Below are 72,089 nucleotides of genomic sequence, written 5' to 3'. Positions count from 1 at the left end.
AAAGGGTGTAATATCTGGTACTTATATAGTCTCCCTTATTAGCACTTGATAAAACAAGTCAAGTTCTCTCAACTGTGTTTGCTTTACGCTAACTAAAAAACGAACTTTCAAATGAATTATTTACAGATGCTGTTTAGCTAAGATTTGCTAAGTTCTATTTACCCTGGTCTGGACCACAAAATGCACTCTAAAGACTAACGGTCTGACTTCAGGAAGCATAAAGGAAATGCTTTTAATTTCTGAAAACCGTGCACTCACGCAAGTTAAAAAAGCCAACATTATCCAGCGAGGGAAACCCCCAAATGAACTCCAGACGTTTTATTGCTTGCTGTGGAGGAACATTTGATGAATGAGCGGGTCAACTCGGGACAGTGGGCCACACTTTGATCATAAGCAGAACAACATTAACCCAGTTGGAGAATTAATTAGAAACCAAGGCTGATCTGGGCCTGAGGCCAATTAACCCGCTAACAAGAGACAGACTGAGAAACTAAACCACATGTGGGTACACTCACATCTGATGCTGCCATATCACTAGGACCCAACTGTTGTTTTAAACGTTTTTCCAGAGTTACTTACCCAGTACTGGAGGCTCTTAGCTATATCCTTCTTGATGGACACACTATGTTAAGTATTCATTCATTCTCAAGCCTGCTGTCTATCTAAATGCAGTCATTTAGACCTTAAAACTGATACGATTCAAATGAGACACGGAAACAATTATTATAATTAACTGGATAAAGCCAATGTAGTGAGGTTTCAATCACCATAGCAACCATCTCAAGTGTGTTTCTATTATCCCGGGAATAATAGAAACACAAATACATTATGACTCAATAGGGTTTGTTTTTATAAGCTCCCAAGAATAAGCCGTATATTTTCAGCGTAGAAATGTGACCAATTTGATTAGAGAAGAGTAAGCTAACCCTAACCCTAAAACATACACTGCTTAATTGTTATACTTTACTCTAAATGGGATCATAATAAAAAAAATAACTCCATGTTGTTTTGAAGAAGACTTTAAACTGTTGACTCTTTTCTGGGGTTATCAATGAAGTTAAACACAAGGTTGTTTTATCAAGTATTTCTCCACCATATTATTTTTTACGTGGGTGAAGTTGCCCCTGCTGGGCACTTTAAAAAAAAGCAGGATAAGCTTTATTTTGCATTAGCATCCTTTTTAAAACCTGAAAGGCTGCCATTTGTTGCCTTACTTATGGTATAAACCCCAAAAAGCCCAAATCAAAAGACCTATCCAATAAGCCACAGATCCGTTTGAAGGAAACCCTGCATGGCTTCTTGCCTGTAGGACACAGATTTTTCTCCGATGACTGTTTTCAGACGGCCTGTCCAATCACATCAAACCTTTGCTGAGGAATCCATGACACAGCTTCCCCTGCAAGCTCAAAGGAAAAAGTACACTGTGTAGTTTACGCCCTCTGGGATCATTTCCCCCACCTTGTTTTGACATTTTCCCTCCTGATTAAGTTGTTGCATTGAATCCAATGGGGGAGTCCTTGCCAAACCTCTCTACTGTACCCACCCCCCTCCCTCCCTCCCTCCCTCCCTTCATGGTGACAATACACGGAAGCAGCCAGCTGAGGCCTATTTGTGTAACAAGAGAACACTCTGGGGTATCGTTTTCCCATCCAGAGCTCCAAAACATGCCGTCATATCCTCTCTGCTACCAGGCGGCACACAATACTCTTGACATGGGACAATGTGAGCCAGAGGATGAGGGCGTGTGTGTGTGTGTGTGTGTGTGTGTGTGTGTGTGTGTGTGTGTGTGTGTGTGTGTGTGTGTGTGTGTGTGTGTGTGTGCGTGTGCGTGTGTGTGTGTGTGTTGTGTGTGTGTGTGTGTGTGTGTGTGTGTGCGCATGTGTGAGAGTATCATGGACAGATTTACACACATCCACTGAAGCCCCATTAGCAGAGCATGCTCTCCACTAACAGGCTGAGGAAATCCCTGCTCTCAACCCCATACGTGTCACACACACACACAACAACACACACACACACACACACACACACACACACACACACACACACACACACACACACACACACACACACACACACACACACACACACACACACACTCCCCTATCTGGACGGCACCACGTGGCCATAGGGGTGTCCTCAGACATGCAGGGATCATGACGTTCCCATTACCTAATCGGCTGCCTCTTTCCAGTCTATTTCTTCGTGGGTTTTCCCTCCATACGTCGACTGTCTAGCATGTGTTTTCATTTGGATTCAATTGTGTGTACGTGTAAGAGTGTGTGTGTGTGAGGTCTCCTGAATGCACATGTTTGTACGTTTGAGTATGTGTGTGTGAGTGTGTGTGTGGTGAGAGGCTTTGGAAGGAATTTCAGGGGATGATAGGGTTTCCCTGTCAGGCTTTTGGACAAATGCTCCTACATCCTACGGAATTCCCTCACATGTGGCAGGCGACATCGCTGCTCTTTACGGCCCTTGCGTTTTTCCTGTTGAGTTCCTGATGTACAAGTCCTATTAGTTCACCGAATTCTTTCCCTACATCCTTACTTATTTTCCCCTTCGAAATATCTGACTGATTACTCATGGACAAAAGGTTCTTTTGATGAACACTCAACACTTTACCTCTGTTTCAGAAGTTTTAACAGTTGGTTAAGCAGTTCTATTACAATCATGAATGATGGCAAAATACAAAAAACGTTTTTCGTGTTTTTCAAACTGATTTACTTGAGCAGGTTACACATATTTAATGTGGTGTCACTGTTATTTTGTGAATTTTCCCTTTATTTGATATCAGAAAAAAGGTTGCATCTCAGTCAAAGTTGAAAATTATATTTGCACACTTTTTGTGAATGCACGCCAGCAATTTGAAAAGCAGAGCAGATGGTGGCAGTAGCTGTCAAATTACTTACATAAGATAATTATGAAATTTTATTAATCCCTCGTGGGAAAATTGTTTTTCTGCATTTGACCCATCCTAGTGTTAGGAGCAGTGTGCTGCCATTTTGAACTGCGCCCAGGGAGCAGTGTAGGGAACGGTGCCTTGCTCAGGGACACCTCGGTAGCACTTGGTCTTGAACTGGTGACCTTCCAGTTGCCAAGCCAAGTCCCTATCGACTTCACCACCACCGCCCCATAATTGTGTCCAGTGTACCCCAATGGAACCACACCAAATAAACTCCAATCAATACAAATGATCACATTGGCTGTAGTGCCTTGTCATCTTTAAAAAGAGTTCTCCAGTTGTGAGATTAACTTTTTTAAATGGTTAGGTTAGGGTTAGGGTTAGCACACCTTCTAGCTGCTGATTCTCACTGATTGTTGGAGGGTTTTCTTGAATGTCTTTCCAATGTAACGTTAGAGCTTGACAGATTTAGACAAAAATGTGGTTCTTTTAACTTGCGATTCATCCAAAGCCTGTTTAGTCCCTTCATCATAGACACTATATCATTTAGTTTAATAGCAGTGAATTATATGGAGTGTGGACTGCTACTTGGAGAGGACCCAGTTCACCTCCTGGGCCCTGCCGTGGTGCCCTTGAGCAAGGCAACGGACAACCTAGTCTTGGCCGCCAGTTCACGTGCTGACCGGACCAAAAAAGAAAAGGGAGTATGGACTGGTAGCTGGAGAGGTGCCAGTTGCCTCCTGCCGAGGTGCCCTTGAGCAAAGGTGCATGTGTGCTGTGTGGTTAAAACTATGTGTGTAAAAACAGAGTGAAAAATGAATTTAATAAATAGATGAACCTTTATTTATCTTAATTCCATCGTTGAATCGTTCTAACATCACCATATTGTAGGTATTTTTTCAATCAGAATTTAACACCTTTTTGTTGAAGATGTTTTTTTTAAATCCACCCCAGAACCCCTGCAGTTTCATCTCTCTTTGGTTATCAACTTTCACACCATCTTTCCAACGTTTTCCTCATTTTGGAACCCTTTCTGTCATACCACTGTCATTTCTACAGTAGCTTCTCTTATGTCTTATTTCGGATCAGCACTCGTCCCGTCTGGTGTGATTGTTGTCTCACTTTGTATCTAAACCCACAAAGGGTGGGGAGAACACTCATCCGTGAGTTATGCAACCTCCTCACCACTGTTCCCATGGCAACCAGCTGCCAACAACTTACAACTTAGAGGGAAAAGGGGGGACACCGGTGTTGACCCAAACTGAGCTCGGCAGGATCCACGTCATCTGCAGAGCATTCTGGCTCACGGCATTGTGGTTTTACAGTCATTGTGTGTACGTGAGCTTGTGAATGTGTGTGTGTGTTTATGTGTGTTTTAAGCAAACTTTTTGGTGTGTGTTTGGCCATGGTTTTGTGTGTTTGCTCTTACAGACTTGCTCCACATTGCATGTCCTTGTCTCTGCACGTGTGTAAAGTTTTCAGATGCCAAATGTTCACCCAGGCCTTGTGGTTTCCTGGCATGGGGAGTGAGGAAGCCCAGTTGGCATCAGAGAGGTGAGAGACGAGGATCTAAAGATGGCAGCTGCTTGATGACTGGTTGATGAAGAATTCCAGTAATCAAGCGTCACCAAAGACCTCCCTGTTCGTGAAAAACCCAACCTCTTGTTGCCACTGAAGTTTCTTTGTAGCTTTACACTAAATGATAAATTCAGATCTGTAATCAGAGAGCATTGACAATAGTTTGGGGGTTCTTTGATAACATAGGAACAATCTAATCATCAATGACATACATTGCAGAACACTCGCTCAGTTTAATGTTAGCCTCACACACTGCTCTATTGTTTCTCTCTTTGTTGAAGGGATCTGGAGTCAGTGTGCAAACATTGAGAGATCACGTACTGTACGGGCAGATTATACAGAGAGGAAGAAGGGAACTCTGTTATTCAAAGGCAAGAATGAGTCACTATGCTGAGGAAATCCAGAGAGAAAAAACACCATTATTATTTCACAGGATCGTTGCAGGAGTATCAGGGGAACAGAGTGGTGACATGAGGTGACTAGTAAGATGGATACATCTGTTCAAATATATTTTTCATAAAATGTTATAATTTGCTAGAGCATGGGAAAACCATTTTAACAGTTGTTACACCATCTGCTTCACCATCTCTTCAACCTCCATTCACGCCAAATGCTTACAATGTCCATCATGCAGGTTCAAAAGTCAACAAAATATAGTTATACATGACGGTCACTGCCTGAAATGTTCTCATTTTTAACTAGGTTATTTATTCGCATACGGAATAATCTCCTATGGGTAATAAATAAAGATATTTATGATCTATGAGAGGACCGCAACATCTCCTGTTTCTTGATATTTTAACTTTCTTACCTTACCTTTTTTCAATGGTGCTACTGTGCAGAAGATGATAAGTGCCAATAATAATGTAACTTCATATATATATATATTATATAGTCAGAATTATGATTAATTTTTTGTTAGGTGACTTTTTCCTCATAGACTGAATAAAAGAAAAATCTCATATGTGGCCCTTATCCTCTTCCATCTTACTGCTGCCTCTCAAGAACCAGGTGCCAAATATTGCATTGGTTTCTGCCCTATTTACTTCCATCTCCAATTAGTTTGAATAAAGCCCTTACCGAACAGTTGTATTAAAGGGGCCCAATGTTGTAGAGCAAGAAACCATTGCTTTGACTGGTAGCTGAAGCCTGCTGTGTTACAGAGTTCATGTGTGATAAAGGGAAGAAAAGCAAGAATGAGACAAGAGCTAGCCCCCAGGAAGTGCACCGGACGCTGAGCAAAATATTCGTTGTGTCCAAACGGCGGTACTGCAACTTCCGTATCAGTCCGTGATGTCACCGGGCCCAGAAATACTTTTCCCCATTGACTAACATTGGGAAAGAGACGTCTGTAAATCGTTGGATAATTTTTTTTAAACAAATAAACTACCGAGTATGAACATTTGTATAGCCCTTATTAAAAACATTAGGTCCTCAAGTTGTAAAATGTGCTAATAACGTTATTCGGAGAGTTATTTTACTCAGCATTATGAACGTGCATCTGAGAGTGGGAGCTCGGGGGGCGGGGCTTAAGGAGCAACTCAACTGCGCATGCTCTATGAGCGCACATACAGGTACTTATGCTCTGACAGCTAGGCATGATGGGTAATCTGTGATGTTTCGCTCTCTCAAAAGTTGGGCCATTTGGTCCTCATGCACCAATGAGCAGCTCTCATAGGAAAGAACAAGACCCCGCCTCCCACGCTGTATCCAGTTCTTATTATACATCCAGGGACAAGACAGCCAGACAGAAAAGAGAGAAACAACCCCTTAATGTTGCCTATGTGTCCCGTATGTAGTTGGTTGTCTTGATTATCCCACACTATGTTTTGATAACAGAGACATCCAGACACTTTGACTAATTTCCAAAGGCATGCAGTGTGTGCATTCTCTCTCTTTCCCTCTCTGAATGAGCGTGTGTTTGTGTGTGTTTTATTATTGTATCCAAGGCAAAGCAGCCGTCTCTAAGTTTCCATCCGGCCTCCTCCTCCTTTTCCTCCTCCTTCTTTGGAGCGGCAATTTGCTGAACCGAAGCCAGGAAACTCTGCGTCGCTCGGTCGGGCTGAGAGGCAGAGAGGATTGTGGGAAGAAGAGGAGGTTGATGGGGGTTTGGGGATGGGTAAGGGGTTGAGGGAGGCTTTATATAGACACCTCTATGAAACTACACCGCAGTGTGCTGATGTTTGTGGCTAAGTGCTAACAGGGCATGTAAAGACAGATATAGAGATTTATATATGTTTCTTAAGTAAAGGAAAGAAAGTGGAAAAAAGGTGGGAACAAAAAAAGTGTGTGTGCAAGAGAGAGAGAGAGAAATGGTGTGAAAGGGAAACAGAGCAAAAGATAATGTGAAGAGAAGTCAATGAGTAAATAACAGAAGAACAAAACAACATTGCTGCAAGGGATTTTTCTTACTTTGATAATTTATCTGTTCAAAAGTGTTGTGGAAAAACATGTGTAAGATAAGACACCTTGCATTACACAATAAGGAGTAATGCATATGTATCTTTGAAGGTAAACATGTATGGAGTTTGAGGAGTATACATTATTTAAAGGGGACCTATCATGCAAAATGCACTTTTGTACGTCTTTTCTACATGAACATGTGTCCCCGGTGTTCCAGGGAACTCACCAAGTGTCAGAAAACACACCCCTCTCTATTTTCCTCCATACCCAAATCTCTTAAAAAGGGGCTGCAACGGATCTGATACAGGCTGATCCAGTTTTGAACACTTCTATGACGTCACAGAAGTGGCGTTACGGCTATTGGGCCAAATCCACCAATCAGGAGGAGACAGCCACGGACATTGCCGTTGGAAAGTGCTGGAGACGCTGTAGTACATATGCCAGGCCTGCAGATGGTGCTGTTCTCACAGAATCAGCCCATGCAAAGGCAGTGTTAAATTGAACGAAATGAGGAATGGCTAAAATACATGATCTGTTTGGTATTTTGAAAAATAAAAAGTATAAATATGCCTTATATAGGTATGGTCCTACACTATATTATTCAAATAAAGCATGATAGGTCCACTTTAAAGCTGCATGGAAACGTTTTTGGCCACTAGAGGGCAGAAGACTGTGAAAACAAGCTTTTAAAAAGACACACTACTTTGTCTAAAATCATGGATTTATGTTACAGTAACACATTCAGCAGGTTTGTAGTAATACAATTAGTATTCATTAAGATGAATGTTTCTGTTGATTTTCTTTTAGCTTTGGGTTGGTCTCCACCAAGTGTTGTGTTGGTACGAATTGTGTCTTTGTCAGCGTAAGAGTTTTTTATTTTTGCAGATTGATTATCATCAACCTGTACATATTACATCAATTTAAATATATTTTAGTTGACATGGTTCCACGATGGACATGCACAGTTGTCTCTGATGTCCTGTATTTGTTTGAGCAACTCATCTACTGTACACAGACCAACTTTGTGCTACGTGAAAAACAAAGGCTAACCATTAGAAATGCGAAAATACTAGATGTAACGATATGTTGAATATCGCGATATTGCGGTAAATAAATGTCTCGATACCGTCGTGAGACTGACTAAAAAAAAAATTAAAGTAAAAAAAAAAAAAAAAAATTCACATTGTTTTCCCTTTATTTTTTAATATCGCGATAAATATCGTACTGTGGACTTTTTATCGCGATATTATCGTACCGTGAGTTTTTGGTATCGTTACATCCCTAGAAAATACCTTTGACTCAAAGCGTCAAATTAAATAGAAACATCATTTATGGATGACCAAGCGGGCTAGGTAGCTAGCTAGCTGTGGAGATATATGAATTCCCCATTCTCCTGCATATAAACCACCTTTCTTGAACATTTTAATTGCTGAAAAATGTGAAATGAGTGCTGTGACTCATCAAATGACAACACAATACTTTTCGTTCCCCTACTTTACTGAAATGCTCTTCATCAAAACCTCTAGCGGCTCCACAGCTGTTGTTCCACAGCTTAACCTCTGGACTCAGTTTCCTACAGGGATCAATTAAAGATGTCGACCGGGGGCCTGAGGGGTCGAGATAACGACTCTAATTTCATGTTCAGCTACACATAGAAAACAAATCTCACACATCCTGGACGATATTAATTAGCCTTAGCTTGGCCACTTGTGCTGCTTATCCAAGATGTTATGGCTGACACAAACACATGCACATACAACTACACACAACTACACACTGCCCACCCTCTTCCCATTTTGCTCGTTATCTGCCTCACACCACTTCCTGAGTGGAATTTGGAGGAAGGCTTGTCTCGCTCGGGCACGATGCGGACATCCCTGGCACAGTGAGATGTGTGTGTGTGTGTGTGTGTGTGTGTGTGTGTGTGTGTGTGTGTGTGTGTGTGTGTGTGTGTGTGTGTGCGTGTGTGTGTGTGTGTTAGGTGAGATTCCTTATGAGTGAGGTCACCGAAGGCTCAGCTTGTTTAGAACTGTGCTACCTTACTGAAGTGTAGCAGATGAACTTTCACTGTTAGAGTGGTGAAGCTGGATTGCAGCTGTTACTGAACCATAAACAGCCATTGGTTTAACATCTGTCCAGATAGGAACAGCAATAAGATGCGCTACTGAATTGAACCTTAACCATAGCCTAAACTTATTATAAACAACGAGAAAGAAAACAAGAAGAAATGGACTTGTGAAAAGGTTAATTTAATAGATTAAAGACCTTCACTGCAAATGTTTAGATTCATATTTGTATTCAGTTTCTGTACTGGGACATGTCTCTACTTTAAAGAGTCCTCTCCTGCTGATGTTCAGGTGTATATCAGTATGTAGTGTCTCTACTTTAAAGAGTCCTCTCCTGCTGATGTTCAGGTGTATATCAGTATGTAGTGTCTCTACTTTAAAAAGTCCTCTCCTGTTGATGTTCAAGTGTATATCAGTATGTAGTGTCTCTACTTTAAAGAGTCCTCTCCTGCTGATGTTCAGGTGTATATCAGTATGTAGTGTCTCTACTTTAAAGAGTCCTCTCCTGCTGATGTTCAGGTGTATATCAGTATGTAGTGTCTCTACTTTAAAGAGTCCTCTCCTGCTGATGTTCAGGTGTATATCAGTATGTAGTGTCTCTACTTTAAAGAGTCCTCTCCTGCTGATGTTCAGGTGTATATCAGTATGTAGTGTCTCTACTTTAAAGAGTCCTCTCCTGCTGATGTTCAGGTGTATATCAGTATGTAGTGTCTCTACTGGGAAATGTCTCCATGCTTTAATGTTCAAAAAGCTCTTTATTGTTCTCATACTGTCTGTGCTGCAGTACCTCTTTTCATCCTCTGTCTGAAACCAGAGCCCAGTCTGCTCCGATGGGTTAGCTGGACGGCTCTGTTGATTGGTCAACAGTTTAGAGATGTACCGCCCCTTTGCCTATCACGCACAATGTGTCGGACCGCTAGCCAATAGAAGCGTGAGCGTTACATAGTGATGTAATTATTTTCCGGAAGTAAGCAAAGGAGTCCAATGGACTCGTTTCAGGCAGGGGGAGAGAAACTCCTTTTTGAGGGATTTTAGCCTTTGCATGCACACAAACTTACATTACACACTATACAGGAAAGAGAAAAAAGCATAATAAGGGCTTTTTATATCATCACTGTATTATGTATTATTTGAATGACTTACTCACAGGAGAAGTGTGATATGTCTTGTTTTGGGGCTACCACTCATGTAATCACAGATGAATGAAAGTCATCCTCATTCTTTGTCAAATGACGTCTCGTCCTCCTTGCTGTCTGCTTTATGATGCTCAAGGGGGCAGCAGGGTAGTCTTGTGTTGAAAGAGTCTGCCTGTAATGTGAAATCTACTTGGGACATCATGAGAAACATTACTTAACAGTGGTCTAAGTCTTTGGATGTGAACCAGCGTGTTTTCTCTCATCTGCCCAGAAAATGACAGATTCAGTTTGCACTCCCAGCTCCTTCTGCTCCCATGAGGACGTTCTCCTCTCTCTAGATACTGTATTTGTTGACCTATTGGGTTAAAAATTAAACTTAATTTGAGACAAGTAGACATGTGCTCTAAAAATAGCCGACACCCAAAATAAACTCACCCGATTTGAAGTAGGCCTAGTATGTAAGAGTCCAAGTGTCTTCTGGAATTGATTATCGTATGACGAAGGCATAAAGAATGTCTTCCATAAAAGGGGCTGAATGCTTTAAGTTGTTTGCTTGTAAAAATGCAATAATTCTTTTGAATAATGATTCCCCGACTGCTAAGTGAAGGGATATTTGTTTGTGATATGTGTTTACATTACATTACATGTTACTTGTTAGACGCTTTTATCCAAAGTGACTTACATACTCAATACTGTGGACAATCCCCACAGGAGCAATTTGGGGTGAAGTGTCTCAGGGACACAACGACATGCTGACTGCAGTGGGGTTTGACCCCCTTATCCGAATACACGCACAACCCACTGCGCCACACGCTGCAGTTTACGGAGATACATGATAGAGTTTTAGCTATAGCTTTCAGTGAAAGTGTTATACTGCCACTTCTGGACAAATGGAGTTTCGTTTAGGCATTTTTATTCCACTTTCATTTAAAAGTGTTCAATGTTTCAAAGAAAATCTTAGGATAGAAGTCTCAACAGAAGCTGACTGAGACGATTGGCTGCTGGCACACACACAGACACACACACACACACACACACACACACACACACACACACACACACACACACACACACACACACACACACACACACACACACACACACACACACACACACACATATGTAAACACACAAAAGGTCAACATGTACTAACACTTTCATTTACAAACTGCAGTAAGGTGCTACAAGTGTCCGTACTAATGGCTGCGTCTAATCTTGGCAGCACCGAGGTGTCCGAGATGTTGCACAGGGAGGCAGCTTGGCTCTGGTCCATTAAACACCAAAGATAAACAACATGGCCGACCTGGGAAAAACTGGATGAGCAGAGGTCAGCGGGTTTTTTTCCTCGGCCTCTTTCAAGACAGGTAAAGCTTTATTTATTGTATACAAGCAAATGCAAGGTGCTGTACATCAGAAGGTTTTGAAAACCCACAGTTAATAATCAAATAATTGCAGAGTTGCAGAGTCCTCGATTTCTGTCTAGCTTGTTGCACCTGTTGCAGTGTCTATAGAGGTTTTTGTTTTGACGCATTGTTTGGGTTTTGTGCTTTCATTGGTTCTATAAAAGCTTAATCAAATTTGACCCGATCCAGTCCAAACAAAAGCAATGAATATTTGGTTTGGATATAACGGTCCAAAAGAAGAATATGACCCGCCTTTTTCTTTAAGTATTAAAACTAACCCTAACTCTTACTCTAACCCCATGCTCAATATTCCTTACAGTACCTTAAACCAAACCTTATTCTACTAAAGATCTTAAACTCAATAACCTCACAAAGGCACATACACACATTGAAGCATAAACTCCACTCACATAGTAGTTACAGACCCCCTCTCAGAAATAAGCCTCAGCAATTCCCCCCTTTTCCAGCAGATGTATCCAGTAACTGGCCATCATATTGTATACTGTGCTGTTCATTAAATAGAGATTAACGTTTCTTCCCTGCAGCTGTGTGTGGTTCTCCATGTATATGCAGAGTATGACCACATAGTTTCCATGGTAGACCCTGATGATGTCGTTCAAAATCTATATTTAGAAAGTGCATACCATGCAAGGGGAGTGTGTGATTTGGTCAAATTATCCTTGTTTACGTACAGAGCCATGAGTGTGTGTACCAAAATCACTCTTGACAAGGCAAATACTGTATGTCATCATTCATATAAAGTCAATTAATGAGGCCTATTGGGGTTTTTCCTTTCCTGTATAGTGTGAGGTTTGTGTGCATGTACATGGTCTGCAAAGGTTAAAATCCCTGTGTACGAGTTTCTCTTTTTGATGGTTTGAACATAGCATGTTTTTTTGAATTTCCCAGAACTGCAATCTTCATGTTCGGCTCACAAGTGTGTACTAGTGTGCTCTTGTAAATGATCCCACCCTGTCTGCCACACCCAGATTCAGTCAAAGTTCTCTCCCTTCCTTTAGTTAGTCAGACCCGTTCTGCCAAATTACCCATATCCTCAGGCAAGGATTTTACACTTGAAGTAAAGTTCAACCGCTATATCATTTCTTCATTCAAAACCTATGAAACGTGCCAACACAACAAAGCATCAGCCAACACAACAAAGCATCAGCCCACACATCAAAGCATCAGCCCACACATCAAAGCATCAGCCCACGGGAAAAATACCCTTTATATAACTTCTCATACCTGGAGGTTTTGTAAGGCTGCCATTACCCTGACCAATAACTTTGTACCTGTTGTAATGTTGATGATCCATAAGCTGAAGTGTATTCCACTGTCAAACTCAGAAGTCTCTCTTCTGTCGTATGATGCCAGAAAAATGTAATGCAAAGATAATATTCCTCAGAGATATAGAAAAGTTGAGTTAGAGATTGATAATTTGCTGCAAATGAAAACAAGATTGAAAGCTATTTCAGTCGGACAACTCACTTCTTTAACATGTTTATTAGAAGCAGCATATAGTTGGAGTTTGGCGTCTAGGCTCGGGCCCCATCACTCCACAGATTTACAAAGAACATTGAGTGATGATTAGACAACTATCCCCCGAGCCTACAGGTGGAAGCTGGGGTGGAAGCTGGGGTGGAAGCTGGGGTGGAAGCTGGGGTGGAAGCTGGGGTGGAGCTGGGGTGGAAGCTGGGGTGGAAGCTGGGTGGAAGCTGGGGTGGAAGCTGGGGTGGAAGCTGGGGTCGAAGCTGGGGTGGAAGCTGGGGTGGAAGCTGGGGTGAAGCTGGGGTGGAAGCTGGGGTGGAAGCTGGTTGGAAGCTGGGGTGGAAGCTGGGTGGAAGCTGGGTGGAAGCTGGGGTGGAAGCTGGGGTGGAAGCTGGGGTGAAGCTGGGTTGGAAGCTGGGGTGGAAGCTGGGGTGAAGCTGGGGTGAAGCTGGGGTGAAGCTGGGTGAAGCTGGGGTGGAAGCTGGGGTGGAAGCTGAGGTGGAAGCTGAGGTGGAAGCTGGGGTGGAAGCTGGGGTGGAAGCTGGGTGGAAGCTGGGGTGGAAGCTGGGTGGAAGCTGGGTGGAAGCTGGGGTGGAAGCTGGGGTGGAAGCTGGGTGGAAGCTGGGTGGAAGCTGGGTGGAAGCTGGGGTGGAAGCTGGGGTGGAAGCTGGGGGTGGAAGCTGGGTGGAAGCTGGGTGGAAGCTGGGTGGAAGCTGGGGTGGAAGCTGGGGTGGAAGCTGGGGTGGAAGCTGGGGTGAAGCTGGGTGGAAGCTGGGGTGGAAGCTGGGGTGGAAGCTGGGTTGGTGGTGGGGCAGGCGAGCAGCAGCAACATGAAACACAGCAGCAGGAACATGAACGCAGCAAAGACCAGGAAGACCTAGCAGCTTAAATAGAGCGGCATGTTTAGGAGAATGTGTTTGGTTGGTTGTAAGAGGGACGAGGTGCGTCACTGTATCATTGGTGCTCGAGTTGACTTCCTGAACTAGCTCGCAGGCTTCGCCCCATATGTGATAAGTTATATGTATTAGTGAATACTCAATTTAAAGAAAATTAACTCTTAAAGTTCTGTCATCTGATCAATGCTAACCTTATACTTTAAAACAAGCGTTCTGTTTCACTTCAGTATGAAGCATCACTTCATTTGGGAAGGCCATTCTGCCAGAGAAAGATACACACGAAAATAAAGTAATTGAAGTATTAAAGGGTTAGGGTTAGACTTTCTATAAATCTGAGAGCGGCTTTCGTGTTTCTCTACATTTCAAAACACGTAAATGGACTGCCATACTTTTTAACAGTGGGTGATTTGTTTCTCAGATTGAGGATTTGTCCTTTTGGAGCAACTCCTAGTCTTGTCTTTTCCATTTGTCTCTTTTCTTATCTCCAGACACACCCTGAACGGCTGCTCCTACAGCTCCCTGTCCCCCTCCTCCTCCTCCGCGGCCTGTGACCTCTGACCTGAGCCCATCCTCCTCGCAGCGCTGCAGGTTGAATTCCTCAACAAAGGGAACGTGTGGTCATATATCTGCTGCTCTCCTTACACTCCTTTTTTCCAGGAATTCTCCTTGTCTACATACATGTACCGATGAGACCCAGAAGGCCACGCCCTCAAACACAAAGGTTGGAGGACAGCGAGGAGGAACACTGTCCGTGTGCAAACATAGTTTAACACAGCCACACATTATCGAACAGTCTTGTGACTTAAAAATGTCAATGTCAATGGCTATTATACCATTTAAGGAAAACTACAGAAATAAATTGAACTCTGACTAAGTGCATTGACTTGAGTGATGAACATAAATATTCTTATTGTATCCAAAAAAACTACTTCCGAAAAACAATCTGCATCAATCAACATCTTAAAAGCAGGACTTGTATTTGCAATGAAAACATTTTTACAGTGTGGTTTTGCTTATTTGACCCAAAGGAGCAGCTTTGGGCTGTTCAGTCTTCAGATGAGGTGCAATAGAAATATCTCTCTATCTTCCATGACAGATGATATGGATGCACAGCACCCTGACCTGGTCTTCATCTCTTCGGCAAAATAAAACGACCTCCTGTTAGCCGGTAATTACCGGTTTTTAGCTGGTAAAATGTAATAAAAACCGGTAAATTCAAAACCTGCCGGTCAAAACGTCCGACGCTCCGACCGATTGGCCACCGATCATTATCGGCCGATATTCACTCTTAATAGTTTGATCGGTGCTCTCTATAAAGGCCGATCAGGAGAGCTGGATCTGATCGATATGGACATAAACGCGAGTGAAGTGTAACCGGACGAGAGAGAGATCAGATCAGCTGCTGCATGATCACCCCGCCCACTGTTTAGCGCTGCATGAGAAACTAAGGGGCTGTCAGGAGAGAGAGGGGAAAAGAGAGGATCCGTTTCTCCCGTTTTATTATTCAAAGTTAATGTAAACTTTTGAAGAATGTACTTGATCTACTACAAGTAGTTATTTGAATGTAATAATTATGTTGTTGTTTGTGGGATCATTTATGGAAAAATGAATCTGAATTTTTCTATCTGTTACGATTATAAACTGAAGCAATATAAAAATGACTCCCATTAACTGATTTTTAAACATCAGCATATATGGTCATAGTCCGGTAATTACCTGCTAACGGAAACTCTGCTACACAATTGTTATTACTATAATTGAAATATGACCGGTAAGTTTCAAATTTGTCCGGTAAAATTAATTCTGTCCGGACATTTGACCGGCGAGAAAAAATCCTAGCGGAAACCCTGGTCTTAACCATGCATTTTAGATGAAGTCTTGATGAGTGAGTGAATTGAGTTTCCCTCGTGGAGAAGTGGAGTTGTTTGTGAAACAAGGTGGAAAGAAAACCTAAAGGGGCGGGGGTCTCCTAAAAATACCGTCCAGGAGCTGTTTTGTCCAAAGTGCTTGAAGGTGTGAGTTTAGGGAACAGAGTGGGCAGTGTCTGCGCTGGGATGCTTAAAGGGGAGAGAGGGAAGGTTAAAAAAGGGAACTGAGAAATCAGGGCGTAATTACAGACCAACGGCAAAGGCAGGAGGGTTTTAGAGAGGGAAACCCGTGGATGGGGAGGGAGGGGAGGAGGACTGTGACTCAGAGAAGAGATGTTTGTTTGACCGACCCTGTGGTTGCTTCCCAACATGGCAACCGCCTGTTCGCAGCGTAGCAACCACTCTTTCCCCTTGCGTGCCACAGGGAGATTCCTCTGCACAACGTATCATTGGGAATCAAATGAGAAGCAGATATTTGGGAACAGATATCATGAGAGTAACTATGGAAACTAGCCGGGCTTCAAAGGACATTCAAATGTAGGAAAGCGTAGTAGATGATTATAACCAAAGTATTCCCTGCATAGTCACATTTCTGCCGTACCAATTCAAACATCCATCAGAGTGTTTTAATCCAGATGCGAATTAATGCTGGTGCTAATGCTAAAGGCCAGTCATTTTACAACAAGTAGGATATGTTGGATGTGGTTCTGCCACCTTTCATTAGACATCGCATCACATTTCATTTGATTTATTTAGCTTTTATCCAAAATGACTTAGTCAAGAGAAAACACATTTACACCAGTAAGAAGTCGTTTCAAATAAGACAAACCTTTTCAAGAGAGACAAACATTATTATTTTTAGATTTGAGCTTAAGATGCAGATTGAACTGGTCATTTTTCATTCTTTGACTGAACATGTGCAGACTTTCCGCTGTCCTTATCCAACATTTTGGAGCAGTGTAACCTGCACAGAGACTCTCACTATGGAGATGTTCTTAGAAGTACCACATTATACTTCTGGTCTTCTTTGATGCAATTCAAAAGCTTGAATATCCCTGAAAATGTACTTGATACAGCAGCTTCAAAACTGAACTCAATCAACTCAAACTCCTGAGTGCGTTCTCGGGATGTGAGGTGTGCTATTTGGATGTCATAAAGTGAGGGGTGCCAAATACATCTGGGAGTTGAAGTAATGGACAGTAATTACACCGTTTCAAGGCCATCCATTCATTATTTTTATTTCCTCACATCCACAATCTGTCAATAGTTTTTAAGCTCTGTTGGTTACCATCTCATTGATGCATTGAAATCTCTGTGAGGTGTGTCTGGATAAATGCCTCCAAGACAAGTTCCTGCGCATGGATTGACTGGATGAGTATCAAACCAAACAAATCCACTATTAAGAAAGTGAAGTGCAGTGAGTGAGTGAGTGAGTGAGTGAGTGTGTGTTACAATCAATGAAGCGCCGATTTGTGAAAGTGGACTGGCTCTGTCTTGGAGGGAAACCCCGCCACATAGTAGCATCATAAAAACGGGAGATTTCCCCCGGCGTGTTAAAGGAAATCTTTGTGCCGTTTTGAGAGCCGTCCAGCCGTGGCTATTTTGCGTTTTGAAAGCATCATTCACGTCCAGGGTTTGGATTTCTGTGGAAAACTACCGGGGAGGTTGTGTGTGTGTGTGTGTGTGTGTGTGTGTGTGTGTGTGTGTGTGTGTGTGTGTGTGTGTGTGTGTGTGTGTGTGTATGTGTGTGTGTGTGTGTGTGTGTGTGTGTGTGTGTGTGTGTGTGTGTGTGTGTGTGTGTGTGTGTGTGTGTGTGTGCGCGTGTGTGTGTGTGTGTGTGTGTGTGTGTGTGTGTGTGTGTGTGTGTGTGTGTGTGTGTGTGTGTGTGTGTGTGTGTGTGTGTGTGTGTGTGTGTGCCTCCTCAGTTCACCACACCCTCCATGTGTGTGTCAGGTGTGGAAGGACCTCAGGAATGAGAATACCTCAGCACATGGAGAGCAGGGAAGCTTGCACTGAAGAATGTGTTTTTAAGAGTTTATCTCCAGCATTATGACCCGTGAAGACCCTCCATTTGACCATAATGTGATCAGCCCCACATCGACAATAGATAGAGGCAGCAACTCAATAAAACATACATTTGTTTGTTTACGTCCAGTTTGAGCTGCACAGGCGCAACGTTTGCTACCGTCAGCATTTGTAACGGTTTATCTGCAAGTGTATTGACCAATGAGGCACTTTGTTCCCGTTATTATCACCATAGCAGCCATGTTTGTCATAATGGCAACACAGACACTTAGTGACTCAATGCATGTGTTATGTTTAGCTGGTATTGATTACTGAGGCAACACAGAAGCTTATTCAGTCACTGCAGTCTGCATTTCTTAAAGCGTTATCTGTGAATGTGTCCTTTTAACCCAGGGGGTCAAACTATTTCTTGTAGCTCATAAGACTATTTCTTAAGGACAGTACTACATATTTACATTTCACTCCTTAACAAACATGTTGTGTGTCAGTTCTGACTCTAGTGGTCTTTCAATCAAAGCAATAACAAGAGTTTGGTAGTTTCATAGAGGCGTGGGATTGAGGAAGTTTGGAAATGTTATGATTTCTTCAGAGCTGAAGAAAGCAGTTTCCCTAACAATAACCATATTTGATTTGTCATCAACATTAACTGTTCATAATATTAACCAATATATAATGTTACAAACAAGAATTCTACAAAACACTGACATTGCAAATAAAACGAATATTAATTTGATGTTTTGAAGAATTGTCCGATTTTGATGTTCTTGTCTGGAAAAAGTGTAGATCGAGTTCTGTTAAACTGCAAAATGTTTTAACATAAATTATTGCTCTTGAAATGATTATGATATAGGCCTACTGAGGAACTTCTGCCTCGCTTCCTACATCAAACTTTAAGGGCAACATATATAAACACTAGAGAAAAGTAAGAAAGACGTTGGGTGTGGGTTTTTGTGGGTTGTTTTTATAAACTGGATTAAGTTACCCTTAAACTTTTTGGGGTACATTTCAGCATTTACGTTATGCCTGTGTCCTTGTGGGTTTCCACCAAAGTGCTTCTGTTTCCTCGCACAGTCTAAAGCCCCTGTCACACTATCCCGAAATTGACACCCGATGGACACACGAATATGGAATTGTGAATTTCGCACGAAGATGGCCCCGAACCACACATGAAGGCAACATTTACATTACATTTAAGACATACAACTGCAACGAAAGTAACAAACAATTATGTTAAAGTATTATGATACTGTACTGATATTCTCCGACTTTGTTCTTTACTTTCTCCGTCTTTATATGTAGAAGATATTAAGTTTTCTCCGTCATGTTGTTTCCATAGCAACAACAACTTCCTGTCAACTCGCCTTCAAAATAATATATTATATCCTTTTTAGTTTCACAGAACACAAATTGGGTTATTTACATAATATGTTTACATGATTTTGTTGTGCAATAAAACAACCCGATGGACACACGATAAAGGAAATGTTCAAATTCAGCTCTGATCGTAGCAACATCGGGACATTCGTGAGGGCCTCTTAAGCCATCTTTGGCATGCCAAAGATTTTGCCACCGCACATGAAGTTGCTACCGGAGCCTGAGAAACTCAACCGGCGGTCATACGATGGCTTAAGATGCCCTCACGAATGGCCCGATGTTGTTACGATCAGAGCCGAATTTGAACATTTCCTTAATCGTGTGTCCATCGGGTGTCAATTTCGGGACAGTGTGACATGGGCTTTAACACATGCAGGAACATTGAAATGGAAACTAATTTGTCTTTCTCTGTGTATATGGGATACACCTGTCCATCCAATGCATCTTTGATTGGGATCAACCCTTCGAAGAACCTGAATAGCATTACTATCCATGGAGGGATGCTATGTTTAGTTGCAATGCTTTTCTTTGCCGTCATTCCAATATATTACGGCTATTGCATCGGTAAACAACCACAAGCCAGGCCTAACTGAGCAGAGTGACAACACATCTGTCAGGACAATGATTCTGATGTGTTTGCAATATCTGTAAGTTGCATAGTTTCACAAATCTTGTTTTTGCCAAGTGAAAAGCCGAGCCCTCGCATTCCTCCGCCTGATGGAGGGCGATGGAGCATCAGGCGGACAAAAGAAGACATCTTTAAACAGTTATTCAGAGCTTTACAGTCAGAGCTGCTGCTGTGGTTTGGGATGTGTGGGTTGCTTCAGATGTGTGTGTGTGTGTGTGTGTGTGTGTGTGTGTGTGTGTGTGTGTGTGTGTGTGTGTGTGTGTGTGTGTGTGTGTGTGTGTGTGTGTGTGTGTGTGTGGGTGTGTGTGTGTGTGTGTGTGTGTGTGTGTGCGTGTGTGTGTGTGTGTGTGTGTGTGTGTGTGTGTGTGTGTGTGTGTGTGCGTGTGTGTGTGTGTGTGTGTGTGTGTGTGTTGCAGAGGATGTGCTGATTCTCATGGGGGAGCAGGGTGTGTCAGACTCAGCCTGTATTAGTGTCGGGGTTAAAGGCATGAGTACGGTTTCCATGGATAGAAGAACCTCCTGAGTGACAGAGCTCATATAATCCTTATTCCTGGGATATGTACTCTGTGACACATTATGTATTTTCAAATGTTTTAGATTTGATGCCATTGGAAGTTTAAGTTTTAATTCAAACTAGATATGCATCATTTCCGCCCTGTTATAAGAGGAGGTGGGCATGGACACTAAATACCTTAATGCCCCTTTGCACTCGATTTGTCTTGCTAAAAACTAAGAAAGGTGGACCTTGGAAGTTGTTGTTGTTTGTTCCTTTTAGTCCAGCCTTGAAGTCACACATATCCGTAATGTTTTATAACAGTAACTATAACACATAAGATAAGATGGACCTTCATTAACCCCCGGGGGGAAAGTCAGTAGTTTGAAAAACAGGACAGCACAGATTCACACAGACGGTAAATAACTATAAAAAAAGACAAAATTAAAATGAACATATCTACATATTTAGTCGTGTGTACATATTATGTACATGTGTGTGTGAAAACAATGTGTATTTTATGTACTTATTTTTCGTTTACATAGCATTTTATAAAGCGTTGTAAGGTTTTATATTACTTTGAGATATTCTAGTCACTCGCTGGTCTATTTAAAGATTGAATGATGATGAATCAAACAATGACAACTTATAGTGACTGAACCAGTTTCTCATGATTGCCTATTCCTCTGGAACTTCCTTACTTCCCTTAAAGCACCCATGATAGATAACTATGGTCATGGGAGGCTGTGGCTCAGTGGTTAGTGCGCTGAACTTGGAATCAGGGGGTAGCAAGTTGGAGTCCGCATGCCGTTGTGTCCCTGAAGGCACTTCACCCCAAATTGCTGTAATGTCATTATTTGTATTCAGACATTAAGTGCCACGTGATGCCAGACAAGGACCTTTAGAGCTTGTGCAGAGTATCTGTTGGCGGCAGTGGAGTAAATACGTGATATGGAACAAGAGTGAGGAAACTTGGCACCAGTGGAGTCCCTGTATTGTGAAAATCTGCAGCTGCACCGCTGGGTGATTACAGAAAGAGTTTCACCTTTGGCTGGGTTTGCACAAAGGTTTGAATGTGCTGCTGCAGATGAAGTCTGACATCCAGGCGACATCGCTTCTCTGTTAGAAAACCAGTTGGATCAGGGTTGGGAGCATGATTAGAATTTATAGAAAAACTTGATCTGATAGAATTTGTGCAACACTGAGCTGTAACGGCAAAACCTTTGTGTGCAAAGAATTGAGAAAGAGAATTTTATTGAATCAGAATCAGAAACAGGTTTATTACCAGGTTTACACGTACGAGGAATTTGACTTAATGTCATGGTGCATACATAAAAAATAACATTAAAGCATATTAGAAATAATAAAAAAATAGAGGAAAATATTGCAATATTTACATAGAAATAGAATGGAATAAAATATGGAATACAATTCTCATCATCAATTGCACTTTTAATGTTGATAAACACCATTGAGTCATTCAATGTTTTAAAATGTACATGGATACACATCTTCACTTTTTAAAGAGGCCTTGTTGTGCTTTTTTGTGCTTTTCTCTTTCCTGTAGTGTGAACATCAGCAGGAGAGGACTCTTTAAAGTAGAGACACTACATACTGATATACACCTGAACATCAGCAGGAGAGGACTCTTTAAAGTAGAGACACTACATACTGATATACACCTGAACATCAGCAGGAGAGGACTCTTTAAAGTAGAGACACTACATACTGATAAACACCTGAACATCAGCAGGAGAGGACTCTTTAAAGTAGAGATACAACATACTGATATACACCTGAACATCAGCAGGAGAGGACTCTTTAAAGTAGAGACACTACATACTGATATACACCTGAACATCAGCAGGAGAGGACTCTTTAAAGTAGAGACACTACATATTGATATACACCTGAACATCAGCAGGAGAGGACTCTTTAAAGTAGAGACACTACATATTGATATACACCTGAACATCAGCAGGAGAGGACTCTTTAAAGTAGAGATACAACATACTGATATACACCTGAACATCAGCAGAAGAGGACTCTTTAAAGTAGAGACACTACATACTGATATACACCTGAACATCAGCAGGAGAGGACTCTTTAAAGTAGAGACACTACATACTGATATACACCTGAACATCAGCAGGAGAGGACTCTTTAAAGCAGAGACACTACATACTGATATACACCTGAACATCAGCAGGAGAGGACTCTTTAAAGTAGAGACACTACATACTGATAAAAACCTGAACATCAGCAGGAGAGGACTCTTTAAAGTAGAGACATTACATATTGATATACACCTGAACATCAGCAGGAGAGGACTCTTTAAAGTAGAGATACAACATATTGATATACACCTGAACATCAGCAGGAGAGGACTCTTTAAAGTAGAGATACAACATACTGATATACACCTGAACATCAGCAGGAGAGGACTCTTTAAAGTAGAGACACTACATACTGATATACACCTGAACATCAGCAGGAGAGGACTCTTTAAAGTAGAGATACAACATACTGATATACACCTGAACATCAGCAGGAGAGGACTCTTTAAAGTAGAGATACAACATACTGATATACACCTGAACATCAGCAGGAGAGGACTCTTTAAAGTAGAGATACAACATACTGATATACACCTGAACATCAGCAGGAGAGGACTCTTTAAAGTAGAGACACTACATACTGATATACACCTGAACATCAGCAGGAGAGGACTCTTTAAAGTAGAGACACTACATATTGATATACACCTGAACATCAGCAGGAGAGGACTCTTTAAAGTAGAGATACAACATACTGATATACACCTGAACATCAGCAGGAGAGGACTCTTTAAAGTAGAGACACTACATACTGATATACACCTGAACATCAGCAGAAGAGGACTCTTTAAAGTAGAGACACTACATACTGATATACACCTGAACATCAGCAGGAGAGGACTCTTTAAAGTAGAGACACTACATACTGATATACACCTGAACATCAGCAGGAGAGGACTCTTTAAAGTAGAGACACTACATACTGATATACACCTGAACATCAGCAGGAGAGGACTCTTTAAAGTAGAGACACTACATACTGATAAACACCTGAACATCAGCAGGAGAAGACTCTTTAAAGTAGAGACACTACATACTGATATACACCTGAACATCAGCAGGAGAGGACTCTTTAAAGTAGAGACACTACATACTGATATACACCTGAACATCAGCAGGAGAGACACTACATATTGATATACACTTGAACATCAGCAGGAGAGGGCTCTTTAAAGTAGAGACACTACATACTGATATACACCTGAACATCAGCAGGAGAGGACTCTTTAAAGTAGAGACACTACATACTGATATACACCTGAACATCAGCAGGAGAGGACTCTTTAAAGTAGAGACATTACATACTTATATACACCTGAACATCAGCAGGAGAGGACTCTTTAAAGTAGAGACACTACATACTGATAAAAACCTGAACATCAGCAGGAGAGGACTCTTTAAAGTAGAGACACTAAATACTGATATACACCTGAACATCAGCAGGAGAGGACTCTTTAAAGAAGAGACACTACACACTGATATACACCTGAACATCAGCAGGAGAGGACTCTTTAAAGTAGAGACACTACACACTGATATACACCTGAACATCAGCAGGAGAGGACTCTTTAAAGTAGAGACACTACATACTGATATACACCTGAACATCAGCAGGAGAGGGCTCTTTAAAGTAGAGACACTACATACTGATATACACCTGAACATCAGCAGGAGAGGACTCTTTAAAGTAGAGACACTACATACTGATAAACACCTGAACATCAGCAGGAGAGGACTCTTTAAAGTAGAGACACTACATATTGATATACACCTGAACATCAGCAGGAGAGGGCTCTTTAAAGTAGAGATACAACATACTGATATACACCTGAACATCAGCAGGAGAGGACTCTTTAAAGTAGAGACACTACATACTGATATAAACCTGAACCTCAGCAGGAGAGGACTCTTTAAAGTAGAGACACTACATATTGATATACACCTGAACATCAGCAGGAGAGGACTCTTTAAAGTAGAGACACTACATACTGATATACACCTGAACATCAGCAGGAGAGGACTCTTTAAAGTAGAGACACTACATACTGATATACACCTGAACATCAGCAGGAGAGGACTCTTTAAAGCAGAGACACTACATACTGATATACACCTGAACATCAGCAGGAGAGGACTCTTTAAAGTAGAGACACTACATACTGATAAACACCTGAACATCAGCAGGAGAGGACTCTTTAAAGTAGAGACATTACATATTGATATACACCTGAACATCAGCAGGAGAGGACTCTTTAAAGTAGAGATACAACATACTGATATACACCTGAACATCAGCAGGAGAGGACTCTTTAAAGTAGAGACACTACATACTGATATACACCTGAACATCAGCAGGAGAGGACTCTTTAAAGTAGAGACACTACATACTGATATACACCTGAACATCAGCAGGAGAGGACTCTTTAAAGTAGAGACACTACATACTGATATACACCTGAACATCAGCAGGAGAGGACTCTTTAAAGTAGAGACACTACATACTGATATACACCTGAACATCAGCAGGAGAGGACTCTTTAAAGTAGAGACACTACACACTGATATACACCTGAACATCAGCAGGAGAGGATTCTTTAAAGTAGAGACACTACATACTGATATACACCTGAACATCAGCAGGAGAGGACTCTTTAAAGTAGATACATTACATACTTATATACACCTGAACATCAGCAGGAGAGGACTCTTTAAAGTAGAGACACTACATACTGATAAAAACCTGAACATCAGCAGGAGAGGACTCTTTAAAGTAGAGACACTACATACTGATATACACCTGAACATCAGCAGGAGAGGACTCTTTAAAGTAGAGACACTAAATACTGATATACACCTGAACATCAGCAGGAGAGGACTCTTTAAAGAAGAGACACTACACACTGATATACACCTGAACATCAGCAGGAGAGGACTCTTTAAAGTAGAGACACTACACACTGATATACACCTGAACATCAGCAGGAGAGGACTCTTTAAAGTAGAGACACTACATACTGATATACACCTGAACATCAACAGGAGAGGACTCTTTAAAGTAGAGACACTACATACTGATATACGCCTGAACATCAGCAGGAGAGGACTCTTTAAAGTAGAGACACTACATACTTATATACACCTGAACATCAGCAGGAGAGGACTCTTTAAAGTAGAGACACTACATACTTATATACACCTGAACATCAGCAGGAGAGGACTCTTTAAAGTAGAGACACTACATACTGATATACACCTGAACATCAGCAGGAGAGGACTCTTTAAAGTAGAGACACTACATACTGATATACACCTGAACATCATCAGGAGAGGACTCTTTAAAGTAGAGACACTACATACTGATATATACACCTGAACATCAGCAGGAGAGGACTCTTTAAAGTAGAGACACTACATACTGATATACACCTGAACATCAGCAGGAGAGGACTCTTTAAAGTAGAGATACAACATACTGATATACACCTGAACATCAGCAGGAGAGGACTCTTTAAAGTAGAGACACTACATACTGATATACACCTGAACATCAGCAGGAGAGGACTCTTTAAAGTAGAGACACTACATATTGATATACACCTGAACATCAGCAGGAGAGGACTCTTTAAAGTAGAGATACAACATACTGATATACACCTGAACATCAGCAGGAGAGGACTCTTTAAAGTAGAGACACTACATACTGATATACACCTGAACATCAGCAGAAGAGGACTCTTTAAAGGAGAGACACTACATACTGATATACACCTGAACATCAGCAGGAGAGGACTCTTTAAAGTAGAGACACTACATACTGATATACACCTGAACATCAGCAGGAGAGGACTCTTTAAAGTAGAGACACTACATACTGATATACACCTGAACATCAGCATGAGAGGACTCTTTAAAGTAGAGACACTACATACTGATATACACCTGAACATCAGCAGGAGAGGACTCTTTAAAGTAGAGACACTACATACTGATAAACACCTGAACATCAGCAGGAGAGGACTCTTTAAAGTAGAGACACTACATACTGATATACACCTGAACATCAGCAGGAGAGGACTCTTTAAAGTAGAGACACTACATACTGATATACACCTGAACATCAGCAGGAGAGACACTACATATTGATATACACTTGAACATCAGCAGGAGAGGGCTCTTTAAAGTAGAGACACTACATACTGATATACACCTGAACATCAGCAGGAGAGGACTCTTTAAAGTAGAGACACTACATACTGATATACACCTGAACATCAGCAGGAGAGGACTCTTTAAAGTAGAGACATTACATACTTATATACACCTGAACATCAGCAGGAGAGGACTCTTTAAAGTAGAGACACTACATACTGATAAAAACCTGAACATCAGCAGGAGAGGACTCTTTAAAGTAGAGACACTACATACTGATATACACCTGAACATCAGCAGGAGAGGACTCTTTAAAGTAGAGACACTAAATACTGATATACACCTGAACATCAGCAGGAGAGGACTCTTTAAAGAAGAGACACTACACACTGATATACACCTGAACATCAGCAGGAGAGGACTCTTTAAAGTAGAGACACTACACACTGATATACACCTGAACATCAGCAGGAGAGGACTCTTTAAAGTAGAGACACTACATACTGATATACACCTGAACATCAGCAGGAGAGGACTCTTTAAAGTAGAGACACTACATACTGATATACACCTGAACATCAGCAGGAGAGGACTCTTTAAAGTAGAGACACTACATACTTATATTCACCTGAACATCAGCAGGAGAGGACTCTTTAAAGTAGAGACACTACATACTTATATACACCTGAACATCAGCAGGAGAGGACTCTTTAAAGTAGAGACACTACATACTGATATACACCTGAACATCAGCAGGAGAGGACTCTTTAAAGTAGAGACACCACATACTGATATACACCTGAACATCATTAGGAGAGGACTCTTTAAAGTAGAGACACTACATACTGATATACACCTGAACATCAGCAGGAGAGGACTCTTTAAAGTAGAGACACTACATACTGATATACACCTGAACATCAGCAGGAGAGGACTCTTTAAAGTAGAGACACTACATATTGATATACACTTGAACATCAGCAGGAGAGGGCTCTTTAAAGTAGAGACACTACATACTGATATACACCTGAACATCAGCAGGAGAGGACTCTTTAAAGTAGAGACACTACATACTGATATACACCTGAACATCAGCAGGAGAGGACTCTTTAAAGTAGAGACATTACATACTTATATACACCTGAACATCAGCAGGAGAGGACTCTTTAAAGTAGAGACACTAAATACTGATAAAAACCTGAACATCAGCAGGAGAGGACTCTTTAAAGTAGAGACACTACATACTGATATACACCTGAACATCAGCAGGAGAGGACTCTTTAAAGTAGAGACACTAAATACTGATATACACCTGAACATCAGCAGGAGAGGACTCTTTAAAGAAGAGACACTACACACTGATATACACCTGAACATCAGCAGGAGAGGACTCTTTAAAGTAGAGACACTACACACTGATATACACCTGAACATCAGCAGGAGAGGACTCTTTAAAGTAGAGACACTACATACTGATATACACCTGAACATCAGCAGGAGAGGACTCTTTAAAGTAGAGACACTACATACTGATATACACCTGAACATCAGCAGGAGAGGACTCTTTAAAGTAGAGACACTACATACTTATATACACCTGAACATCAGCAGGAGAGGACTCTTTAAAGTAGAGACACTACATACTTATATACACCTGAACATCAGCAGGAGAGGACTCTTTAAAGTAGAGACACTACATACTGATAAACACCTGAACATCAGCAGGAGAGGACTCTTTAAAGTAGAGACACCACATACTGATATACACCTGAACATCAGCAGGAGAGGACTCTTTAAAGTAGAGACACTACATACTGATATACACCTGAACATCAGCAGGAGAGACACTACATATTGATATACACTTGAACATCAGCAGGAGAGGGCTCTTTAAAGTAGAGACACTACATACTGATATACACCTGAACATCAGCAGGAGAGGACTCTTTAAAGTAGAGACACTACATACTGATATACACCTGAACATCAGCAGGAGAGGACTCTTTAAAGTAGAGACATTACATACTTATATACACCTGAACATCAGCAGGAGAGGACTCTTTAAAGTAGAGACACTACATACTGATACAAACCTGAACATCAGCAGGAGAGGACTCTTTAAAGTAGAGACACTACATACTGATATACACCTGAACATCAGCAGGAGAGGACTCTTTAAAGTAGAGACACTAAATACTGATATACACCTGAACATCAGCAGGAGAGGACTCTTTAAAGAAGAGACACTACACACTGATATACACCTGAACATCAGCAGGAGAGGACTCTTTAAAGTAGAGACACTACACACTGATATACACCTGAACATCAGCAGGAGAGGACTCTTTAAAGTAGAGACACTACATACTGATATACACCTGAACATCAGCAGGAGAGGACTCTTTAAAGTAGAGACACTACATACTGATATACACCTGAACATCAGCAGGAGAGACACTACATATTGATATACACTTGAACATCAGCAGGAGAGGGCTCTTTAAAGTAGAGACACTACATACTGATATACACCTGAACATCAGCAGGAGAGGACTCTTTAAAGTAGAGACACTACATACTGATATACACCTGAACATCAGCAGGAGAGGACTCTTTAAAGTAGAGACATTACATACTTATATACACCTGAACATCAGCAGGAGAGGACTCTTTAAAGTAGAGACACTACATACTGATACAAACCTGAACATCAGCAGGAGAGGACTCTTTAAAGTAGAGACACTACATACTGATATACACCTGAACATCAGCAGGAGAGGACTCTTTAAAGTAGAGACACTAAATACTGATATACACCTGAACATCAGCAGGAGAGGACTCTTTAAAGAAGAGACACTACACACTGATATACACCTGAACATCAGCAGGAGAGGACTCTTTAAAGTAGAGACACTACACACTGATATACACCTGAACATCAGCAGGAGAGGACTCTTTAAAGTAGAGACACTACATACTGATATACACCTGAACATCAGCAGGAGAGGACTCTTTAAAGTAGAGACACTACATACTGATATACACCTGAACATCAGCAGGAGAAGACTCTTTAAAGTAGAGACACTACATACTTATATACACCTGAACATCAGCAGGAGAGGACTCTTTAAAGTAGAGACACTACATACTTATATACACCTGAACATCAGCAGGAGAGGACTCTTTAAAGTAGAGACACTACATACTGATATACACCTGAACATCAGCAGGAGATGACTCTTTAAAGTAGAGACACTACATACTGATATACACCTGGACATCAGCAGGAGAGGACTCTTTAAAGTAGAGACACTACATACTGATATACACCTGAACATCAGCAGGAGAGGACTCTTTAAAGTAGAGACACTACATACTGATATACACCTGAACATCAGCAGGAGAGGACTCTTTAAAGTAGAGACACTAAATACTGATATACACCTGAACATCAGCAGGAGAGGACTCTTTAAAGAAGAGACACTACACACTGATATACACCTGAACATCAGCAGGAGAGGACTCTTTAAAGTAGAGACACTACATACTGATATACACCTGAACATCAGCAGGAGAGGACTCTTTAAAGTAGAGACACCACATACTGATAAACACCTGAACATCAGCAGGAGAGGACTCTTTAAAGTAGAGACACTACATATTGATATACACCTGAACATCAGCAGGAGAGGACTCTTTAAAGTAGAGACACTCCATACTGATATACACCTGAACATCAGCAGGAGAGGACTCTTTGACTTTTTAAAGTAGAGACACTACATACTGATATGCACCTGAACATCAGCAGGAGAGGACTCTTTAAAGTAGAGACACTACATACTGATATACACCTAAACATCAGAAGGAGAGGACTCTTTGACTCTTTAAAGTAGAGACACTACATACTGATATGCACCTGAACATCAGCAGGAGAGGACTCTTTAAAGTAGAGACACTACATACTGATATACACCTGAACATCAGCAGGAGAGGACTCTTTAAAGTAGAGACACTACATACTGATATACACCTGAACATCAGCAGGAGAGGACTCTTTAAAGTAGAGACACTAAATACTGATATACACCTGAACATCAGCAGGAGAGGACTCTTTAAAGTAGAGACACTACACACTGATATACACCTGAACATCAGCAGGAGAGGACTCTTTAAAGTAGAGACACTTCATACTGATAAACACCTGAAAAGTGTCCCTTTAACTGACAAAGCTGGTGATTAACAGGTGCAGGTGATTTTAATTACACCCACAACAAACAAGAGTGACAACCCAAGAACATTCCTTGCCCCAACATGATCGACATCTCAGGTTTATTGTAGACAAAGTGGAAACTTTGAAGCTGCAATGTTTTCGGTTCTGTGCCTGAATGTTCTTTTTCCAAAACAGCAAAAAGTCTTGCCAGCTCATCCTGACTCAACACCGGAAACACTGAACCAGCGTCGCAGCGTGCAGGACCGAACAGATGCCCTGCATACCTTCCATCATTCACATGATCAAGCTCACTTTCCAGGAAGGAGAAAAACACAAGTGTCTCCCACCTGGTTGGAGAAAACAATCGTCTCTCAAGAGGGTAAATCTTTGTCTGCCATCCATGAGTGGAAAGTACATCCCCTTGGTACGAGGCGTGACATCTCTATCAGTCCTGGGATGACAGGGTGTTACCGACAGATTAGAGAGGATGCACTGCAAATTATGTTGCTGCCATTCTCTCTTTGGGATAAGTGTTGCATTACTGATTGTAGTTCCACTCTATACGAGCTAATAACCCGTGGCAAAGACATGGCGGAACATTTTGGGGTCAAAGTAGTTCTGGCTGTTTATATTTCAGCAAGTAGAATAAGCAGGTGCACAGCATGAGGTAATAGTTTCCATTATTATGTCATGAAGCCTACACACAAGAGGCAGTTTTATGGGTTATGCTTCAAGCAATAGGGTGGCATACTGAGAGGTGATCAAAAAGCTATATATTAATCAAAGCTACAATGAGGATTTTTCTGTAGTGCTGTTAGGTAGATTTATTTACAGCTTCAAACAATATACTTTGAGTGGAAGACTTTCGCCTCTGTCTAACACTGGACGTTCACCATGCTGAGGCTTTATTGGACTGCACCCAAGTGTTGCCAACAGCTTCAATAAACATACCAAAGTCCTTGGGTCGAAAAAACTATCTTATCAGTCAGAGTGAACATTTCCTAAACCTCTCAGTCCCTGACTAAGCACAAAGGGCCTTTTTTACAAATATTTTCAAGAAAATGCATTTAAATACAGACACATGATCAAGGCATGTAGTTGAGTTTTGAAGATGTGGTTTATTGATTTTTAAACATTATGTCACGGTTTGGTAAGACCCAAATGCAATACAAAAAGGGGAGGCCGATACAAGGACTGGAACAAAAAGCGAGCTTTATTCAAAATGAAAGCTGTACTTACAAAAACATGAACACGGTGCAAGCAGGAACGATCAACAAAAGGAAAAGTAGCAAACAAAACTAAATCAAACCAGGAAGACTCGGAGGACACAGGAGGGCAGACCAGGGACAACAAGAACCAAACCACGTGAAAAACGACGACGAACTGACAAGGAACACAAGGGAAGGCAAGTCTAAATACTAAAAGGGTAATCACAAGACAAGACACAGCTGGAGAGGGGAGGTGAAACACAGGGGGGGGCAACAGGTGAACACAATCAGACAATCAGACAAGAGAGAAACACTGAGGCCCTTTCTCATTTCTCTAACTCCCGTCCTCGACTCCCGTCCTCGACTCCTATCCTCGAGACTTAGTCCCGCCCACAGGAGATGCGAGCGGAGGACTGAGGAGAACCGAGGAGAGAGGAGGGGAAGCAGCAGGCGGTTAGAGAAATGAGAACTCCTCTCCTCTGAGCGGTCATTTTAAAGAGACGTCCATTAATGATGACAGGAGGCACAGCAGCCCTCTGTCTGATGGACAGATGTGTTCATGACGACTTATATATATTTACTTTTAATTAATTGACAGTGCGGTATAATGAGACAATAACAGGTTACAGATGCGGGGACACACACACACACACACACACACACACACACACACACACACACACACACACACACACACACACACACACACACACACACACACACACACACACACACACACACACACACACACACACACACCCCCACACACACACACACACACACACATCTGAAGCAACCCACACATCCCAAACCACAGCAGCAGCTCATGCCTTTAACCCCGACACTAATACAGGTTGAGTCTGACACACCCTGCTCCCCCATGAGAATCAGCACATCCTCTGCAACACACACACACACACACACACACACACACACACACACACACACACACACACACACACACACACACACACATATGTATACATATTTATATAAATATATACAATTTCAGAATCAAACAGAGCACTCTCATAATAACGTAACACTATCAGAGACTGGTAGTGTTACATTATTAACGTAACACTACCCTCTCTGGTCGCTACAATGAGGAAAATAAATTACGGGCCAAAAGTTTTATTTACAAGTATTAAAAGTAAGCAGAGGACACCAAACCAACTGAGACCTGTCTGTCCGCTGCACCTACGCACACACTGTACCACACACACTGTACCACACACACCAACACACTGTACCGCACACACCTACACACTGTACCACACACACACCTACAGCTAACAGCCTAACAGCCGTTGAGTATTTTATTCTGTGAAGCACTAAATGGTTTTAGAAAAATATCGACTCTTTGTTTGTAGATATCTACTAAACTAAAGCAAATAAAGAGAGTAGGCCTGTTATACTGAGTGATATATAGTATACACACTGCTCTGCTTTCTGCACGGACCTCACAGCTGTTCTCACTGCAAACATCGCGTCCTAATGAAAGCAGTTAATAAAATAATAACCAGGGGATGCATGCAGAGCTGTCATTGGCTGAGATAAGTCCGGCCGTGCGTCACGACTCTTTGAAACATCTCTGTTCCCGGAAATGCATCCACGAAGGAGCCGTGGAGGACCGTGGAGGACCCATCAGTGTATCCTCGATCCTCGAAGTACATTTAGAGAAATTAGATGTCCTTCAACATGGCGCGCTGAAATTCATTTCCGGTTCACTACCGGAGGACCGAGGAGTCGAGGAGTCGAGGAGGGGGATTTGATGAAATGAGAAAGGGCCCGAGACATGAAGCAAATACAGACATGAGACAGGGGGTGAACACCTTTCAAAGTAAAACAGGAAACAAAGACAGACTGTGACAATTCAAAATAAAACGTGAAGCAAAGACAGATCTTGACACAGTAATTAATTCTGGTTTACTTGGGCTAACTGCACTACAACTATTAAAAAACATTCGCTCTAAGAGCAGGGTTAGGGTTACAGATTTCCAGATCAATGGCCACTTCCTGTGTGACAGACATGGAGGTGTATCCAAATATCATGCAAATAAAAGCTTGTCCCATCAGCTTTTATGATGTTTGGTTTGTTCTCTCTGTGGAGGCAGATGGCAGCTGCCCACAAAACAACATGACATTATTCCTCTGATGGAAGAGGTGAGCAACGAGGCTAAGTGTCTGAATTCAGCCGACAGTAGGCAGCATAGAAGATTACCTTATTTTATAAAAATCTATTTTCAATAGCAGGTTCGAGAGATCTTTCAATAATCTGCACTTTTTTGTTTTTGCCATCTACAAAAGTCTAATCTGCAAATGCAAAATTGATGCACACCTCCATCTTTTTCTGTATTAAGTTATTTTATTCTAGTGTTTCCTGTTTTATTTGCTAAGTCTGTTTCAATTGCACAGTTGAAAAATATAAATGAATTTGTAAAATGTTGCATTTTTCCTATCATGACATCCAGACACAAGCACTTATCTGTGTTTAAGTCAAATCCATTTATAATGTTTTCTTGTATTGCAAATTAGGCAATACATTTTACTCGAGGGGACGAAGGATTCAGAGTAAAGGTTCCTCAGTTTGACAGCTTACAGATGGCGTCCAACACATCGAGAGACAGATCTGGGCTATTTCGGAAAATGGTTTGAGGGGCTTTCGAGCCTGTTGTTGAATATTTTCCATTGCCTAGAACAAATGTGACAGTCAGCGCCTCAGTATGTCGAGGCCTGTCAGGACATTCCTCCAAACCTTAAACCGACATCCTCAATTCTCCCCCTCTCATCTCTCCATCCGTCCTCCACATCGGACGTCTGCACAGGAAGAGAGGTGCACAACCGTATAAATACTACATGTACTTCTATTTCAGAGTCTGGAAAGCTCTGTTTGTACCTAAAGTGTGACCATTAACTTTTATGGAAGTATGTCTTGACTGAGTTATGAATCAAGAGTCCAATGTGTTTGTGTTGTGAAAAGATGATGTTGAAAAGCAGTAACAAGTGCTTTATTAACTTATTTGTATCCAGTCAAACACAGTACCAAATGTAGATGTACGAGATTAGTTGTGGGTTAATCAGATTGATTATTGTGACAGAATTTAAAACTAAACTTTTATGGTGTTTTTTTACATGGTTTGGTTGAATACTCGATTCTGATTGGTCAATTTGGACATTTCCGAGGTTGTTCATTTTCATTAACACACCGTTGCGAAGGAGAACTGACCGTTGCTAAGGAGAACTGACCGTTACTAAGGAGAACTGGCCGTTACTAAGGAAGATCAAGGGACAAGGCGCATTCATATCAATCTGCAGAAAGAAGTCCGGTCAATTTAATGTCAGCTGTGCAAAACAAACACTAGTTTTCTCAATCAGAAAACACCAAGAAATACTTTTTTAATATTATTTTTAATATTTGTGGAGGGCACAAAACTGTCCCCAGTAAAGAAAAGAAAAACAGTGCAAGAGAAGGAAAGAGGTTAAAAGACAGACAGGAAGTAAACACTAAAGGGAACAGCATAAGAAGAAAGACAGGAAGTAAACACTAAAGGGAACAGCAGAAGAAGACAGACAGGAAGTAAACAATAAAGGGAACAGCAGAAGAAGACAGACAGGAAGTAAACACTAAAGGGAACAGCAGAAGAAGACAGAAAGGAAGTAAACACTAAAGGGAATAGCAGAAGACAGACAGGAAGTAAACACTAAAGGGAACAGCAGAAGACAGAAAGGAAGTAAACACTAAAGGGAACAGAAGAAGACAGAAAGGAAGTAAACACTAAAGGGAACAGCAGAAGAAAGAAAGGAAGGAAACACTAAAGGGAACAGCAGAAGACAGAAAGGAAGTACACACTAAAGGGAATAGCAGAAGACAGAAAGGAAGTAAACACTAAAGGGAATAGCAGAAGACAGAAAGGAAGTAAACACTAAAGGGAACAGCAGAAGAAGACAGACAGGAAATAACACTAAAAGGAACAGCAGAAGACAGAAAGGAAGTAAACACTAAAGGGAACAGCAGAAGACAGAAAGGAAGTAGACACTAAAGGGAACAGCAGAAGAAGACAGACAGGAAATAACACTAAAAGGAACAGCAGAAGACAGAAAGGAAGTAGACACTAACGGGAACAGCAGAAGAAGACAGACAGGAAGTAAACACTAAAGGGAACATTAGAAGAAGACAGAAAGGAAGTAAACACTAAAGGGAATAGCAGCAGACAGAAAGGAAGTAAACACTAAAGGGAACAGCAGAAGAAGACAGATAGGAAGTAAACACTAAAGGGAACAGCAGAAGACAGAAAGGGAGTAAACACTAAAGGGAACAGCAGAAGAAGACAGATAGGAAGTAAACACTAAAGGGAACAGCAGAAGAAGACAGATAGGAAGTAAACACTAAAGGGAACAGCAGAAGAAGACAGAAAGGAAGTAAACACTAAAGGGAATAGCAGAAGAAAGAAAGGAAGTAAACACTGAAGGGAATAGCAGCAGACAGAAAGGAAGTAAACACTAAAGGGAACAGCAGAAGACAGAAAGGAAATAAACACTAAAGGGAACAGCAGAAGAAGATAGAAAGGAAGTAGACACTAAAGGGAACAGCAGAAGAAGACAGACAGGAAGTAAACACTAAAGGGAACAGCAGAAGACAGAAAGGAAGTAAACACTAAAGGGAACAGCAGAAGACAGAAAGGAAGTAAACACTGAAGGGAACAGCAGAAGAAGACAGAAAGGAAGTAGACACTAAAGGGAACACAGTATGGACTCTGGCAGTGTTTAAAGACTGGTTCATGGAAAAGTATGTTTAAGTTACGTTGCTGTTGTTGTTTATTTATTATTTGGCCATTTAGTTTGCATTACAATGTGCGTCAGGATCATCTTGTTGGTGTTCTTTTTTCAATAATTCACATTATCCCTCAATTTCATAACTTGGTGAAAACATTCTTCTTCTTGCTGTCTTGTATGGAAATCATTACTGTGTGGATGTTATTAAGTTACTCAGCCACATTTCAACATGAACACAGCAGTGTTGCATCATGTCTTATGAAACATCAGCAATATTTGATTTACAGTATGCCTCATTTTGCTACATGAAATTGTGCACGTGCCAAAAACCAGCAATTAGGTTACATTTAGCAAACCCCTAACGCAGGGACTTCCCCTGGAATTAGATTTTCTTTTAAAGCAAGTAAGTCAAAGGATACTGTTTTGCTTTTGTGTATTGATCTATGAGAATATTTCTACAAAGTAAACATTTCAAACAGGGTGTGATGGGCGTCTGTCAACCCTTTGTAAATTCTTCTCACTTTCAAAGTTGTTGCAGATTCAGTTTCTGCTTCATGAAAGGTGAGCGTCTTTTCTCAGGTTACATGCCTTGGGCTGGTGAAGGGCGTTACTGACAGTGATGTGAACAGTAATGGTGAGGACAAAATGTTGGCCTTCATGAAGAGACTAAACAATGTTAGTTGTTCCAGTTGTAGTCCTTGTAGGGTTAGGGTTATCTTGCCAGGGAGTCATGACATTGGAGTTTGTACAGCCTATTCTAGTGTATTTTGGTAAATCTGTGTTTTTGTATTTCCTTTTATTTATCACAGCTCTGATGTTTCATCTGCGTTTGTCCCAGCTACTTATCTCTGTGGCCTACTGAAGCATACCATGCCTTGGTTTTATCTAATTTGGGTAATTTAGTTTGTTTAACAGGGCCCATTCCTTACCAGCTACTCTGTGCCAGAAAGCAATATTCATTATTACTGGAAAGAATTTGAATGAGTCACTTGCAGTAGTGGCAGGATGAGAGAGAAAATGGCTGCTTTGGTTTACCAGATGCCAGTCCTTTCTGCCCAAAAACCCAAAACATTAGTTTTTGTATGCATTTAACCAGGTTTGTCCTGGATGTCTTTCACAAGGGAGACCTTTCCGAGAATAAAAGAAACACAGAGAGTCAATTCAATTCAATTCAAAACCTTTATTTATCCAGGTAAAATCCCATTGAGATCAATGATCTCTTTTTCAAGGGAGACCTGCAGCAGTAGGTTCCACATGAAAACATAAAAACATAAACAACAGAACAACAAAAGGACATCATACAGCAAAATGTACAGGGATTACAATTTACATATCTATCCACATGTACAGGTACCAACAGCATCTGATTTTGTAGCATCCAACCGCGCTTTAAAAACATGTAGTTGTACTAGCTTAGTAATTTTCCATTCTTTTTGCAGACTGTTCCATGTTAGTGGAGCTGCACATCAAAACAATGTCAACAATTATCTTTAAAGCACATACATTTGACATTGGACTTGATTTAGGGTAACAATATTTTTAAGTTTGAGATCAGTCTGATGTTTATTTCAAGCAGAAAGGTGCAGAAAATCGTTTTATTTCTGTATCTGCAAATAAGGTTTTTTGTGTGGCCTACATGGGTGTATCTGAAGTAGTCTTACAAAATCCACTTGAAATCCATTGTGAAGTTGAGGAAACTCAAAACAGTTTTTATTCCACATCTTTCGCATAAAGGTAAAATCCACAGTTATCATGCTGGATGATTTAAACGAATATGATGGGTAGTTTGATGTTGGTCAGATGCAGTTAACCAAAAACACATCAGGTTGGATTGAACTTTAAGACTTCAGAACAGTCAGCAACCTCTCCATGAAGAGAAGGCACTCGCCTGGACCGACAGAAATAAATACACACAGAACACATGCATACACACATGGCAGAACTTACATTAAACAGACAACCTCATACAAACACTACATGTATGAAGATGAATAACGTGTGTGTGCTCCACTCATATAGACACATGTATTTATACACAGCTCATCACACAATCTCTGCTTTCAATGTTTATATCCGCACTCACTACCTTTGCTCCTTTAAATAAAAGCTGCCAAACGGACACATTTTTCACAGTGGTGTAAATGTTGGGTGTAGATCCGGGTCTGGGTCTCATTTATCATATGTTCCACACATATTTATGTTTCTGGTTTGGCTTAAATCTGAGCCAAATGCAAGATGTATTGCAGACAAACTTGTCTTAATGCAAATATGTGAAGGTTTATTTTTACAATACATGAAAAGCTATAATTGGTAGCACTCATTATCTGAGAAATTAATGCCTAAAATGTAAAAAATGTGTTAAAGCTAAGCAGGTTTTGTATTGTAATCTACTGTTTTCTTTTATGTATTTGCTTCCTTTCTGTTTTGTGCACTTATTTTCTGTTCTGTGTTTGTTTTTATTCCTTTGAAACTATTGATTAAATCTGAGATAATGTATGCTGTAATTAATGAGACTAAGAATGCAGAAACACATCCTGAGATGGAGAGTAAAAGAAAGTTTCCTTTGAACTCACATACAGTACACAATCATAAATATGTTTGGCATATGCACACATGCATATAGATTCACACGTCCAAGCTTAAATGCAATCACATATTCAAGCCCTTGTAGTATTCACACAATAAAGCCCAACACACCCTTAAGGTGATGTGTGTTTCAGACCATAGAGATGAGGGTCCTCTGGGTGTAACAGGAAATCCCTGTGCGCTGTGGGTGCGCTGATTTCATTGTTCCCCCCTGGAAACTCCTGGACAAATATGCATGTGTTCCCTGTGAAATCAGAGGAAATGTTCCACATCGCTCGGCATCAGGACACGGGTCCTCAAGGGAGCGCTGGCCGGGATGTCCTGAAAAGTTTGGAGAATTCATTAAATATTCACCTGCAACATGGAGAGGCTCGTGGGCTAGAAGGAGGTCAACCTGTTATGACTGTAGGGATATAAGGACAGCAAAAGTCTACAAATCTTCCATCACAAACTGAAAAGCCGATCGTTTTGGCTAAAAACAAACAAAATAAAATGTTCGTAGTACTTATAATATGTGTCGACTTATTTGAAGCTAATATACAGGATTATTGATGTTCTATACTGTTGCATGATTGCACTCTGAACTTACTGTATTGATTATAGCTAAATGAATGTTTTTAGGAAAGTCAACGTTCTGGCTTCAGGCTGGTGTCAAACTCAAGGCCCGGGGGCCAAATCAGGCCCTTGGTGGATTTAATTTCGGCCCGCAGGATAATTTCTAATTACTATTAGGCCCTCGAATAGTACCGATTTTTTTATTTTGGCCCACTGTGTATTTGAGTTTGACACCCGGAAAGTCAAACTTGGACCCATCGGATATTGTCCAGATGATACAAACCCTATTGGAGCAAGCGCTAATTGTTGGGTGTTCAAATGTATCCAGCGGGCCTAGACCACATTTTTACTGACCCATTAGCAGCTTCAGATGCAAAAAGTAGCCGGTTTACAGCCACAGCTTGTTGCAATGCACTCGTCAATCAGTTCTGAGATTGCCTTTTGGGGAATGCATTCTGCCTCTTGCTTTCTACACTGATTTTTGGCATGTTATAACGAAAACTGAAACACTGCTTTTTGGTCCATAGTATTTGGACTGTAAAGCGGAAACGAAAACGCTTCCAAAACCAAAATATGGTAGAGTTTCCTACTGGTCACCTTAGCTTTTTATGCAGAATCTGTACGTAAACATTGAAGGAAAATTGATTGGACGGCATTTGGAGGCGTGTGGCGCAGTGGGTTGTGCATTGGTGTTCGGATCAGGGGGTCCCAGGTTCAAACCCTGCTGCAGTCAGCATGTCGTCATCATTTCTCTTCTGGAGCCTCTGCACATCCGTTCTTTAAATCATGTATTTCTTTTTTTGAAATGCCCAAACTTTATTGAGCTTCATCGCTGGAAGAAAAAACCTCTCATAATAACCTCAATACACCATTGGTATCCAAACTGTCTCTCTACCCATTTATCTATCTATCTACCTATCTATCTACCTACTGTATCCATCTATCTATATCTATCTATCCATCTATATCCATCTATCTCTCTCTCTTTCACTCCCTCCTGTCAACACCATCCTCTCCCCTCCTCCCCCTCAGGCCACCTCTCTGAATGCTTGTCTGTCAGAATCCTTCTCTCGCTCTTTGTGTTAATCCACGAGTATTGTGCTGTTGTATTGTTGCTTTACTCTGAGCCAGGGATCCCCCCAATCACTGTAAATACCCAGCATGCATCGGTTCTGGTCTGCTTTGCTGTCACTCACTTGTATTGTCTCTGTGCGGAGGTCCAGACCCTGGTTTCTAAACAAAAGAGGAAGTTGTTTACAGATTGCTCATCAATACGCAGGATGCTCGACATGCCGCATCAGCAAATGAGATGCAAAGAGCGGACTGATGCATGCAGGCGGGCTTTTTACTAAGACAAATATTTTTGCAGAGATGGAGCTGCACTGGAAAAACATCACTGGACTAGAATAAATACATCTATTTCCACATTTATTTATTTGTCTATTTATTTATTCCTGTATTTATTGCCTAATTTATTTATTTCTCATGTTTTTATTCATACATTATTTTACTCATGACTTATTTGAAGCAGTCACGTGGTATCGACGGGCAGCGAGGCTTCGTTTGTCATCGATGACGTCACTGGCCTAAAACGATACAAGCCTCGATACACGCTTCACCAGAAACTTCCTGGATTACTCGAACCATGCTCCGAAGTGTCGGCGCAGTATATACGTAACATCACTACCAACATTTTACTTCCAGATTGTCTTCGTGCCATGAGCCTTAGCTTTATAGCTTAAGCCTGTCTGTACCTTCAACCTGTGTTTTTTTTATCCCGCCTGTTTTTCCTGTATTTCAATTTGTTTGCACCTGCCTTTTAGAGGCGTGCTATTGTTTTGTTTTTTCTTCTGTGAATTGTACTTCAGAAAATATCCTCAGGGGACGATAAATATGGATTTTGACTGACGGAAAGGTCTACGATCCCCAACATAATCATCAGTGTTCTCCTGTGGAGTTTCTGAATATTTGTTACGTCACTATGCTACGGAAATAAACAAAGGAGACAAATGGAGGCATTTCAAGCCGACCATTTACATGCACACAAACCTATAACACACTAAAGGAAAGGGAAAACCCCCCAAAAAGTATAACAGGACCCTTTCAAATCTTCTTCAATCACAGTCAGATATCATGTTGACAAACATCATAAACATATATGTTGTGAGAGGTCGTGGGTCGGATCAGATCCCATCCTCTTCGTCTCTTTGTGAAGCCGCCCTGAGGAAAACCTCTTCCTGTTGTGGTTCCTGTTTGGGCTTCTGAGGAGCTGCAGTTATTCTAACAATGTTGGCTGATGTGTTCATGAAACAGCCAGAGACTCATAAATCCAAGCAGACCAAAAGGAACGTGTGCGGTAAATCCACTCAACAGGTAGAACAGTCAGATACAGCAGCAATAATAACGTGGCTTATATGGTTATAAATTGTTGTGAAAATAAAATGGTGTTAATTTGAGTGTTGAATAAATGTAGTGAATATGTGGCTAAAACTGTAGTGGAGTAGAAGTAAAAAGGTATAAAATGTAAATACTCAAGTATATTACAATTATGTCTCAAGTATGTGGTACTCGAGTTAATATACTTAACTATTTTCCAGTGTGCATTTACTCGAGTACTGAACTTAATTTTGAGAGACTTGTACTTCAATGAGTATTTCATTTTGTTTTGCTTTGTACTTTTACTCCACCACAATTCAGAGGCAAATGGTTTACTGCACTTTTACCAGCTTGATAACACTTTAATGATCAATAATTATAAAACATATCATATATATTATTCTGAAATGGACCAATCTGCACAATGACTACTTTTACTGTCGCTACTTTAACTATATTTTGATGAGAATATTTTTCTACTTTCACTTGAGTCACATTTTGAATGCAGGACTTTTACTGTAACAGAGAATTCCTACACTCTGGTACTTCTACTTTTACTCAAGTACAACATCTGAGTACTTCTACTTTTACTCAAATACAAGATTTGAGTAATTCAACTTTTACTCAAGCACAAGGATCTGAGTACTTCTTCCACCTCTTTCCATCAGTGTAAATAAGGCAGCCTGCTGGTTTTCATGCTTCATCACATGGAGAGGCTTTGTGTATTCATCACAGGGACTCGTGGGTGTCCCTGGCTAATGCCTGGAGGCTGGTGCTCCACAGTAGCGGCAGTCATCTCCTGAGTGTCCCGGTGCAGTGACTCTGACTCTGACTGGGCTTGTTCCACGGCCCCCCGCGGCGCTGCTTTCCATACGGGGCGGGGTGCCACTCAGTGCGGCGCACAGAGCACCGTCACAGCAGCTCTCCTGCACCGACAGCCCGGCAACATGGGTCTGGAGAAGGAAAACATGGATACCAGTGTGTTTATGGACGACGACGAGTTCAACAGATCCATAGAGCCCATTCTGAAGAAGGGGAAGCTGTACGAAGCGGAACTGGACCGAGATCCGAACGATATTAACGCTCGGCTGAAGGTAAACTATCATCAATGTGCGGGCTTAGAAAGTGAAACTTAGTGACAAAGTAGCGATTGCCAAGATTATGTTTCTACATTAACTTACTAATGAGGTCATATTGTATCTAACACACTCGGTTATGTGCAGCTTGAACACCTGGAAGTCGCGTAAAACCATCATACAGCCATGGTAGTTTTTTTAGCTCACTGTGTGTGCCACTGTGTGATCTGACAGGTTGGTTTTGAAGATGTCATCGCGGAGCCCATCTCCACACACAGCTTCGACAAAGTGTGGATAGGAAGCCACGCCGTGTTTGAGCTGGTGAAATTCATGCTCTACCGGCTGCTGACCACTCTGCTGGCCGTGCCCATGGCGTTCATCCTCGGCCTGGTGTTCGCGGTGCTCAGCTGCATCCACATCTGGTAGGAGAAGCTCCTCGAAACCTGCAGCTTTCTGATAAGTGTGATGTTTCTGTGGATCTTCTGGCACAGTGCCCAATGTTTTTATAAGTTATTATAGTTTTTAGGCTTCATTTCTTCCCCAAAATAGTATACAAACAAATCATAATAGAGTGATGGCAGCATAAGCAAAACCTATACATATAATAGCATTGCAAGAGTCCTCTCCAGCTGATGTTCAGGTGTATATCAGTATGTAGTGTCTCTACTTTAAAGTGTCCTCTCCTGCTGATGTTCAGGTGTATATCAGTATGTAGTGTCTCTACTTTAAAGAGTCCTCTCCTGCTGATGTTCAGGTGTATATCAGTATGTAGTGTCTCTGCTTTAAAGAGTCCTCTCCTGCTGATGTTCAGGTGTATATCAGTATGTAGTGTCTCTGCTTTAAAGAGTCCTCTCCTGCTGATGTTCAGGTGTATATCAGTATGTAGTGTCTCTGCTTTAAAGAGTCCTCTCCTGCTGATGTTCAGGTGTATATCAGTATGTAGTGTCTCTGCTTTAAAGAGTCCTCTCCTGCTGATGTTCAGGTGTATATCAGTATGTAGTGTCTCTAATTTAAAGAGTCCTCTCCTGCTGATGTTCAGGTGTATATCAGTATGTAGTGTCTCTACTTTAAAGAGTCCTCTCCTGCTGATGTTCAGGTGTATATCAGTATGTAGTGTCTCTACTTTAAAGAGTCCCCTCCTAGTGTCTCTACTGGGACATGTCTCCATGCTTTAATGTTGAAAAAGCTCTTTATTGTTCTCATACTGCCTGTGCTGCAGCACCTCTTTTCACCCTCTGTCTGAAACCAGAGCCCAGTCTGCTCTGATTGGTTAGCTGGCCAGCTCTGTTGTGATTGGTCAACCGCTTAGAGATGTCCCGCCCCTTAGCCTATCACATGCAACAATGTGTTTGAGCGATATATCACAAGTGTTACATAATGATGTCACTATGTTCCAGAAGTAAACAAAGGAGTCCCATTTGAGGAAAACCCCAAAAAGAGTAGGGCCTCTTTAAATTACGACCCAAATATGAATGTCGTTGAACAACCAGCAAGACACAGCAACATCTAGTTAATGTTGTCGTTTAATGACATCTTGTTAAATGCTCCCGAGCACTGGATACAAAAAATGCAAAGAGAAGAGAAAAGGGATCTACAACTTCCTGACTTGTTACGGAGACACAACACTCTTTGAAATACAATTAGAGTCAAATCCAACCCGGTCTCACAGTCTGCGTACAAATTACACGACTTCGCAAAGACGTCCAATATAGATACGCAGAAGTCCGATTTTGCGTGCATATGATTCGCTGATATTGCACCTCAAACATTAAAACAAAGAGCTCTGTGGCTTCAGGCTTGATCGCCGTTCCAATGACAGCTGTAATGGTTGCGGTGCAATAAACGACACAGCAGCTTATTGGGTTATGGTTAGGGTTAAATAAATGGCAAAGATATGTAGAAAATAAACGCATTTAAGATACGTTCATAACAAACGCAACGTGGGAGTATCATATGCACGCCAAATCAGACTTCTGCGTATCTATTGCACGCCTTTGCAAAGTCGTGTCATTTGTACGCAGACTGAAGAGAGTGGGCTGGGCAAATCATAACACTTAAAAACCCTGTTTTGCGTTTTTCAGAGTCTGTGGGAACATTACAGAAACTCTAATTGACTTGTCCCCAGGGGCCTCTGCTAATACCAGCAAAGTTGTGGTGGCTCTTCTCTCAAAAGTGAAATACGTGGTATGGCGTTGAAACATTTAGTCAGCCTCTTGTTTCTATACCTTTATTTTTGGATAATGATGTCATGCAAGGTAACCCAGGTGCCTGCAGATCATCCAATACATGCTTCTATATTCCCCACCATGCAAAGCCCAAAGAGTCCCTTTTCTTAACACTCAGTGAAACAACATGTGTACCCCTGCGCTCTATGGAAAGTTGGGAGGAATTTAGAGTTCCAGTGGTAGTGGAAAATAAAAACGCCCCGTGGCCCTTTGCAGGATGGCTGGCATTCGAGCAGCAGCACAAACTTATTATTTAAAGACAGGAGTGGGACATTCTTCAGATGCAGAGAGAGAGAGCTGCAGAGTGCGACCTTTCACCTAGAGGTCACACGCTCGTGATGAGTTTAAAGGAGGAATGTTCTGCAGGTATTCATCAATAGAGCCTGAGTTGTGATGCTCAGATGTCAATACATGAGGAATGTGAGGAAGGGACTTCACACACTTCAAAAATATCCCAACACGTCTTTTTATTTATTTAATATATTGGAGCAAAGGTGATAAGCTGCTGGAATGTAACAATGGGATAGTTTCTCTTCTTGAACACCATCATAGAGACAGGACAATAACAGCAGGTGATTAGATCAAACTAATGCCAGATATGAATTTGAAACATTGTTAAGGAAAACGGTGCCCAATATTAATCGAAGGGTCATTTCAAACCCTCACGGCATAGAAAATGGTGTCTTAAAAAACTTAAATAGTCTTATCTGGGTCATGCTGTTTTAGCTTCAAGCTAGGTATTTTCCTTTTATCTAACTTATGATCTAAGACAAAGTTCAGATTTTGCCGAAACATACGTGTATTATCAAAACAGAAACATGTCAAGCGAGGGGTGCAGCAACCAGAAAATAGATGCTAAAAATAATCATGCATCCCATGATTGACTTTAGGAAAGAAAACACCCACTCTAACCATTTAAAGAGCCGTTTGTGATTCAAAGATATTGCTTTGAGGATATATGAGGGTTGACTTCACTCTGGATTTAATATTTGATCGTCAGCTGCGTTCTTTAGTAACCAAAGGATGCTTTAGATTGAAATCTTATTGAATTCCCAGGATAACAGTTACGTGTTATCATCTCAAATATTGCTGGAACTCAGTTGCCTTCCTTGTTGCAGTATAGCTTATAAGGTCAGGTAACAACAGTGGACCATTGATGGTGCTTCATCAGCCTCAAAATTAGAGATGTCCCGATCCGATCACGTGATCGGGGATCGGAGCCGATCACGTGATTTTCAAAAGATAGGAATCGAGAGAAAAAAAATCGGGGATCGGGATTTTTTTTTAAATACTTTTTTTAATTTTGTATTCAATGTTACAAAACAAAAATGACCATGTTCAAGTCTTAAAGTCATCCTGAGGCCTTAGTTTGGGTTTCAAATCACACAACATCATGTATGTGTTGCTTCTTTGGGGCTTGTTTTCATAGACCTGGTTGCTTATTTCTCTCAAATCTGGCAACAGAGTGGGCGCAGTGTCTAATTGTAGCAGTAAGCTAACGAGTACTGATAAGCTTTATTTTGTTTTGATCCAATGCTGCACAACTTAACTGATCCAATGCTGCTGTGAAAGAAAGAAGCTATATCCATGTTGGATAGAATCTCCAATTTAAATAAAAAAATAACCTTAAGGGACAACTTGAATGCTTTTTTTCCTTTTTTCCCTCTTAATGCATTGCATAAAGATCGGATCGGGAAAAATCGGTATCGGCAAATTGTCAAAATCAAATGATCGGAATCGGATCGGGAGCAAAAAAAGGTGATCGGGACATCCCTACTCAAAATGCAAGCTTTAAGCTGCATTCACATCATACGTAGTACATGTGATGTCACCGTTGTAGGGCGACTGTGGCTGTGAGGGGGTGTGTTCGTCTTTCAACCAAAAGGTTGTTGGTTCGATCCCGGCCCGAGCAGTCAACTGTTCAGGTGTCCTTGTGTGTGAATGTTAGCTTCCTAGAGCTCTGCATGAAAGAGGTGTGATTGGGTGAATGACTCGTAGTATGTGAGGTGCTTTTGAGGGGTCAAAAAGACTGCATAGAGCACTTTATAAGTCCATTTACTATTTCTATGGAGAGCGAAATATTTCCCGAGCACTGCGCTCAAAGTTTAAAGTGTAATCATGTGTATGCAGCTAAACACAAGCAAGAAAAGTTCAATTACAGTCATTCAAATTCACATATAGCTTCTTCAGAGGGTTGACTTTCAAAGCATTACGTGAATTGGTTATTGATTTGAATTCCCGTGAAAAACCTCATGTGGTATCTTCTTTCAACTCTCACTTTACTACAACTATGCTTTTTCAACATTGATGGTACAAAATAAAAACCTGAAGAACAAGGTCTTCCTTCAAAAGAGTGAAGATTTAATCTAACGAAAGCAAGTTAAGTAAACTACTTGCCTCATTAGCTGCATGTGTTGAGAGTATCTTACCTCAGGGATCTCAGTGATTGGGATGTTATGTTCAATGTTTTAAATTGTGTCTGGATATTTGTCTGTTGATGTTGCACATGGAGCTGCTGTGATGCATGTCACATTTCAGACTTCATCTGACCATTAAAGTGTTATCGTATCAGCATCTGCTCTGAAGTGACCTTTGCCCCCTCTCTCCTGCAGGTTGTTGATGCCGGCGCTCCAGGGCTTCCTGATGCTGCTGCCCTCGCTGCAGGTGGTCTGGAGGAGTCTGACGGACATGTTCATCACGCCTCTCTTCCACAGCATGGGGAAGAGTCTGTCCTCCGTCAACGTGAAAACTACAGAGTACTGACGCCCCTCTGCCCCCCCCCCCATGGAGAGGAACTATAGGACAGACTGCAGTCAAGGAAAAAAGAGTGAACAAAGGTTCTAGTGGAAACCATGAGCTCTTTATAAAGTCAAATAAGAATAATGGGCAATAAGCAACACTTTGATCATTGCAGGTGCACGACTACTAGAAAGCTTGGCTAAATTTGGTTAAAAAATACATCTCAGTTTTGTCAAATTGTTTAATATACTGTATATTAGTCAAGACTTGATACATATTGAAATACAGTCTTTAAATTCTCTTAAAACTAGAGTCATACCTCAAATAGAAGTCCTTTCTTTAAAAGATGTCATCAAATTTAAGCCAATATTCCTTGATTTGATTAAACCTGCAAATCAACTATTCCACGCCTTAAGGATTAGTTAGTCACAAAACAAAAGCTTAATGAGTGTGACTCCGAATGACTTTATGGAAAGCTCATGAGCACACCCAAAAATGGACTTGTTTTGCTGATTGTGACCAAAAACAAATTCTTGTCATTCCAAACATTTTGTGGCTGATAGACGAGGAATGTGTGTGAGTCGTTGTTCAGGAAACTTACTGATAGATATATATATATATTTCTGCCTTTTCATATATTGTATATATTGCAAGTCATTCAGCTAGAAGTTGAATGTAATAAGTCTTAAGAGCAGAACGTATAAATATTAAAGATGTAGCTTGTTGCACATTTACTGTACGTCCACACGGCAGTGTTGCGTTGAAGCTTGCCGGTGGGCGTGTCTGAAACTCGACCAACAACCAATCACATTAATCTCCCGCCCCGGACACACAAGCACGCGGTTTGATTGGCTAGCGCTTGTACTGGCATATGGTTTGATTGGCTAGCGCTTGTACTGGCATATGGTTTGATTGGCTAGCGCTTGTACTGGCATATGGTTTGATTGGCTAGCGCTTGTACTGGCATATGATTTGATTGGCTAGCGCTTGTACTGGCATATGGTTTGATTGGCTAGCGCTTGTACTGGCATATGGTTTGATTGGCTAGCGCTTGTACTGGCATATGGTTTGATTGGCTAGCGCTTCCATCAACGCTTGAAAAGTTTGACTTTTCTCAACTTTCGAAGCGAGCAACGGAGGCAAAGCGACGCGATGGAACCACAATGCAGTGCGGCAAAGCGTGACATCACCCCATTCAAAGTGAATGGGAAGCGTCTCCGTTGAAGCACGCGACGCTGCCGTGTGGACGTACCGTTAAGGCTTATTTTGCTGTGTTGATGTCACTGTGCTTTGGCTAATATTGGGCAGTTATATCTTTATCATGGACTTTATGCAACATAGTTGTTTTTAACACTTGATTGAACTATGATCAAGAACAGGATCGGATATAATCGAAAAGAGAGTTTTTCTAAGTTATTATTTTTTGCCACAACCAATTCTTGATGTTTGCTGGTATCTGATATAAGAACTTGATTTGAGTGGCACGATGAACATCTCGTACTGTGTTTGGTCTGAGACTCTGGTACAGGAATATTTCATGTAGAGGCTGTTGTTATCTGCAGCGCTGCTAGAAAGTAGGCTGAGTTTTAGCACATTTCTACAGTTAGAAAGGATCAGACGGAAATATGTGTTTTTTTATACGTTTGATTTCAAGGTACAAACTTCCCCCTTTCTATTGGCCGTACAACAAGTTGATATCAAGACAATCTGAGTAAAGAATATGCAGCTGAGTGTAAATGAAATGCTTATTTGTCACAAGCAACCTCTGATAAACAGACACAAACAACATGTTGGAGAGTTTCTGTCATTCCTTTTTACTCCTGGCTCTTCTCTTAATGCTGGATGTGCTACTTTGATTATCAAACTTAAGATGTCAATGAACACAGGTGAAATGATCCCTGTTCTAAAATATAGTTAGCCTATGAGGCAATACGTTACTTTGAGCACATGAACTTGCTACTCAACATTACACTGCAAGCTAACCTGCTGAGCTTGTAGAAGATCGGACACAGCAGAAGTAAACACTGTCAAGTTATATGTATGGTTTCCAGCTGTGTTTTAATCCTTTAATGGATGTAAGGCTGATGACAAGCCTCAGAGAAAATTCGCGTTGTTCCCCTTAAATGCAATAGTGGAAAAATACAGGTGTGTGTTTGATGCTTTTTCTCCCCTTAGCAATACCATGTAGCTCTAAACAACCCCGGGTAAATAAATCATAAATCATACCTTAACTTGCCTCTGCCAGTAGAAAAACGCTACTTTAATTTGTTTGCATTATATGTTCTTGAATGCTTTGTGGATGTCCTCGTTTTGGAGCTGGAACAGCCTTTTGTCTTCATGACCAAAATAAAGACTTTTTTTTCTCCTCAAGGTTAATTTTTCTGTGTGTGTGGTTTTCTTCCTCTGTCACGGGAGATTCGTGTGGTCGGGGTTTTGCAGCTGAGTGCCAGAGAGGTCTCGTAAATCACTTTTCTGAGATTGCATTAGAGACTTTCCTACAGAGCTCTGGTTGGATGGAACATCACCTGAGGCAACGCAACATCTCCACCTCCAAACTGCACACAATATTCATCTACAGCAGCAACGTTATATAGGCCTATATATCAGCAGGACTTCATGTTTGAGCAGTGCTTTCATACGTCGACCACTTATTCTATTATTTACTACAACTATTATTCTTCTGCAATTCCCTTCAGCTATAAATACCTGCTATTATCTTAAATGGTGTTCAGTTGGGAAGGCACAGACGTCTTTTGTTCTCTTGAGCAGGTCAGGTGGGTGCACACCCTTTTTGACATCGCTTGTCTTTTTTAAATGAACAAACCCAGGTACGGCCCTTACGTTAACTTTACTACAGCTTAAAATAAAAATACAGCAATACGCAGTACACAGGCTGCCTGACGGCCCGTCCACACAGGCATGAGAAAAATCTTGATGCTGGGCGTGTCTGAAGCTTGGCGATTTTTTGCGAGCAACGCGACCAACAACCAATCACATGAATCTCCCGCCCCCGGCATACAAAGCAATAGCAATGTTAAAACTAAGTAAACTGGATATAAACTCCCCAAACAGGCAAAAAACTACCAGTTTCACCCACTGTCTCTGCCACCTCCCTCCATGCCTGGTTCCTCCGGTTTGTATCCCAGTAAATAGTTCTGGTCGTAAAGAACCGGGTGATTTGCTACCGTAATTTCTCGTTTGGAATATGAGGAAATGAACTGCGGTCTGGCTCTCCCAGCTTGCACGCGGTTTGATTGGCTAGCGCTTGCACTGGCGGGATTTGCATAAACGGGATTTGATTGGCTGATGCCGGCTTCGCAAGCATCGGGAGCATCAAAAGCTGAATATTGCTCAACTTTTGATGCTCGTGATGCTTGCAAAGCCATGCTCCGCTCCCCACAATGCAGTTCGGCGAAGATTAAAAATCTTCTACGTCACCCCATTCAAGTGAATGGGCGAAGCTTTTGAAGATTTTTTTCATGTCTGTGTGTGGACGGGCCGTTACGGTCAACCGAGGGCAACTGTCCCACACTTTATACATTTTAAATGTTACATATAATAGTATATAGTAATCGTGATTAACATTATTAACATCTTTAGTTGTACCAATACACAGCTGTAGGCTATATATTGTAAAAATGCATCACATTTTTAATTAGAGCGCTTTTGCAGGTTCTCAAAGCGCTTTTCAATATTACACATTACACATATTAGACATGTAAGAGTCATTACTGTGGACATTAACCGCACGAGCAAATTCGGGTGAAGTGTCTTGCCCGGGGACACGACGGCCTGACGCAGTGGCGGCCGAGGCGTGTTTCGAACTGGAGTTCACCAACGCCCCTTGATTTGATGATCAACGCTCTAAAGTACAATGCGCACATTTGTACTTCTTATGTTTGTTTAAATATCTGTAATTTATTTTATATTTTTTTACATTTATTTTATTTATTTTTATATTTATTTTATATTATTACTGCTTTTGTCCCATTACTTTAACCCATATTGCTGCTGCATACTTTTTTTATTCTAACCCCATTTCTTCCATAACAAACATATTTTGACCTAATAATGTTATTTTGCTACTTTCATACAGTGTGTTTGCTAACACTACTATTAGCCTTATGATATAAAATGACTGTGTCTGCGTTTCCTGACGTTGCACCAGGCAGTACGGTGACATTGCACCTTGTCACCCTACTGCCTGTTGCTTTGATATCAATAACACAGACACTCCCACTCTGATAAAGGGATTCCTGGCTAAACTTAGCATGTGTGATAGCGTTAGTAAATATGCATCTGGAGCAGCTGTTAACACGCCTTTCTGCTAACAGTTGGAATGGCTTGTCAATATTTAAAAATCCACTATATTGTTCATTTTCTAGTCATTTTTAAATGTGTATTCAGGTTGTAAGTTCAAATTGACCGACATAAGCAAACATATAACAAGAAATATGACCTCTACAGAGCCAAAGTGTGTCTAATAAGCTCAGACTGTGTTGATTTAGTCAGTGAACTACATTACTATGAAACTACATATATACCTGTAGCCAGAGGTGGAGGTGGGAAATCAAGTACTGTACTTAGATACTTGTACTTTACGTGAGTATTTCCATGTTGTGCTACTTTGTACTTCTACTTCTCTACAGTTCAGAGGTGACTGGTGTACTTTTACTCCACTCCATGTATTTAATACCTTTAGTTACTTTACAGATGTGGATGAATGATGTGAAACATAATCAAGTGTTAAATCAGACTTTAGTTCCACCTGGAGTAAATCCACAAGCTACCCTGCAGAATACAAAGTCCTTCAAACTAGCTGTACCTTTACCAGCTTTGAGAACACTTTCATGATCAATCATTATAAAACATATCATATCTATTATTCTGAAATGGACCAATCTGCAAAATGACTACTTTTACTGTCGCTACTTTCACTATATTTTGATGAGAATACTTTTCTACTTTTACTTGAGGAACCTTTTGAATGCAGGACTTTTACTGTAACAGAGTATTCCTACACTCTGGTACTTCTACTTTTACTCAAATACAAGATCTGAATACTTCTACTTTTACTCAAGTACAAGATCTGAGTACTTCTACTTTTACTCAAGTACAATATCTGAGTACTTCTACTTTTACTCAAGTACAAGATCTGAGTACTTCTACTTTTACTAAAGTACAAGATCTGAGTACTTCTAGTTTTACTTACGTACCAGATCTAAGTACTTCTCCCATCTCTGCCTGTCGTTACCCATCATCATAAGTCTGTGATAAATCAAGTCTATGTCTGCATTATGATATACAAACTTGTCGTTATCTTTGTGAGTTTATTCCACTCTTAAGCAACCAGTTTTTAGAGAGCGAGCATCACTTGGTCGATGTCAGAAAGGTCATTCTGACGTGAGAACGCCACATGTGCTGCAGCAGAATCAGCTGTTAAAAACCTCTTCTGTCAGTGCGCTGACACATTTGCAAGTTTTTGAGAGTCTAATAAACTTAAACTGCCTCAGAGTTTAGTTGAACGAGTTCCCACAGATCCTGTTCTGCTAAGGAACCAGGATTCAGGTTCTTTATAAAGAGAAAGGGGTTGGATGCCTCAGAAGAAGTCACATGACATCACTTCCTGTCCAACACAGTCTCACGGCATTTCGTGTTATAGTCATGAAATTAATCTATTGATTCGTGTTCACCAACACGATTTTCGATTTTTTTTTTTCGTGTCACACGGAACGATATTAAATACAATGTAAAACAAATTTGAAGGAAAAAGAGATTTAAAAAAATACAGATGTCAGTATTCTGAGGCTCTGAGCCATTTATTTTCCTCGCGGACGGCAAAAAAACTCAGACATTATACGATTTAAAATAAAAGGCTTAGGGTTAGATATTGAGTAAGAAAATGTTTTTATGAACCGCACAGCTTCCGGTCTTCCAAGACCCGACCGGACAAAAAGACGTGGTGCAGGCACGAAACATACTACCAATAGAAATACATTGCTTTTAAAATCATTCTGCGTGACACGAAAAAAATTGGGAAATCGTGTTGGTGAACACGAATCAATAGATTAAATTAATTTCGTGAGTGTAACACAAAATGCCGTGAGACGGGTTGTCCTGTCTCCTGTAGGTTGACTTTAACACTGAATGCTAATCTTTACTTTTCCTCAATTTGAATTGTTCATTTAGTTCTAAAAAATGATCTCATATTCGAGTAGTGTTTACAGAAGATGCTAATATGTGTCCCTCAGGCCAGAAACTGTGGTGCAGCGTGCTGTGACTCCGCAGAAGTATTTATTTGAAACAGGTTTTCATTTGGTTATTATATCTGTGTTCAGTGCCACACCTGGGAAGTTAAAGAACAAGTTACTGAGTATATGTTCATACTGTGCATAGCACCACGCTAACTTCACAAAGTGCTTCATTTCAAAACATTTAAAAAATACTAAGATTTACTGCACTCTTTCTTACTAAGTTGTTGCATCAAACCCAGCAGAATGAGTGATATCAAATGTTTCTCCATGTCTTAGTTTAGGCTTGAGGAGGAGATTAAAAAGCTCCAATCTCTTGTCTTCTTCCTCAGTGTGAAGGTTTCAGTGATCATTAAAACTCAACCTCTTCCTTACAGGGTGGGTTCAAGAGGAGAAGGCTGACAATCTCAAACAAAAGGTGTCATACCATTATGAAAGGTACAGCAGGTTTCCAAAGAAAAGGAGAGGCAACATAAAGTCTTAAGAGACTATCTACAAAAAAATGTAACCGCTGAGCATCCATCGAAATAAGCACCGTCCAAGTTGTTGAGTAATCCAGTTTATTGATTTACGATGAAAGATGGAATAAGGTGGTCGGTATTGTTATTGTTAGGATGAGTTGTTTACAGTAATGCCAGGATACTGTATGTGCTGTCAAGTGTGATCGACAGAAATGTAAAGATACCCGAACTCACCCCCGTCTCACACACAATTGCAAAAGAAAACATAGTATTTAAAAGTGTTACTGGAATCTTTAAACTCCCTAAGGACTCGAGACAAGACTTAACAAAACAACCTCTGAGCAAACGTGTCTTGCATGTGCGTATTGATCTTGCATAGAGACCATTCAAACTAAATTAATTGACAAAACTCTCTGTAATTTCAGCGCAGGTCCCAACAGACACACACCAAAGACATTTCTCCTCTCATATCCTCTGCTGAACACAGCTGAGTGTGTGAGCAGCTGTGACTCCAAGGTGAGCTGATAGAAGAATGTAAACAAACCAGAGTGACCAGCATGGCTTCCAAACAGTGAGGCTGGGAATAACAGGTGGCAATTCACTAAGTTATGGTTCAATAAACTTGTAAATATAATAATACACTTATTCTCTGAGGGTAGACGAAGCTAAATATGACATGCTGGTTTTTAAATGTGCCATAATGTCTAAATAAATTGAGATTAGTAAGAAAAACTCCTTTTATTTTGATTTCCAATGGGGTTTACTTGACACTGTATGAATGTGCCTCCCTTAGGCTAAGGTATGGCTCAGATCCACACCTTGCCATCCTCAATTAACGCCCACATTTCGCCTGAACAGTAAGCTTACTATACTCTTCCTTGATCCCCAAATACAGTTATTCCACTCGAGTTACAGCACTCCTTTAGTTCCAGTCTCTCTCCAGTCTGGCAGGTTACAGGGTGGCTCTCTCCTCTCGCCTTCAGGTGATTCCAAAGACGCACCGTAGAAACCCCGGAGGTTTCCCCTCTCTGGGATTACATTCTTGTCACGTTCAGCAAAAAAAAGGGCAGGAATTAGATGACCAAACAGGTCCCTGAGAAAAGAGTCCTCTCACTTCGCCTCCACGCCTCCAACTCCGCTTCCAATATTGTCTTCTTGTCCGTTACGCCGCGCTTATCCGTTCAAACTTGATTACAGCATGACAGGAGGACTGAAGGACGGCGAGAAGGAAGAGGTACAGTATGGCTTCTCATGCGCACAGGGCACTATTTTAATGTTTCTTTTAATTTACATGGACTTTTGTTCTCCGAGGAGCTGCTTATTATTGCTTTTAAGTTGCATTCATGAAGGACATTTGGATGTTAGTCCGCTGTGTTTCAATCGTTATCTTTCTGGCGCCTAGTCATGAACGCGTCTCCCACACACTCTCTAGGGGAATGTGAAGCACCATTGAGGTGCATTAGCATGTGAGTGTGAGATTTTACCAGCTAAAACCTTTTATTAACAGAAGGACCGGTTATTGCTTTTACGCATAACGCGGAAGGTTATATGTTCGTGCATAAAAGCGCAAAGGAGAGTATACCCAACAATTGTGATAAAAACAGAAGCATTCAGTTAAAAATCGTGAAAATGTTCAAAATTAAATTATAAATCCATATGGTTTGGAGTGAAAGGGAGAACGATCCACGAAAGACTGATGTGCCGAACAATGGAGTCTTTACGCACTGCGTTTTTAAGGCACTGAATACGGAAATCAAACGTGTTTTTACTTTAAATATGCCCATATATGTGTGGGAGTGGTATACAAAATCACAGTTGATTAACCTAATTGCTCAGAAAGCATCCCAAATGATTTGGAAAACGCTTAGTCAGGGGATAATCAACATTTGGAGTATGTGCTTTTACGCATTTCTTAAAACGGTTGCCATGGACACAGGTTGTAACAAACAGCGTGCCAGGTCAGGATATGGTTTCTCTCCGGGTGGTGAGGACCCCTTGCGGCGGGATTGAGGGGTGTGGTGCTTCACTTTCTACTCATTTAAACCCATCCCTGTTTGCGGGGCAGGCTGCTTCTGCTCCAGTCTCTCTGCACTCTCCCTCCTCACTCCTCCTCACACTCTTCTTCTCTTTCTGCCTCCTCCGGACCCTGACAGGAGTGTCTGCATTCGCCGTTCATCCGAAAGCAAGGGAACATATACAAACCTAACAACAAAGACATGGACAACGACAGCATGAACGAGAAGACCATGGATGATATCCACACCAAAGAGATCGACCTGGTCAACCGGGACCCGAGGCGAATAAACGACGATGTTGTCAAGGTGAGTCAAACCTGGAGGGCTGGAAGATTTATTTTTGGGGTGAAATGGTGCAGCTGTTGCGTGCTTTTGAAACTTAAAATCCAGCTAAATCCCTTTTGAAGAGATCGCACTTTACTTAAGCTAAGTGTAGCTGCTTGAAAAATGTTTTTTACTTAAATAAACTTTGGGAAACCGAAGCGAAAGCTATCAAACTGGTGTTATGCGCGCGTCAGAGGCGCACTGCAGTTCTCCTGCGCACTGTCTCGAGCGCCGTGTTCCGCCCCGCTGACTTTCCCCTATTAGGAAAAGTCTTAGCAGAGTTATTGAAGCCCATTCAGTCGATACAATGAGCTTTCCCCTGCACGAGCAGCAGACTCAAACATGTGAACATCCTCGCTCCAACTGAGGAAACATTACGAGTTTCCTGTTATTGGAACGCACTTTTCCCACAGTCCCTGATGCACGCCTTGCTGTTGGGAATTATTTCCATAAGAGAGCGGCCTGGTGCGTAAATATGGAGTGTTTATTTTTGTTTAAAGGAGTTAGCAGAGGACTGGTAGCGCTGGAAAACCACCTGACGCGTCCTCAGTGAGCGGGGAGCAGCAGTTGCCTGTGCCCGGCCTCCCTCTCCTCAGCTGGGGGAGTTTTTGTTCATGAGTGGGGGGTCTCGCTGCATGAGAAGGGGGTCAGCTCTTTGAAATGCCTGAACTCTGCCTTGTTAAAATAGGGAAACACCCAAGTAGCCAAGTGGTAGTCTGAGGGGATATCCCTCACCACTCCCAATCTCTCCTCCCTCCTTTCTCCCATTCTCCTCCTCCTCCCCCCTCTCACTCCCTTCTTTCCCTACATGCCTGCAGTTGCGTCACAGGAGCAAATGTGCATGTGTTGCTTTGTATTGGCTGCTGTCAGGCTCCAAGTGAAATGACAGTATGACATGATTGATTAGAGAGGTGATCCTTAGCCTCTACTGTTCGGTGATAGTGATTGATATCATTGCTTCCATTCAGTGAAGCTGAACTGATATGGCATTTTCAAATTAAATCAAGTTTTATTTATATAGCACATTTTTAAAACGATTTTTGGTCGAGCCGAAGTGCTGTACATATAATAATGACCTTACAGTAAGGACACTTTACAGCAAATACAACAGCAGTTTGAGAAATCGACACCCTCTGTCCTTAGACATCGTACAAGGAAAAATCTCCGGAGAATAAAACCCACACTCTTCTTTCCGGCTACTTATGCCATTGCAATACTGTGAATGAGGTGGAAAGTAAATGTGAGTTTCATCACATGTGAAACGTTCAAAAACCGGCTTCATCGCATCATTCACGTGTTAAATATCTGCAGATCACATGATTTTGGGAATGTGACACTTGAAACGTGAAATGCCTGAAAGCCACATGTGTATTGTAACATTGTTATTGTGTTATGTGTGCATGTGTTATAGTACATTGTAACCATGTGACGAATAAGTTAAATGGTTTCGTGATGAGTTCCCCATTGCTTTTTTTTGCAAAGGAAAAACTGTATATTTAGTTTATTGGAGTTAGAAAGAAAGGAGAAAAGGTGCTACAAAAAGCAAATGAACAGAATATATAAATAACCTTTTTCCAGTTGTGCCACATCTACACTTTGAGCAGTTTCTGCCTCTGCCTCCCCTTCTTCTTCCTCCTCTCTCTCCGCTCTCTCTCCCTCCCAAAGCTCCTCCATTGTGACAGTGAGTCAGACTCTCCTTCAGGCTCAGAATAGACTTCAGCTTTACGATTGTCCCGCCCCGCTCTAATCAACTCAACAGACCCCTGCTCAAATGATCGGAAATCACATGCAAGTCCACTGTGAACAATGGAAACTCCATATGGAAGAGAACCTCAGACTTTAAGCAAGTACATTTACTAAAGCCCTGTACTTAAGAACAATCAGAAGGTACTTTTAGCTCATTCAATTAGTCTAATTTTAAGCTATTTTATACATCTTTTGCATTCAAAATGTTCAGATGCACTAGCCTCAGTACGTTAAACTACACCATAACAATAAAACCTTTGCAATGGTCCTTCTAGCCATTCAAAGATAGCTTTTGATATTCTTTGGGGCATCTTTCTGATCATCCTTTAACATATTATTACGAATGCAAGACTTTTACTCTTAAGGGAGCATTTTTGCATTGTACTATTGGCGATTATACCTAAGGGCTCTGAAAACGTCAAATGCCACTGTTAGTGAGGTCACATTTAGCAAAAAGGGGAATTTTCATGACCTTTTGGATTATAAAGCAGGTCTCGGTGTTAAAGTATCAAAATGCTTGGCATACTGAGAAATGCACACCGATGCCACATTGCAGGAACTTTTAACGAGACGTCAGGACTCCCATAAGGTTGTAATGTCACAATTACACTACAAAATGCTAGATGCAAATGACCAGGAAACACTGACCAATCAGAGCAGACTGCACTTTTTTTCGGAGTGGGTCTTAAAGAGACAGGCTCCAAAACGGACCGTTTCAGACAGAGGGTGATTACAGGTAGATTCAAGCAGACATTTAAGCATGTAAATGTGATCAAGAAGACACCTAGAATACAGGAATGAAACTTAAAAGGCGTGTGATATGTCTCCTTTAACAATTTGGAAATGACTATTGAACCCTATCACCTCATTTAGACTTAAAAACTATATTATAGGGCGACTTTGAAGACTTTAGAATAAAGCATGTTGTTTTTACAGTGTGTGTGCTGCTGTACACAGCTTCTCTGAGGTACTGTGAGGTCAATGAGACATTTCTGCCAAGTGGAAGCGTGTGTTTGGTGTGAGCCCCAATGAAAATCACAAGCAGGGAATCCCTCCCAGCAAACCCCCTCATTCTGCAACGCACCGTGACCACAACGCCCCACTAATACAGCGTACATGTGTGGACTGTACATGCAGATGTTCCATACGTAGTGTCTATCCACACACACACACACACACACACACACACACACACACACACACACACACACACACACACACACACACACACACACACACACACACACACACACACACACACACACACACACACACACACACACACACACACACACACACACACACACACACACACACACACACACACACACACACACACAGTGCATTCTTAAAAGAAAAGGCACCCACGCTGTTCTCCTGCAGCTGGCCTCAATCACCTGGCCACATCAAATAAGTTCCATTACTGACATGCATGCAGAGTTTGCCATACACAGACTTTTTCCCCTCGGAGAATCTTTATATAGCAGAGAGGGGGGGTCATGTGAGGGAAAACGTCTCCACTGGAGACCATTCTCGAGAGGAAGTAGTAAAAATGTGATCGCAGTTGTGAAGGTCGATTTGAAAGGAATGCGAAGCCTATCATTAGTTGGCTTTTGATGGTATTTTGAGTTAATCGCCTCATTGTGGGATGTTTATTTGATTATATATGTGATGTTGTTGCTTTGGAAACATCTCATACCTTCAGTTTTTGACATTTTCTGGGCTTTTATTGCAACTTAACAATGGCTCGAGGCATCTCATGCTTAAGGAACTCTTGCAAACGCAGTGCAATGGGATTTGTTTGCATTCAAATGTCATGCAAATGTAACAAAACTACGCCTACATCACAGAAACCTTTTCAAAATACATTCAACATCACACATTGAACACATAAGCATTCAAGAAGAGATTCCTCTAAATGTAAACGATATCAGTCATTATTAAAAAAATGTAAACTTAGTGCACATATGGATGGTTTAATGTGAAGTTTAACTGAAGGTGTTTTGTTTAGTTCTCTGGACATAGATTGCAAAAGCGTCTTAGCTGTCACAGCTTTAAAGGGACCCTAATCATCTAATTTTCAGGTTCATATATATTTAGTGTCTCTCCTGTGACATGTCTCCATGCTTTAATGTTCAAAAAGCTCTTTATTTTTCTCATACTGCCTGTGCTGCAGCACCTGCTCTGATTGGTTAGCTGGCCGGCTCTGTTGTGATTGGTCAACCGCTAAAGCCCCTGTCACACTGTCCCGAAATTGACACCAGATGGACACACGATTAAGGAAATGTTCAAATTCAGCTCTGATCGTAACAACATCGGGCCATTCGTGAGGGCATCTTAAGCCATCGTATGACCGCCGGTGGAGTTTCTCAGGCTCCGGAAGCAACTTCGTGAGCGGTGGCATGCCAAAGATGGCTTAAGATGCCCTCACGAATGGCCCGATGTTGCTACGATCAGAGCTGAATTTGAACATTTCCTTTATCGTGTGTCCATCTGGTTGTTTTATTGCACAACAAAATCATGTAAACATATTATGTAAATAACCCAATTTGTGTTCTGTGAAACTAAAAAGGATATAATATATTATTTTGAAGGCGAGGAAGTTGTTGTTGCTATGGAAACAACATGACAGAGAAAACTTAATATCTTCTACATATAAAGACGGAGAAAGTAAAGAACAAAGTCTGAAAATATCAGTACAGTATCATAGCACTTTAACATAATTGTTTGTGTTACTTTCGTTGCAGTTGTATGTCTTAAATGTAATGTAAATGTTGCCTTCGTGTGTGGTTCGGGGCCATCTTCGTGCGAAATTCACAATTCAATATTCGTGTGTCCATCGGGTGTCAATCTCGGGACAGTGTGACAGGGGCTTCAGAGATGTCCCGCCCCTTAGTCTATCACGTACAATGTGTTGGAGCGTTAGCCAATATAAGCGCGAGTGTTACATAGTGCTGTCACTATGTTACAGAAGTAAACAAAGGAGCCCAAAACTAATATAACCCACTACAGGAAAGGGGGAACCTGCAAACACTATAATTGAGCCTTTTTAGTTATTTTTAATGAAAGTACTTTGAAGCTAAAGTGTGCTTTCAGGCTGTCGGTCGGTCACACACTTTACGCCTCTGCTGCCAATCATCCTTATCTCCCCCCTGAACCAAACCAAACATTTCCTCTGACAGCCATAAGCCCCAAACCAACAAAAGACTCCATTATTGTTCTTCATTCTGACCTTCTCCACCAGAGACCCACTTTGTCTATTCAGGCGTAGATGACAGCCTGAAGATAGAGCGCTGGAAATAAAGCTTTGCCTTATTTACTCAATAATACAGTCGCCTAGCTAGCGGGTCACATGCTGACCCCGAGACAACTGTATTTCATATCAAACTTGGATTGAAATGCGGTCTACACCAGCATGACTGGGAGGACGCAGTTACAAAGGACACAGTAGTGTTTGAAGTGTTTTACTTATTACATGTCTTTATTTGATAATTGCTTAATCTTGACGACTTTGATCTTTAAAAACCATCTTTGCTTCGATCAGAAAGTAGAGGATTCTTTCTTTCTCACTCTGACCTAGATCGACTGGGCTTCTGCAGTAAAAACAATACACAACATAACGGTATTTTAGTTTCTTTTTTATACTGTAGAAGTTTAAATTATTGCATTTCTTCATTTAATAAATGTGTAATCAAGAGGACTCGAGAAAACTGTCGACTTGTGTGATCTTTAGAAAAATCCTTTCTTTGATCAAAAAGTAGAAGATTCATGTTGCCTTTGGACAACACTCTTCATAAACCATTGGATTAAAGCAGATTGTTTTCATGTCCTTGCCAAAATCTTAAAGGTCCCATGTCATGGCCATTTCTACTGATCATAATTCCATTGTTAACTAGAATAGATTTACATTGTGCAATTTTCCAAAATCACATCTCTGTATAGCATGTGTATGTCCTACACGGCTTGTTGGAGCTCCTGCCCCCCCTCCCCCTTCCTATGAGCCCACTGTGCTCTGATTGGTCGGGACGTTGCGAGGCTTGCTGCTGCGAAGAGCGGACAGGTTTCCGGGTCGGCGATACAGCGGGAAACTCATCCTGAGCACACAAACACTCACAGCCAAAGTCAAAACAATAAGTGTGGCTTGATATTGAGTAAGAAAAAGGTTTATAACGCTGAGAGAATGGGTCTGCGGAGAGCATTTCTCCACCATCCCAACTCGTCTATTACCAGCGTTCAGGGAGCTCCATGCAAGTCAATGGGGACTCCCTGTTAGTTAGCCAAGGGATCCTGGTGTGGGAGGTGCTCCGCTGATTGGTCCATTTGGGCCAATCCGGTCATTTGTTGTTGATCTGGCTGTTAACACGTCACAGAACCCAGCAGGCAAACAATGGAAAAAGAGAAATCCCCAACGAGGCGTTCTGGGGCAGCATAGACAGGTCTTCTCTGTGTTAGAGTTTTACTCGCTACACGGTGTACTTTGAGGGTTTGTGACTCTGCAGACCGTTTACATGCAGAAAAACCTTCATAACACACAAGGGGACGGGTGATAACCAGAAAAGCATGACATGGGCCCTTTAATTAACAATAAGGTCAAATAAAATGATCCAAAGAAGAAAAAATCCCTCCAGTTGTTCCACTGTTGTACATGAAGGGGATGCTTTCATAGACTAGATGCCCCAAACTTCAAGTTAAGATAATTAATTGCCCCATAAAGTTAAAAACAGAACAGTTTTTTAGAAATAAAAGTTTTACTTTGTGGCGCCAAAGCTCTGGTCCGTCCTGCTGTGGTTGTTTGTGCCTCTCTGCAGAAGGCTCTCATTTAGTCTCAATCAAAGTTCTGGAAACTGGAGCGGAGTGGGTCCACTTTCAAATGTGTAGCTGTGGAAAAATTAAATAGACGGCGCGCTGGTTTTGTGGCCGATGCCAGATTTATACTACAAGGCGGTGGTGAGCGCTGTGAGGGAAGCTTTATGCTGCTGCTGGGACGAAGAGAATCGCACTTACGAGATGCAGGGTTAAGGAAAAGTAGGATATTAAAGAGGTTGATTCCAATGTAAGGCATTTAGGGTTGAAGTAAGCACGACCGTCGTAATGAATAACGACATGAAAAAGAGCTCATACGATGTGTTTTATGGTCTGCAGAACGCTTGGTTGTTTAGACGTTTTTAGAATAAATGAATGGTTTCTAAAAGTCTGATCTTTATGTAAATCCAGCATTTTCTTGATTGTAGTGTGGCAACCTTTCTTAATTCCTCTTATTTCAAGATGCAAGCCATCTTCTTGAACTTTTCCCTTCAGTATCTGTGTTTCAAATTCTAAAAACAAAAAGAAGAAGGAATTCGCTCATGTACTCTCCTTCCAAGTTAGGCCAGAAGATTGATATGACATGACAGATTTTAAATTAAAGCCAGGAGAATAAACTGGAAATAGGTAGAACAGCTGGAGAAAGCCAAATGTTATAATTGGTTTAATCCATAGTCTAAAAACATCACGTTGTCTTTTTTACGGTGTGCCATAATGGCTTCAATGGGCATCTGTGTTTTTACCATCCGGTTGTTTTATGGATTAAACAAATCAGTTAGTTAATAATTGACCTCAGACATGTTGGTTACCTTTGGAAAAACCAGAGCTAGCTGTTTATCCTTACTTCCTGTCTGTATGCTGCTATAAACTAAGATAACTGGCTGCTGGATCCTGCTTAATATTTAACAGATGGACACGTGTCAAGTCTTATCGACTCAACAAAGGTTTTGCCTTCTTTCCATCAATCTATTTTAATAGTGATACACCTCTCAATGTTAGCATGAATGTACGGCGTTACAAAATATAACTCAATTCCACTTTCTTAATGCTGTGCAGTTTGTAGTCAGTGTCTTAAACAAGTATGTGCCTTTCAACTATCCAAACAGTGGATAGTATCTCACTTAGGAATGAAACACGTCACTTTTCCATTTCACTGTCAGTGGGACGCTGGACAATGTCTATGTGACTTATTGGTGTTGCAGCCATTAGCCTCCAGTAGCCCAACTGCTGTGTTAGCTGAGGCATAGTCTCCAAGTAACTGTAAAATAAATATTGACTCAGCACTCAGAATCCTGCAGAGACGACAAGAGGGAGAGTCTGTGTGTCCCACAGCTCTGAAGGGGTCGCAGGCACTTGCTGGTATTGTCATATTTAAAAGCCTGTAAGATGTGTGTTTACTGTGAAAGGAAGCACAATGTTCGTGTCGTCTTGATTGGAGGTTGAGGAAGATCCATTTACAATGAAACAATGAATGGAGATGTCTTCCTTTTTGGTTTCTGTGGGTAAATGTTTAGTGTCTGCAGGTTTCATTCTCTCAGTTGTTTGACCTTTACTGGTTGTCCAAACTCTGCGGCTTTCCTTTCGTAGACATGTGAACCACATCCCATCCTTCGCACTACATACTTGTTCCAGCAGAGACATACCACACACTGAGTGTTTACAACAGTCAAGGTAAAAGCTTTTAGGAACTCAATTTACCCTGATAATTATTTGGATTTTAACCACTGTTTTATGAGCTACATCTGGTCCCTCTCTGGCTATCCTTTAACTTCAGCAAAGCTAAGAAGGTCACTGTTTTTGTTGCCTATTTTGGTCAAAATGTTGCCTCTATCTTTCTTTCTTGTGAAGTTTGATGTGTTCAAGATGCACTGGACACAAAGATCCTGTTCAGAAAGTGCAGCAGATGCCAGAGATAGTGCGTGTATCAGTGTTTTGGGCGGGGCAGTGTGTTGGTGGTTAGACCGTGTACCAGTCACCACGAGGGGAGATCACAAGCCCCACCCTCCATCTCAGAAAACTGACATATCAACAGGGAGTGAAGCAGCTGATGTGTGTGGAAATAATGGGAAAGAACTGCTTAATAACTTAATTTGCACAATTTCAGAGCTTTGTGAAATGCTTCTGCCGGTGGATGACGGTATTTGAGAAGTCATTAGGATGAGTCATGAGGCGAATTGGGAGCTGAGCATCTCTGTGTACAAAAACATAAAATATACCTTTCATTTATGGTGGTAGTGTTTTACTTACCTCTAGTGGTATGAATCCATAGCTGTTCCAGAGATCCTTCGCAAAGTTTTACCGTAGGACATCCATTTATAAGATTCCTACTGCGCCCAAAGATAATTAGGGTGAATGACATCGAGGTTGAAATGTTATATTTACTGTAGGGTTAGGGTTAGGGTTAGGGTTAGGTTAGTCCAACTTTGCAGTCCCATTTCTTAATGTTGTCTGCCCTTTCTCCTCCTTTTCGGTCAATTTCTGACTGTACTATCGAATAAAGACATGAGAGAACAGTTACTTTTAATGAAGACAAACGGACCGAACCAAAAAGCTAACCTCATTTGTGGAGGTTATGACGCTTTACGACTTTCAAATCTAAAACAAGGCAAGATATACGGCTACCAGAAGCTACTTCCTCTCTCTTCAGGTAGACTTTCCCTCTTCAATATTTCCTGTCTGTGTCTGGTTGTGCTATCAATGTCTCACCAATGTTCAAAGATTCGAGCCAGTTATTTTTCCGTAATCCTGTACGTTTTGCTGCTTTGCAGAGGTTACGAGACCTATCAATATAAAACAAAGCTGGATCTACCAAGTTTGTTTTCATTCCCATCTTAACTCTTTCCTATCTGTGTCTGGTTATACTATCTTATAAAAGTTGCTTTAGTTACAGCAAAGTTTGTTTGGCATCATCTGTTCAGCTTCTTGGCTAGCTAAAATACACAGTAAACTAAAGGATATGCCCTGTTTTGAGATGTTGATAAAAGTGAAAACAATATGTATTTCAGTCCTGGCATTTTGGATTGAATATTTCTTGGCAAACGCCTTTCACCAATTTCCATAAAAATCACGCCAGTTGTTTTGCCGTTATCCTGTTGACCAAAGCGAAGTGTTGTGGATTGAAAGCAATTCTAGAACCCTGAAGGCAGGAGCGACTGAAAAGAGTCAGGGGAAGCTTATAAAAGTTAACAGCATTTAATTACACAAACGATGCGGTGGTGTACAAAATGAAATGTGCGACTGGAGGCGCTCTCCACATCAGACGACCGGTCAGTTCAGGTCAGGGGGTAGAAGAGGTCAATTCTTGGCTTGCTCTTCCTGTTGTAATCTGAGGTCTTCTCCTATTGGCCGGCGTCGTCGGGGGGCGGGTCCAATGCAATTCCTGCCTTTTTCTGTAGCTGAATTACATCATTCTGGTGTCTGTGGTTATTTAAACATTCCCTAATAAACGTTATTCAGCGGCAATAAATTAGTGCTAATCCCAGTGTGCTCAGTGTACAACATCACATGTCAGTTCACCTTCAATTCACGATATGAAAACGTAGCGGTTAGCCTAATGCTAACCGGAAATGAAGAATTTTCAGAATAAAAGTGTTAAGTTCCGGTTTTTTAGAATAAAACTGATTTGAATTAAATAGTGTATTTAATTCAAATTACGCCATATCAACATTGATTTTAATTTCTAACAGGATCTACCATGTTTTTTTGTTGCCAACATTATCTGACTCTTCCACCTTCTCCCTCTCCAGGTAGACTTCGAGGACATAATCGCCGAGCCTGCAGGGACCTACAGCTTTGACGGCGTGTGGAAAGCCAGCTTCACCACCTTCACCGTCACCAAGTACTGGGTTTACCGGCTGCTGACGGCGCTGGTGGGCATCCCCCTGGCGCTGATCTGGGGAATCTTCTTCGCCATCTTGTCCTTCCTGCACATCTGGGCCGTGGTGCCGTGCGTCAAGAGCTACCTGATCGAGATCCACTGCGTCAGCCGCGTCTACTCCATCTGCGTTCACACCTTCTGCGACCCCTTATTCGAAGCCATGGGAAAGTGCCTGAGCAGCATCAGAATCAGCACCACCAAGGAGGTGTAGTAGGAGAGGAGGAGGATTTACGGAAAGAGGGGAGGGAAGATGGGAGGGCTAGAGCAACACAAAAGGAGGGGAAAGTCAAAAGAAGAAATGGACCTCTGGAAAACGACTGACTTTTCCAGATGGGGCCGGGTTGTGTGGAAATAAAGGGGCGTGGTCACATGGCATCTGACTCCGCCTTTTTTTCCAAAAGCTGTTTTTTCTCTCCAGTGTTGGTGTTACCAAACGGGTGGGCACAACAAATCAAAGGGTCGTTCTCCAGGGTTTTTATTTTGTTTGTTTTTTTCATTCTTCACTGTTGTCAAGCAAACCTGTTTTTCTATTTTGTTTTTCCACATGATGTAAACTCCTTTCAATCTTCCTGTTTCTGAGGAGAGCTTATCACTTTGATTGAAGAGGGGTGTATCTCTCGTGCTTATTCGTGTTTGTTTTTTGGAGCCGTTGGGCGGGGGTGGGGCGGTTTGGTTGGTTGGTTGGTTGGTTGGATGTCGGGGTTTAGTCAGGTCAAAGCAGAGACAAAGAGTGAGCGCTGCCAAAGTCTATCTGACTCAGCAAAATCAAAACAAGCCGAAAAGCACAGAAACAACCCCTCCCTCTGGCCTCCATGACCTCCACATCCACAAAATCATCCGCCCACCCCCCACCTCCACCCTTCGCTGGCTTTCCAGCAGTCTGACACACTGAACCTGCCCTCGTTCCTGCATGCACCTATCGTCGCCTTGCAAACAAATCGCCGTCCGCCACCGCCACTCTGCATTCGCTTCTTACTTCACCTCCACCTCAAATGTTTCCAGTGCAGGTTTCATCCCCATTGTCCCCATGACAGTGTGACAGAGAATGTTAGTTATTTGATGTTTGCAAAGAAAATACTCTTTCTGACCAATTTAGGCCTTTCATTCTTCAGTGAAGCTTCTTTTGAAATGCTCCATAGTGAATGCTTCTTTTGTTTCCCCTACACTATGAATATGAAGAACTTTTGAGGGGTTTAACTTCAATACCGTTGTTTTTAATATCCTGTATGTACTGTATGGTTGTCTATGCAGCAATTGAGAAGCTACGGCCTCATTCCAGTGCACTAATCTATGAGAAAGTATTGTTAGTGAATAGCACTAAGGAAATCTTCTGTCTATATTTGCAAAGGTAGTAGAGTACTAGCAGCTACGTTTGCACTCTGCACTTTGGATGTGCAGACACAAGCTTGTGTGGAGAAGTTTCTTAACGCACTGTGGTACTTGCACAGGTTAATGCATTGGAATACAAATAATGTGAGATTGAGTGTGTGATTTTGGATGCATTTGTTGTCATATTTTTGCCCCTTTTTTGTCTTCTTGATTGTTATAACTTCCCCATTGTCCTGCCCCCCTACTTCTTGACTGTGGACACGATGCTGAAAAGCGTCAAACTGATGCCTCCCTCCCAAGAGATTGGTGCAAAGAGGGACTGTTGGGTGGGGTTTCTGCATTTAGACAGGGGTGGGGGAGGGTGGGGTAGGTTTTATTGTGACACTAAGCTCGCTTTGACTCAGTCACCTTCAGTCTACCTGCTGTCTTCTCACAGGGAAGGTAACATTATAGCACCTGTTCCTTGAATGGACTGTTTTTAAGCTCCAAAGGTGATATTTTTATAAGAAAATATTTGTTTTTTTCCTTCCTTGCTTTTACTGTACAATATCACGCTGTGCACATTAAAATTTAATATAATCCAGTGTGCATTTGTTTGTTTTTTATCCCCCGTTTCTTTACCAGGATGGATACACTGATCACCAGCATGTGCCTCTCACGAAAGTCCCACGTTAACAACAGATTGTTTGTTCTTTTTTTTGCTTGTGATATTGAGTCATACCAAATCGAATTATGTAATGATTCATAGTGGTGACTGGTTTCATTAATCTGTTCTGCAGGAACCAGATAATCGTGGAAGAAATACATAAGAATGAAGCTAATGCAAGAGCAGCTGAAAAATTATTTCCAGCAGCAGTGCTCTCCAAACGCTCTGCCGTATTTCTATCAGAGTCTGTGGCCTTCAGTGTTGCTCACAGGCTTTTTTTTCCTGAGCCTGGCACAACATTTCCATGGTTACTTGATAAACAAATAAAAGCGTTGGGCAATGCCGGAGTCTCTTGACTGCATTCAAGTTCATTTTCCCCCAAAAGCAGGCACATGTTATACAGTCCTGGACTCTCGCTTTAAAATAGAAACATGTTTAATGAGTCACGCTAACAGAGGCTCATTGTTCCCATTTTTTCAAGGGTGATTTAAGGATACAACGGATAGAAAAGAGAAGTTAACTGCCACTTGAGGTTTTTGTTTCAATTTATGGAGCAAACATTGTAGAAGCCAAGGCCTAGTTTGTGCCTCTCATGTAACATTTTTTATTCACATGGTTACATTGAATGGCCAGAGGTATTCGACAGACAAGAAAACCTTATGTGAATGTTGCATTTTCAAAACCATGTGCATCTGCTGCTATGAGATCTCCTACTAGGAAGGATTTTTCAAATATTTTTCAGCCACACTAGAGAAACGTTCTGCCTTTTAACCCTGAGGTTACAGTCAGGTCAGGTACCAGTGTTGGTCGATACGTCCAGACTAGCATTTGGTATTCCAGTTCATCTCAAAGGTCAGAGCTCGGTGCTGTGAACTTCTTGTACACCGATTTGGGAAAAGTATTTCTGTATGGACCTGGTTTTGTCAAGCATTTGCACATATTTAGAAGCATATTGCCTAATTTGTATTGTTAGAACTGCAGGGCCAAAAACATTAAAAGACCAAAACTAACTATAGGTAAACCCATGTCTACACATATCTTTTTTTCAAACATACTCCTGCTGTGGCGTGCAATTAAACCACTGACAATTTCTTAATTAAAGCAAAGAAAGTGCATCAACAAAACTAAAACGTATATAGTATGTTTATTAATATTATATTTCATTATTGCAGATGTATGTCTGACTTTCCTCTTCTCATGCTTAAACATATAGCCTATTCTTTTAAGGAATAAAAGTCAGAATTTAGGAAACTGTTTGAAACCTTTATCTAGTAGGTGACACATTTGTTTTTTCTGACAAATTGCGTTCAGAACTAAAGGCAATTCTTATTATTAAATACAGACACCGGGTGTAAATAGCATTGTTAGCTACAGACACCGGGTGTAAATAGCATTGTTAAATACAGACACCCGGGTGTAAATAGCATTGTTAGCTACAGACACCGGGTGTAAATAGCATTATTAAATACAGACACCCGGGTGTAAGTAGCATTGTTAGCTACGGACACCCGGTAGTAAATAGCATTGTTAGCTACAGACACCGGGTGTAAATAGCATTATTAAATACAGACACCTGGGTGTAAATAGCATTGTTAGCTACGGACACCCGGTAGTAAATAGCATTGTTAGCTACGGACACCCGGGTGTAAATAGCATTATTAAATACAGACACCGGGTGTAAATAGCATTGTTAGCTACAGACACCGGGTGTAAATAGCATTGTTAGCTACAGACACCGGGTGTAAATAGCATTGTTAGCTACAGACACCGGGTGTAAATAGCATTATTAAATACAGACACCCGGGTGTAAATAGCATTGTTAGCTACGGACACCCGGGTGTAAATAGCATTGTTAGCTACAGACACCGGTTGTAAATAGCATTGTTAAATACAGACACCCGGGTGTAAATAGCATTGTTAGCTACGGACACCCGGGTGTAAATAGCATTGTTAGCTACGGACACCCGGGTGTAAATAGCATTGTTAGCTACGGACACCGGGTGTAAATAGCATCGTTAAATACAGACACCGGGTGTAAATAGCATTGTTAGCTACGGACACCCGCGTGTAAATAGCAGTTAGCAATAGCTACGGACACCCGGGTGTAAATATCATTGTTAGCTACGGACACCCGGGTGTAAGTAGCATTGTTAGCTACGGACACCCAGGTGTAAATAGCATTGTTAGCTACGGACACCCAGGTGTAAATAGCATTGTTAGCTACGGACACCCGGGTGTAAATAGCATTGTTAGCTACGGACACCCAGGTGTAAATAGCATTGTTAGCTACGGACACCCGCGTGTAAATAGCAGTTAGCAATAGCTACGGACACCCGGGTGTAAATATCATTGTTAGCTAC

At 41.3% G+C, this 72,089-nt stretch overlaps 2 protein-coding genes across 2 annotated transcripts; both read left to right on the top strand.

Annotated features, from left to right (window-relative positions):
- Nucleotides 1–42,897: 42,897 nt before the first annotated feature.
- cav2 (caveolin 2) lies at nucleotides 42,898–50,653 on the top strand. The gene is made up of 3 exons (XM_079680255.1): nucleotides 42,898–43,331; nucleotides 43,548–43,735; nucleotides 48,151–50,653. The coding sequence occupies exons 1-3, from the start codon at nucleotides 43,185–43,187 to the stop codon at nucleotides 48,299–48,301; spliced, it is 486 nt and encodes a 161-aa protein (XP_079536381.1). The 5' UTR covers nucleotides 42,898–43,184; the 3' UTR covers nucleotides 48,302–50,653.
- A 5,222-nt stretch (nucleotides 50,654–55,875) lies between these two features.
- cav1 (caveolin 1) lies at nucleotides 55,876–69,666 on the top strand. Its single transcript, XM_079684642.1, has 3 exons — nucleotides 55,876–56,223; nucleotides 57,143–57,310; nucleotides 67,624–69,666. Exons 1-3 carry the CDS (start codon nucleotides 56,188–56,190, stop codon nucleotides 67,963–67,965), a joined length of 546 nt encoding a protein of 181 aa, XP_079540768.1. The 5' UTR covers nucleotides 55,876–56,187; the 3' UTR covers nucleotides 67,966–69,666.
- Nucleotides 69,667–72,089: the final 2,423 nt, after the last annotated feature.

This window comes from Notothenia rossii (assembly GCF_949606895.1).
Source record: "Notothenia rossii genome assembly, chromosome: 5".
NCBI classification, from domain to species: domain Eukaryota; kingdom Metazoa; phylum Chordata; class Actinopteri; order Perciformes; family Nototheniidae; genus Notothenia; species Notothenia rossii.
This window is presented reverse-complemented; position numbering and strand designations above follow the sequence as displayed.

Coding starts and splice junctions, on each gene's coding strand:
- cav2 (XM_079680255.1), top strand. CDS start 43,185: ATGGGTCTGGAGAAGGAAAACATGGATACCAGTGTGTTTATGGACGAC. Junction 43,332..43,547: donor ATATTAACGCTCGGCTGAAG/GTAAACTATCAT, acceptor GTGATCTGACAG/GTTGGTTTTGAAGATGTCAT. Junction 43,736..48,150: donor CTCAGCTGCATCCACATCTG/GTAGGAGAAGCT, acceptor TCTCTCCTGCAG/GTTGTTGATGCCGGCGCTCC.
- cav1 (XM_079684642.1), top strand. CDS start 56,188: ATGACAGGAGGACTGAAGGACGGCGAGAAGGAAGAG. Junction 56,224..57,142: donor AGGACGGCGAGAAGGAAGAG/GTACAGTATGGC, acceptor GGACCCTGACAG/GAGTGTCTGCATTCGCCGTT. Junction 57,311..67,623: donor TAAACGACGATGTTGTCAAG/GTGAGTCAAACC, acceptor CTCCCTCTCCAG/GTAGACTTCGAGGACATAAT.